General features: G+C 35.8%; 2 protein-coding genes across 2 annotated transcripts; one reads left to right on the top strand and one right to left on the bottom strand.

Annotated features, from left to right (window-relative positions):
* Window positions 1-32,278: 32,278 nt before the first annotated feature.
* On the top strand, window positions 32,279-69,629 carry LOC131050397 (large ribosomal subunit protein bL27c). The gene is given in 4 exon segments (XM_057984559.2): window positions 32,279-32,419; window positions 51,106-51,411; window positions 68,754-68,855; window positions 69,004-69,629. Coding segments are annotated over 3 exon segments (573 nt in total). The 5' UTR covers window positions 32,279-32,419; window positions 51,106-51,123; the 3' UTR covers window positions 69,187-69,629.
* Window positions 34,810-37,183, bottom strand: LOC131876426 (uncharacterized). Its single transcript, XM_059221815.1, has 3 exons — window positions 36,272-37,183; window positions 35,458-36,156; window positions 34,810-35,366 (listed from the first exon to the last, which is right to left on the bottom strand). Exons 1-3 carry the CDS (start codon window positions 37,181-37,183, stop codon window positions 34,986-34,988), a joined length of 1,992 nt encoding a protein of 663 aa, XP_059077798.1. The 3' UTR covers window positions 34,810-34,985.
* Window positions 69,630-72,089: the final 2,460 nt, after the last annotated feature.

The raw sequence follows: 72,089 nt of genomic DNA, 5'->3' as shown, positions 1-72,089 counted from the left end.
TTCAATTTCTTCTTTGAAAAGAGTTGAATCCATTCCATATATGGATTACAATAGAGGATTCAAATGATGAAGAATAAAACAACGATAAAGGCTTAATTCAAGGTAATTTTTAAGTTATTGGTTGAGAATATGAAGTAAGATTGTACTTAACATGTTTAGATAAAGATAATTGTGCATAATTGAAGTCCTATCTCTGAGTAGTGTGTATTGTTGGTCAACTTACAAATAATGTTAGGCATTACATAGATCTGGTCATTATCAAAGCACCTATGCAGTCTACGTACCTTTTTGCTCATATGGTGGGAAGTTGCTTGTCATCCCACTTACCAATGGTCATTTAGTGAATATTTTTTATTGGATGTTTTATATCAAACCCACAAAATCATTTAGCTCCTTGATGTGGGAGCGCATGTTTTAGGCTGAAACCCCTTTGGTTGAGAACCAAGGATTAAGGCATATCTATTCCACCAAAGTCTCTTGGGGCATGATCTTGACCTCATCCCTTATGGTGTCAAGACCATCTTAGATGACTCATTTGGAAGCATTCAACTTCACCAATAAAACAAGAATCCATTGGTGTCAATAGTAAATTTTTGGATTTTTGGTCAGTACACAGTGTACATACATCAATGAAACAAAGGAACAAGTTTTGTTGACCAATAGTGAGGAAACTATTGCTACATCTCAGGGGGGTTTGTAATGGGCTAATATAGTTAGGGAGAGCATAATTTTGTAGCAAAGTTAGATGATGTCCCCTTACCCTTTGCCCTTAATGTCAAAGGGGGAGAGAAGATACCTTGTAAATAAATGTTGCCATCAATGACAAAGGGGGAAAATGTAATGGCGAAACAAGAATGTCCATGATATTTCACATTTAGTTTTGTGCTCACCTAGATGGGCATGTCTTAATGCAATAACATATCAACAAGTGGCATACTCGTGTTAGATTAACGTCACAATCCTATCCTTATTTGTCCCTATCATATCTATTTCACTCGTATTTGTACCAATTCTTTAATATGCTTTCGCCACCTCAAAGTAAACATTTTATCTCCTAACTTTACGTCCAAGTTAGGATTGACTTATCCACCCCTGGGGGTTTAAAAATAACACCAAAAATTCAAATTATCATATTCAAATTCCTTCTCCTTGCCCCACCTTTTTGCATGCTACTAGTTATGAGCTGACCAACCACACTTCTCATGCAACGTACTACTATGTCATGGTATTTAAAGACACTTATTATTTACTCGATTTCAAAAAGGGGGTTGTTTGAAACACATTCAATTCTAAACACAATAAAAAGAATCAAATGTGCATCATATGATTGTAAATGTTGTCCACAAAATTTATCATCATTGTTAATTTAGTCTACCAAGGGATTTGACTTATGGGAGCACACTCACCTAATGAGTTAGGAAGCTCTTCAATAGTGTCCTTAAAACATCGCCTTGGCTTGTTCAAATATCTAAAAGGTGAAGGCAAACAAAACTTCAAGCATGCATTCTATCACATCAATCTTACATGGCACAATTCAATCCTACAAGTCAAGTTCACAACAATCAAGATCAAACTCGTGTTTGAAATCTATCGACAATTTTTGTTGATATTTCAAAAGTTAAGACAATTATGAAACTATAGTGAATTATTTTATGACAATGGCAATTATTTGAAAACATCATCAATATCATTTAACCATCATTAATCCTAAAGCTAAGCCCCTCTATCATCTCATTTAGTTGTCATGTTTGTTTTTGTTCAATTATCAACCCTAGCTCTATTATCTAAGTTAGTGAGGTGGTAATTGATATCATCCAATTAATTAACCTAGAACATTAATTTATTGTGATTAATTCCTTCAATATATAATGCACATGTATGTCTATTTTAAAATTAATTGCTTATGTTGAAATGTTCAAAGTTGCATTTGAAGCTTGAGATAGAGCATGTTATGCAAAATTCACAATGTTCAAATTTCATTTGAAGCTTGAGATAGAGAGAAACCAATATATTGTATGTTTATCATCAATATTGTCCAACTTTCTCTACCTCAATGTCTAGTATTATCCTAGGAATGTCCTCACACAAGGTAGACCATTCAAACCATTATTATCTCTTCCTTATTTGCACAAGATGGTCCCCTTCAAGTGTCTTTCTCAACTTTGAAAGCTTAATCTACACTCATTTTAAGTATCATTCTTCACCGTATGCTATCACTACTAAGATTGTTGTTAGTCTTTTTAAGCTTAATGCTTTGGATGGACTCCTCACGTCCATCTTTTCTATCATTTACCTGTTAGAATACTTTTGTGATTAATGTCAATTTTGAAAGAAATGATCCGATTGCATAACAAAAGACATTAACACATTGATTGATGCTGTGACATTGATGGTAGCCAAACCTGCTACTTGGAATATGTATCAGTTCATCTGAACTGCATCTTGTTGATTATATCTGCACACAAAATGATTTAGGATTGAACATTTTAATCTGTCAATAATCATTTGAACCTGCATAGCATTGTGACTTTTGTGACCATTTCACACATCACCCCATTGGAAATGGGAATCCCTTGTTTTTGCTTTTTAGAGTTTTGCCTTAGCATTGCAACTGCTAATCACCAGTCTTTTTACAATGAGGAGTTAAGAGTTTTTAGGTGGTCATTAAGGTGAGTCAGGGAAATCATGCCCATAACAGTGTTTGAATACCATCAAAGTGTTCAGAAGGCCCGAAGGATGAAAAACACAATTGCTTAGGGTCAATTCTGACACCTTCCTATTTTTGTGGGATTCTGCTTTTTTTTTTTATTCTCTTTTTTGGCACTTTGGGACCAATTCGAGAAGTAGCTTTTTTACTTACTTTTTTGCTTTTTTTTTTTTTAAAATCTTTTTTGAAAGTTGACGTAGGATTGGTTCGCTCAGGTCATGGCAACATGGTTCCTATATTCGAAATATATATTTTTGTCTCCAAGTATGAAAAGCAATGGAAAATCATAAAAAAAATAATCATCCAAGTGTTCAATGGTAGAACAGCTTCTAAATGGAGATGGACATGTCTCAGGCTGGTTCAAAGTTTGCAATAAATGGAGTTGGCCATGTCCAAGACATCATGAACTCCGCCTAGGCATAAAAGAGAATGTCCAAGACATCTCCAAGTCTACCATGAGGAAAATTCCTTGTCCAAGCAGCAAATCCGCCCAAGGGGAGAAAAAATTAAGGAAATTGGTTAAGTATTGATACCTTGGAAAAAATAAAATTTGAAATTTGGTTCAAGGAAAAATCTCAAGACAAGTGCCAACTCCGCCCAAGGAATGATGCAAACTGGCTTAAAGTGCAAAGTCTGCCCTGCATACAAACACATTAAGTCTGCTAAGAGAAGGTAGAAGATTGGCATGACAAGGGGTAAAGTTCACTCAAGCATGGCACCACACATCCAAAGTCCACCCTGCAAGGAGAAAAGATGGCATAAGCTAAATGAAGCCCGCTCCTTCCAAAAGATTGTCCAAGCACCCACCAACTCCGCCTAAGATGGCATAAGCTAAGTGCAGTCCGACCTAGACATAAAGGAAAGTGGCTTGTTGATGCTAAATCCCACCCAACACTTGATCAAAGTGGCTTGCCGATGTTGAAGTCCGCCATGCACAATGTCCAAGACACAACAAAGTTTGCCTTGGCATTTGGTAAAACTTCTAAACAAAGATCAAGTTCGCCAAGACATGGTTGGACAATCATCAACTCCTCCACCTCCCAAACAAGAATTGGCTTGCCAATGAGGAAGTCTGCTCAAGCATAATAGAAGGATGGCCGCCTCGACACTTCGATAAAATTAGCATGATGAAAGGGTAGAAAGTTTGCCAAGAAGAGAAAGAAATTGGCATAATGAAAGGGTAGAAAATCTGCGAAAGAGAATTGTGAAATGACACAACGCATGGCAAAGTCCGCTATGAATGAAGATTTGACGAGGTTTGGAAGACAAGGAAATTTGCCCAACACTAAGAATATTTTTCAAAATTTGCCCAACAAGTAAATATTTTTCAAAATTTGCCCCACAATTAAAATATTTTTCAAAATTCTTCCAACACTTGGAAAATTTCCTAAATACATGAAGAATTTAAAAAGATTCCTTTCCAAAACATGGACAAGATGAAGATAAAGTGTGAAGTGGCACCATGGGACAAAAATAGAAACTTTTTTTTGAAATCTTTTGAAGGGATTAAGTTGTCATTTTAAGGAAGATGAGAAGGAGACCAGGTTCAATGAACCCATAAAAGAATATAAAGATGCTATATTGATCGAACTTTTCAACCTTATATCAATTTCAACATTGCATTTCACTTTCATTCTTTCTCAAGTTTGAAAATTGAAGAGCTCTCTCTCCCAAGTTCGAGAAAGGAATATTTTCGAAGATATTAAGTGGATTTTTGAGTAAAGGAAGAATTTATCAAGAATTTTACCAACTGTTGGACAGATTTCTTCCATTTTACAGTTAAATTTTTCACAAAGATTTAATCTTATGACATGTTGCTTGCAAGTTGTAGATGACCACTCAGGGAGGACTCTCGAGAAAAGTCCAAATGAAGTTTCAAGCAAATAGGAACTCCCAACTTGAATTTTGAAGACAAATCCACAAGCAAGGTTCGTTTGAGCATAGAGATGGCCAAAATTTGGCTAAGTGTTGAAAGGTCCGTACAATGAATAGCCAAAATTTGGCTAAGTGTGGGAAATACTTCATAGAAGAAAATTCCAATTCCCTCCATTGTGGTGAAAGCATAGAGGAATTCTTCTCCAAATTTAAGGCACTTGAAATAATTTCAAGGCATCAAGAAAGAAAAGTCCTCAGACTTGGTGAAAATATAGAAAGAAATTTCAGACTTCTTGGGGGATGTCATTTACAATCCCAGACCTATTGAAGCAATTAGGGCAACTTCTTGAAAGATTTCATCTCTTGAAGAATTAAAGACAAGCTCCCAATCAAAATCAAATGGAGACAAGAGGAGTATTCCAAACAAATTTCCATACTTAGACAATTTCTTGACACAAATTGGGGAATTCAAAGGAATAACATAAGTCCAGTTCAAGCAGGAGGAATTTCAAAGCAATTAGGAAAGAGAATTTTAATAATTTCAAGTCTAGACATTTGCCCCAAGGGGAGACTTCCAAACCTCAAAGATTCAAATGCAGGCGAGAAGAAAAGATCAAAATCTCGAAAGGAATCCCAGATCAAAGCTAGGAAGAAGCAAGCACAAAGGACAAATTCGTCAGGAAGGAAATATATTCTAAGGCAAGTACGTGGAAGAAGAGAAAAGTGACCAAGGAGGACATCCAACACGCTAAGGTAATGCCTCGTCATCTTCCAACAAATTAGATTGTTCCAAGTCAACATGTCCAGGTTCAATGAACTTGACTTATCCATAGAGGCTTCTAGAAGGCACATTCCATAATGCAACAACTTTCTATTTTATTATTGGTTGAGTGGCAGTTGGTTTTGACAAACCCTAATTAGGGTTTTATTTTGTAATCTTGGTCGCTGATTTGAAATCAATCCTAGCCATTGAATTGTAATTGAAGAGCCTATAAATTGAGGTCGCCCCTCATTTGTAAAACATGGGAGCATGTTGCAAAACATGTTGAGATAAGAAAATTGTTGTTTATGACTGCCAAAGTAATAAGTAATGCATTGTTCAAATTATTGGTGATTACTTCTTCTTTTTTTGGAGTTTGCACGGTTCTTATCCCTAATCATAGTTTAGATTTTATTTCATGTATGTTAGATGAATGCAAGATCTGATAAGTATTGATTTATGGTGAATTTTCCGCCCATACTTTTGATGAACAGATGATTTTTGTTCGTTGTGTAAAGTTAGTTTGAGCTTACTTTGTGGATGCTTAACTTTTGTATGGATGAATATTGTTCAATTTGATGGTAGTTATTCATGATGTGAAAATCATAAGCACATGTCTTGAAGATTGCATCGACTTTGTGTAGTTGTCCTAGCATGGCGAAACAAAATGTGGTTATTAGTTTCACCTAGTCAAAACCGTCACTTGAATTCTTAGGAGTAGATTAGAACTTCTAAACCATTATCTCCTTTTTAGTTTTCTTGAAGTCCATGATCCAAGATCCAAATGATAGAGCTTCATTGTGAATTGAATGAGCCAAGCGTAAGTCCCTTTATGTACTACTAGCATATCACAACGCCCATTGAGCTTATCCACATGCCAAGACATGGCAAAAGAAACCTTGGAATTGCCATATGATCTTCTCGCAATCTTAGCATATGCGGCGATTTTGTTCAAGAGAGGGCAAAGTGTCTTTGGACATTTTATTCTATGTTGGGTGGGTAATAAAATGCACACCAATACTGACTTGATCAATATTATTTTATTTGTGTTGGATTTAATCAATATTTTTCTTTTTAATGACACATCAATTGTTAGAGGGATTGGTAGTCTTTATTATTTTTCATGGATAGTTGAAGATGGTTTGAAGTTTATTATTGACCTGTCCAAATAGACAAAGTATAGTTGGATGTTGTGGCTGTTAACTAAGTGTTGGCTGGAAGTAGTTATAACTTCCTCCAATCTATTTTAGAACCACCCCATGGTATTTATAGCATAGGTTCGATGGAAGCTAGTGAGTTGATTTTTAAGAAAAAAGAGACATGAATATAAGTTTTTGTTAATAGAAACATACATGATGGATGCATAGACGATGAATGACTAATCGATCAATGAGTGTGCATTGATTTTGAAGATAGTTTTATCTGTTTCATTAGCGAATTGATTTGAAGAAATCCATTTGAAGAAATTTGTATTACAAAAAGGACTATTGATAGAGACAAGTGGCGCGAGTGGCTAGGTATCATTGGTTGTGTCTTGTTTCAAATATTCATTTATCATAGGACAATATCAGGCTCTTGCAAATTTGTTTTATGTTTGATATCTTCATAAAGTTTTACAGAAGGTTTTGTGTACATTAACTGATGCTATACAGTAATGATTTTCTGAGTTTAAGTTTCAAATCACAGTCTGTGAAGAACAACAGTACTGGGAAGTTGTTTGCAGGCCTTTATCAGTTCTCAGATATACATAAACATATTAAACTTTTTCAACACTTGTTTCCATGTGTCTTTTGCAGTTATACAGAGACATTTGGCATCAAGATTGACTATGTTATTGGCACATTTTATTTCTGTCTCAGATTGTTGGAATCAACTTGATGCATAATACGTCTTATTGATGGAATTAGATTGTATATTTGATTTGTAAATGAACATACTCTGACTGATTTGATTCTGGAGTTGTTGCTCCAAGTTTCTTGAACTGGTGTTCTCTTAAGAACTTTGATTGAGTTGGTGCTCATATAGATAGGAGTTTGGTGATTTCTTAGGATTGGTGTCTTTAAATGTTGTAATTGGAGTTTCAATTGTGAGGTTGGATTAGGACAATAGATCCTAGCAGCATTCTTGCTATGGTTTTCCCATCCTGGGTTTCTACATACATCTTGTGCATTGACTTTGTTGTGCATCTCTTTTCATTACTTTTAGTTTTTAGATTGAAGCTCATTAAAAGTTTAAGTTGTTTAAGAATTAATTTGATAAGGATTGAAGCTACTGATTCACACCCCGCCTCTCAATAGTAAACATGTGTTCTACATTACCCTGATGACTAAATCTACAACCATTGTGATAGTCCCAGTCACTTTCATTGTGCCTTTGGCAAGGTCAGTGATTGTTATTGAACTAGTTCACCATATATTGTTTTGATTGTTTTTCATACAATGATATCCTTGTGAGACCTTTGTCAACATATTCTTCGATGTTTTAAGTTCATTTCTCTAAGTTAACTTTAGTATTGTCTTTATATTATGACAAGGTATTTGATAGATAACTACTCCTTCCCTTCTCTTTCATAATAGTCATCTCGAATTTTTGTCTTCAACCCTTCGTCCTTACATTCTTATCTATGCATGATTTTTTTTATCATTGCACTTTTACCACGTCTTATGTCCCACTATTGACTATCATGCCATATGTTGATTATTTTGGACTGTCTACTTATTCTTTCCTCATTGTCATGATGATCTTCCTTTATACCTCATATTCTATAGGTTTATATTATAGTTTTCCACTATAGAAGGCTACCATTTTAACATCATTTCCACTTGGTGGCCACTTTTTATTGTTTATCTCATGTGTATTGTCTTTCCATTATTAACTACCATTTACTATTATTGCATTATATATTTTTTTTTAATGTCATTTTTTAACTATTCTTATCTATGTTGGACAAAGATTAGATCCTTGAGGACTAATCCTAAGGAAGGTTTATCACTATCTTAGAAAAATTTCTTGCTATCCCTCAAAAAAAGGATTAAACAATATACACTATGAACATCACAATCTTCAAGCATACAAAGATCACACATATCATGTAAACAATATGAAAGGATAATAGTGAAAATAAGTCAAAAGACCCCACCTTCATAATTTTGTTCCACTATCTTTTGTATAATCAATGTTTTTTTGCTAGGGAAAACCTAAGATAATCTCCAACTATCACTGTCTAGCTACTATTTATTTCTTCTTGCAATTTGACTTCATATGATCTTCTATGGTATACACTTCTTAAGTAGTTTAACTATATCTTCTTGTAAATCTTTATAATTTCCTCTTGAATCTTGCATGTTCTTTGTCCTAGAATTATTGTTCTCTACTTCGTTTAAATAGTGACCCTTTCTTAAGACAATAAAATATAGCCATTTCCTAGAATCTGTGTCTCCATTCTTTGTGATGAAAAATCCTAGTCCTTAAGTTATGCCCAATATCACTATCATCTAATCTCACTTTCCTTATAGCTCCAATAGTTTGATCCAATAATGGAACGTCTTCAATCCTCACCAAAGAGAAGCTAATGGAATCAATAAATGAATGCCCAATGTTGGTAGTTGCATGATTCATATGCATTGACTTTGAAACATTTATTTTGTGATACTATCACCATAATTGTGCTTAACCTCAAGTGTGTAGTGTCTTAGGAGTATGATAAACCATCACATTTCCCTTGACTATCTCTTGTTCCATGATATATTATGCTTATTTTATGTTCACATGGTAAATGTCCAATATATATTGCTAGATATGTAATGATTCATGGTCTTTGTCACTATTACCCTTTTTTCTTAAGGACTACCATTCCTAATTTCCCTTCAACCACATTGTCTTTATTGACAATAAGACCTTGTCGCTTCTATATATTTCTTTGTGAGCCTATTCTCTCATTATTTTCCTGCTTGGACTTCTCATTGATGGTTGTAGGCATCATTTATGACTTTATTTTCCTTTGTTTACTTGTGTCAAAATGGCTATGGTTTAGTGTTTATTGTCATCTTTTGTTTCCATTTGATATGTCTTCCTTCCATGACCTTATATCTTGATCTCTTGTCTTCTTACTATACCTTATAATTTTCATAGTTCACACTTCTAGTCCTTTTATATCTTTGTTGTCTATCTTGTGATGCTTTTAAGGCTTGAGTGTCTTGTTTTTATAGGACTTGTCATGCATTCATGAGGAGAGAAGGTGCAGGGTTTCAATAAAGTTTTGACCATACAATATATACAATAAAGATATTAGCAGTGACACCAAATAGATAAAAGGCTTATCACATATCATTTATTGCACAACCTATGATAAGATTTCTTTGATGTTCATTTCTTGAACTTTTAAAATGATTGTCGTAGGATTTTCATACTGCCTTTTACTATGCACATCTTAGAAGGATTTCACATATACACTTCTTACATAGATGTAATTTTTTTTCATTTGAATTCGATCTACATGAACTATATTCATTCATGTCAATGAGAAAGTTTCAACAAACCATAGACCTTTTAATATGTATGAAGCCATGATGAAACTTCAATATGAAAAGCTCTAAACACATGGGTATAAATTGTTGCAAACTTTTGGAATCTCTCTCTTTACATGCCAGGTGTCATGCATCTCCACTTTACTTTTGCAACATGTCCTAAATATAGGCAACAAGGTTAATTATCCTTTCCCAAATGAAGGATGACCCTTTCAACTTCTATCCAATGTTTCATTACTCCTAAATCCTTAGTCTTTCCAAAACCTTGACCAAGGGATATCTTCAATGCAACAAAAGTCCCTTTTAACTTCTCTAGTTTATGCAACATGTCATATTCTTCTTTTGAACTCTAAAATATGGTCTTTAACTCTAAAAACAACAACAATTCTCATGCTAATCATGGGGAACTCCATCCACACAACAAAAAAAACTGTAAAGGATATTCATGTATCTTGGATATAGTAAGAGACAAGTTATTCTTTGGATATTTTTGATAATTTCAAGGTCTTAGAAACCTTATTAAACATCCAAGACTTTTTTAACAAATAAGACATTTTATCAAACCTCTAATTTTGAAGAAATTTTCAAAACCTTTTTTAGGTCTTTTAATTACTCCAATGAACTCATTAAAATAACTTTACCTAACTAGTGAGAATATTTAGGTTAATGGGCTAAAATAGTCTAACATTCTTGGTGACCTAAGTGGATGTTTTGCTTGCTAAAACTTGAAAAACATATAAGCTTAGACTATCCATTGGGAATAGGAGTTAAAGGGAGACCTAAAACAAACTAAAAGTAGACCTGCACATTGCTTCTCTTTACACCTCAAAAATTGAGCCAAAAAACTCGACCAGAACCTAATGTGCCTCAACACTTGAAACAAAACAAGGAACTACAACATTGTGCAACAAAAATTATTGAACTGGAAAACCTAACCTACTATAGACTAACCATTGATTGATTCTATGAAGTATCTACCCTTTTGTTGGCACTTGACACTCATCCGGGTTATAGGTGTTGTCATTGCTAGCAACACACTTCATGGGAGATCTGAAAATCAAGGTAATCGACATTCACTTCACCAACATTCAGGGAACCGCTAGGCATGTAACCGACAAACTTGGAACCGGTATTCTAAGGTCGACATAGTAGATTGATCCGACAAGCATGGAAGCGGCAACAATCATATTGTTTCATGTTTATATTTTGTTTGGGCCGACATGTGTCTTATCATTTGAAATATGGTTGTAAGCCGACATAAGGAATTTGTGTTTATTCATGTAATTTGGTATATAAGTCAGTCTGAGTTAGGTTATTTTGTGGATATGACATATAAGAGATGTGATAGGTTATGTGATGGTATGTGAGCGAGATCTTGATCGATAGAATGCGAATGTAAAGATCTGTAATCGGTCTTGATTATTTGTCTAGAGGTTTGGGAAGTGATCTAAGCTATCGGTAAGGGAGGTTACAGTATAACCAGTACAAATAGTGCTTTAACCGAAACTCATTCAACATAGAAGATGCTCATTTTGAGTTCAGTTTTTGTTTGTAATCCAGTACTTTGGATATGTAGTCAGTAAGGCTCCTTTTGTGATGAGAAGTGTGCTCTAGGTAGTGTGCCCTCCAGCATGTGCAGGCCCCTCTTGTAATATTTATTCAGTTGGCTAGTGGATAGATATTGTGGGTCTCCAATCCCACCGTGGTTTTTCCTCTTTGAGGTTTTCCATGTATAAATCTTCATGTTATGGTGTTGATTCATGTGGTTGCATTAATAATACTTGTTGTTACTTTCTTTTATGCATACCGATAATTAAGTGGATTTGTTAATAAGGTTAAAAATATTATATCCGATAGAAAACTGATTCACCCCCCCCCTCTCAGTGTTCTTGGATTCCAACAATTGGTATCAGAGCATGGTGCCTCAAAATAAGTCTAACACCTTGAGGAAGATTCTGTATTCAGAATCCATGGAGATGAGTCTACAGAAGAAACTTGAAGTATCACTTAGAGACTATGATGCTGAAAGGTTGAAGAACTTGAAGCTGCAAGATGAGTTTAATTCTGCAAAGGAATTCATCCTTACCCTGCATGAGAGGTTATCATCTGCTCAAGCTAAAATGAAGGAACTTTTACAAAATCCGGATGATGAAGAGAAGAATGCCCTTAAGGAATTATGTCAGAAGCTGAGTTAGGAGAATAATGTCATGAAGAATGAGATGCAAGCCATGACCATGAGGATGTTCAAGGACATTGAAGACTGGAAGAAGAACAAATAAAATCTTGCTATATCTCTAAAAGATAGATCCAAGGAATGCATTAGGCTAGCGCATGAGAATGATGTGTTGAGAACTGAGTTGGTGCAATCACAAAACAATGAGCAAGAGTTGGAAATAATGGTGACAGTCCTAAGAAGTGATTTGGATGCTGCAAATGAATACAAAGAAAAGTTCAAGGTTAGTTCTGCAAATCTTGATGAATTATTGAAGGATCAAAGAGACATTGGAGACACTAGAGGTCTTGGATTTGAGCATGGAGAAAGCTCCAGTACTGCAAATCGGGGGGAATCTACCAGACAACCAGAATCTAAATTCACCCATAAGGCAACCCAATGCACACAAATTTAATGGTAGATGCTTTGTTTGTAATAAGTTTGGTCATAGAGCAAGTAAATGTAGGAATAGAGCAAATCAGAATCATAATGCAGTTCCCGGTCAGTGTTCAAATTGTAAGAAGTATGGTCATAGGACAAAAGATTGTAGAATGAATGTGAGATGTCATGCATGTGGAAAGTTTAGACATATGGGTAATCAATGTAGGTCAAAGAACGGTTAAGGACTCAACAAGGCAATTTAGAAGAACAATGTTACTTGCTATGCATGCAACAAAATATGACACATTGTTAAATATTACAGAAGCAAGAATACACCAGAAGGGAATGACACATCCAATGAGAAGGGAAAGAAAAAGGTTGATGAAATCCAACAAGCTCATGCTAAACAATGGGTTAGGAAATCTGATGATCATTCGACAGAGGCAAATTCACTGGTTACTCAACCGATAGAGCAGAATGTTCCTACAGCGACAGGAAACACATTTGGTAACTAAGGCATTAGCCTTAGGGGGAGGCAAATGAATGACATATTCTGCATTACCCTCAGTAGTGGTCTAAAAGCTTGTTTTAGATCTTGGTGAAGTCAGTTTGGAGGATAACCAACATTGAGATAATGGATTTTTGCTTCATTTCTAATCACACAACACTCAAAGCAAAGCAGAGCAAGTTTAAGGCAATCAAGGCGATTAAGAGCATTTTCCAGCAATTTCCAGTATTTTCTGAGTGGATTTTCAAAGGTTTTCACTGGCTTAGGTTGAGAGGTATTTTCTCTGTTTTTCACATTACTTTTCTGAAATCGTGATGGCTTCTGGATCTGCTCCTGCTCCAGCAGATGTGGCTACCCCTGTTGTGGTGGACATTAAGGATCGTCCACGTCCAAAATTTAAGCATAGCCCTCAAATTACAAAGGTCGATGACTCAATCGATTCATTTTCTAGGATTCCTGACAGAGTTCTTTATGTGGAAGATGTGAGAGCATATATTCACTGTACTCTGGAGGATTTGGGATCATTGGAGATTAAATCAATGTACTTGTCCACTTTGCTGAACAAGGATGGATTGATCAAACCAAAATTTCAAATTTTGAAGGATCAGGGTTTCTCCGATATTCTGGAGATGCCTAAGTTCGAGGATGAATGATTTGGTACGTGCTAAGCAGAGTCCATGGTGAGTTCATATGGCTTGACCAACCCTACAAAATCACCAAGGAGACGATTCGTGCTATCATCGGTTTACCCTAGGTCGGACAAACACCAGGTAGGAGGAAGATTCCGAACAATGAAGTGAACAAGCTAACCGGTGCCACCTTTGATAACCGGTCGGTGTGGATTAGTACCATCAGAGGTAAAGATGTTCAATTTGCAAGCATGGTAATCAGATACAAGGTAACCCAATCCAACCGGTTGAACTCTGTTTGTAGTTCTTGTATCTATCGTGCATATAAGATGGTAAAGGAAAATGTAAAATATGATATATGTCAGTGGATGCGCGATGAATTGATTTCAAATTTGGGAAAGATTAAGGGAAAAGTGAAAGGTACATTCCGGTATGGGAATCTCATTGTCTGTTTAATGCTTTTCTTTTTGAATGAGATATTGGGATCCGGTAAGAGGGAATGGGCCTTTGATATATCGGTAAGAAAATAGATTAAGGATGTCTTGAGGAATTTGGGATAGGACAGAGACTCCATTATGTGGGTTTATTTCAAAGCATTTTAGAAAGCAATGAAGAAGAGGGAAAGGATACCTAAGCATATAGTTGACAAATACTCTACCGACATATGCTTCATGGTGAAAAATGATGAAACTTTAATGGAGGCAGTGCAACCTAGAACTATCTAGGTTACTAAAATGGGCTGTGAGGTTGACGCATAGATCTTGGATCTCTATGCCAAGATGCTTATAGATGCCCTAGTTGATGAGAAGGAGAAAACTTTTGGTATTGCAAAGAAGAAGGAATCTGAAGTGAAGATAAGTTTCAGTAAGAAGAAAAGGGATGGACAAATTAATTTGGCGGGCCAGAGAATTTAGAGGCTTGGTGAGTCCCCGACTTAATACTTTGTTACTTCATAAGCGAGAATGTATGGACTAGATGGATATGCCCACACTGACAACCTTAACAAAAGAAGAATTGCACGCTTACATTCTGAATGGGTTTGTATCAATTTTGGGAACTCTAAAATCCAGTTGGGATACTTATTTGGCATTTTTGAAGGGTGCTTATCCAGATATTTTCAAGTACATTTACATCCGGTATTCTCAATTTTGCTTTGTACAAAATTTCATTCATTTCTTATTTTTTGCCCTGGCCTTTGGCATTGCTATCAAAGGGGGAGAGATGGATGTGAAAAATGTCAAGGGACATAAGAAGTAATGTATAGCTCAGGGGGATCAGTCTTCTGAGACCAGTTTTGGGAAATCAGTTTTGGGACAGTAATCGGTACAACACTTCAACGATCCATTTTCACATGAGTGTTGCCATCAATGCCAAAGGGGGATATTGTTGGCAATTGACACTCATACGGGTTATAGGTGTTGTCATTGCTAGCAACACACTTCATGGGAGATACATAAATCAAGGTAACCAACATTCACTTCACTGACATTCAGGGAACCGATAGGCATGTAACCGACAAACTTGGAATCGGTATTTAAAGGCCGACATAGGAGATTGATCTAGAAAGTGTGGATGCGCCAACAATCATATTGTTTCACGTTTATATTTTGTTTGGGCCGACATGTGTCTTATCATTTGAAATATGGTTGTAAGCCAACATAAGACATTTGTGTTTATTCATGTAATTGGGTATATAAGTCAGTCCGGGTTAGGTCATTTTGTGGATATGACATATAAGAGATGCAATAGGTTATGTGATGGTATGTGAGAGAGATCTTGATAGAATGTGAATGTAAAGATCTGTAATCAGTCTTGATTATTTGTCTAGAGGTTTGGGAAGCGATCTAATCTACCGGTAAGGGAGGTTACAATATAACCAGTATAGATAATGCTTTAACCGAAACTCATTCAGCAGAGCAGATGCTCATTCCGAGTTTAATTTTTATTTGTAATCCAATACTTTGGATCTGTAGTCAATGAGGCTCCTTTTGTGATGAGCAGTGTGGTCTAGGCAGTGTGCTTTTCTGCATGTGTAGGCCCCTCTTGTAATATTTATTTAGTTGGCCAGTGGATAGATATTGTGGGTCTCCAATCCCACCATGGTTTTTCCTCTTTGAGGTTTTCCACGTATAAATCTTTGTGTTATGGTGTTGATTTATGTGGTTGTATTAATATTACTTGTTGTTAATTTCTTTTATGCATACCAGTTATTAAGTAGATTTGTTAATAAGGTTAAAAATATTATATCTGACAAAACACTGATTCACCACCCCCACTCCCCTCCTCTCAATGTTCTTGGATTCCAACACCTTTCTCACTAGCTTGCAATATTTCACATGGTCATAAACAACGAAAGATGGATTATGGATAGAAATCCAATAAACAAGTGCAACACTTATTGAAGAACACATACAAGTTCACTTACCTCTTCCTATTGGGCATACATATTATTGTTTTGAAGTGGATAAGTGATTTGGATCTTCTCTTCTTTAGTAGCAACCTCATGCTTAGGTGCAAGCATGATTGGTAATTATTTTTTGGCATCCATCCTGGCTAGATGTCCGATAGGAAATATTGTTCGAGCTACTTCTTCAACTATAATTTCATGCTAAATTGGAATGAATTAGCTCATGCAATTCAAATGCAAACATGACTACTTTTTTCATTTGGTTATGTTGTTCACATTTTATAATCTTGTAAGTGGTGACTTGGCATCGAGTTTTGAACATAACTATTCTATTATGTTTGAGAAAGTTTCTTCATTTATATCTTCATTGGTTGAATCATAAATAACATGTTCTAATTCAAACTCATGACTTTTTTCATGAAGATTTGAAGAGATATGAAGGACATTTCCTTGGGAAACCAAATCTTGTTTCAACTTGAACAATACTCTTGTAGAGATTTTTAATTGAAACTGAGGCTAGAATACTAATTCACAACTCAAGGATTTTTATATACACTAAGCAACCCTTCATGGATTAGAAGCTACATTTAATTATCAACCCAGGGACGTGAACTTGAAATGGGTCTACACTATATGTGCACCATGGGATTCTCCAAGCTATTATATCGATATGTATAGCAAATAAAATGAAAGCAATAACTGGATTAAAAAGATAACATTGTCGGAAATAAATCTCATCTACACAACATTGGTTGTAGGTAGACTGGTTATTTGCAACAACAGTGGCTAGAGGCAGACTGTTCTAAGATTGATGGAATTAAATATGTTGAAATAAAACCTATCTTAAACAATTGATCACTAACAATAAAGCATAATGAACAACAATCTAAACTACTGCAAAACTAAACTACAATGGAGTCATAGTTCCTCAAGTGGCCCTTGCTTGAATTGCTACAATCTTGGTCACTAGCATTACATCTTCAATAAACAAGCTTCATTTCTCAAATGATCTTCTTATTGCAAATCAAAGATTACATGGACATATATCAGATTTTTTGATTGAACTTGGACACCATTAACAAGACTCAACACTAATTGGATACTCTCCCTACACGACTCTCACAACTCAACAAGATCTCGTAATTATGCATGAGGCTTGAGAGTTGGATTAATTACAAACTCAACAACTTATTAAAATTGTCATTTTTCCCACAACAACAAGGAGATGAATTATTCCCCAACAAACTAATAATAAAGACTAAACTAACAGGAGTTGAGAGAGTTCTAATCCTTTTCAAACTCTTACAACTACAAAATACAGTCATGACTGAACATGTGTACAAAACATGTTATAATTATTTATGAATCACCAAATATTGTTTCCACAAGTTTCTACAATGTTACATGACTTCATAACTCTAAATATACGAACTTATCAAGAGGTAGAAGAGTCCAAGTTGAACTAGAACTCATTGCTTAGCTGCTGTCTAAAAATCTGTCAATTTGTCTCAGTTAACTTTTGGTGAATGCTACTATTTAAGTATTGCAAATCAGCTCAAACAGTTTAAAGGGTTTTTATATCTACTTTTAAGATTTCTATATCATTATGAAGATCTAAATTTCATTAAGAAACGAGTGAGATATGCCCATTTTACTGAAATTGTTTTTTTTTTAACATTTTCAGCACTTTCAGTCAACTACTATATCTATCAATTGCCAACTTGTTCCTCCTTCCTTATAGCTACATGAACGACTCAAACCACTCACAAACAATATGCTAATCCTTTGAAAATAATTTATATTCAATAATAACCATTTATTATATAATATTTTGCCATTATTTAGCACCAACTAGCTAGACATACTCATGCATATCAAACACCATTAATCCTACTTAATGCTTCATGAAACCAAGGTAATATTTAGAAATGACTTGAAAAGACATTATAAACATGAGGTAAAGTTTCATAAATCATGGAATAATATGGACAATTTATAGGTTCATCACTCCCCCTAGCTAAAATCTTGCTTATCCTCAAGCAAGAGATAAACATTGGTTAGGCATGCAAACTTCTACCGTGAAATTTTATAACTTGTCTCACCTTCTTTATTTTCATATAGAAAAATTAATATCTCTCAACATTCTCTTTCCATATTGTCTTTTTAATCCATTCTCAAGATAATAGGAATGAAATCTACTAACATGGAGTAGTGAAAGATAATTAAGACATATAACAATACCTTTATAAAGTTTACTTTCTTTTTACCAATTGTGATTGTTAAATTCTTCATCTTTCTTTGTTGCAACTCTGTCATCTTTTCATGGTATTTGGCATCAAATCCAATTCTTCATAGGCCTCATAATTTTGTGTATTTGATCATTATAGAGGACTACTTTCAACATGACTATAGTTCATTTCCTTATGCTTTTGTTGATGTCTCCTTAGGTTTTCTTGTCATTACTTTATGTCATCTCAAATTCCCATTATCATATTGAATTCTCTTTGTTGTCTCTTCACAGGAGAACCCATTTTAGTGTTATTTTCCATTGTTGATTACTACCCTTAAATATTTTACAATTTGAGTTCCTGTTGCAATCTTCCACCTTGCAAATAGATAACATTGTTGGAAATAAATCTCATCTACAAAGTAGTGGCTACAGGTAGATTGGTTATTTGCAATAGCAGTGGCTGTAGACAAACTGTTCTAAAATTGATGAAATTAAATATGTTGAAACAAAACTTATCTTAAACAACTGATCACTAACAATAAAGCATAATGAACAACAATCTAAACTACTACAAAACTAAACTACAATGGAGTCATAGTTCCTCTAGTGGCCCTTGCTTGAATTGCTACAATCTTAGTCATTAGCATTCCATCTTCAATAAAAAAGCTTCATTGTTGAAATCATCTTCTTATTACAAATTAAAGATTACATGGACATATATCAGACTTGTTGATTGAACTTGGACACCATTGACAAGACTTGACACTAACTGGATACTCTCTCTACACTACTCTTACAACTCAATAGTATCTCAATGCATAAATTATTCCTTAACAAACTAATAATAAAGGCTAAACTAATAAGAGTTGAGAGAGTTCTATCCTCTTCAAACTCTTACAACTACAAAACACAGTCATGATTGAACATGTGTACAAAACATGTTATAATTATTTATGAATCACAAAATATTGTTTCCACAAGTTTCTACAATGTTCCTTGACTTCAATAATTCAAAATACACAAACTCATCAAGAGGTAGAAGAGTCCAAGTTGAACTAGAATTCATTCCTTAACTATTGCCTAAAAATCTACCAGTTTGTCTTAGTCAACTTTTGCTGAATGCTTGCCATTAACTATTGAAAATTAGCTCAAACAATTTAAATGTTTTTTATATATACTTTTAATCTTTTAAAATCATTTTGAATATCTAAATTTCATTAAGAAACGAGTGAGATATGCCCATTTTACTGAAACTGGCATTTTTTACTTTTTCAACACTTTCAGTCAATTGTTACATTTGTCGATTGCCAACATGTTCCTCCTTCCTTCTAGATGCATGAATGACTCAAACCACTCACAAAAAATATGTTACTATTTCCAAAATAATTTACATTCAATAAAACCATTTATTATAATATTTTATCATTATTTAACATCAACTAGCTAGATATACATATGCATATCAAACACCATTAATCCTAGTTAATGCTTCATAAAACCAAGGTAATATTTAGAAATGAATTGGAAGGAAATTATAAACATGAGCTAAAGTGTCATAAATCATGAAATAATATGGACAATTTATAGGCTCATCAACTCTCATGCATACCAACCTCTATCATTCAAAACAAGGTTTTCCTTATTTTTCTCTTGGTAGACCAACACCCTATTAGAGTTGTTTGCATCCTCTTCTTGTCCCAAAATCATTGTTGATGTTATTATGGGCATGGTATCTTCATCCCTATACACAAATAATGAAATCTCATTAAACAAATTAGTCAACATTTTATTATCAACACATATTGCTTGCTCTTCACTCTTTTGTCACAATTGGTTTCCTCATCATTCTCTTGCAGTAGGTCTAGTTTTTCATTTTGAAACTCATACGCAAGTGTATTAATAGAAAATAATTCTTCTTTTACCTCATAGACCTCCTTCGTCTACTACCATCTCTCTTTGTAAATAATAGGTTGATCTAGATAAAGGTGATTAACAAGAGGACAATAAGGTTGACTTAACAAATAATCTTGAGGATTTTGTTGGGTTTCTTAAAGAAATATGGGCTTTTGAATGAAACATTCTTGAGGAACATTAGATTTAATTTGTGTAAAGATATATTCTTTAAAACATATAAATCTTGGAATTTAAAAAATAGAAGACTTGGATATTGAATAGTCGCACCTTGCTTGAAACTTGGAAATTTGTACTAGGGAATTTCTTCTTTTGCAAGTTTATTTGGAATGAAATGAGTTTCTCAGGCTTCTAATAATCAAATTTGGTAAAGTAGCAACCTCATTTTCTCTTCTTTTACCACTATCTCTTTTGCAAGCCCATCCTCATATCCATATATTTATGCCTCCATCTCTTGTAGGTGAAGATGATCTTGGTAAGTCAACTCCTCCTACTATAAGTCAAACTCTTATTCTCTCTTGAGATCATTCAACTATCTAATTAAGTCTAGCATCATGTTTTTGATGCGCTAATCTCTACAATGTCAATATTTTGAGGTTTACTTTGGATATAATCATGTTGATTTAGAGAAAAATAGTTTATTTGGGTTGATTTTGAGGATATAATAGTTGCCAAGAAGGTTAAGCAAGGGTGGGTGAGTGACACACATATATAAAACTTTGATATTTTGATGTGGCTATGTTATTTGAGATAGTAATTTCAACTTTCCATGGTTGATAAGAGGGACATGGGCAACATTTTAATAGATTTGAGGAGAATAAGAGATATACCATAAAATTTTGACATGTTAAAAAATTCAAAGACCTAGAAAAATAGAAGAAATAAGACTTGTTTTAGAATATTTTAGCACTTGGACTATTGAAATTAGTAACTTTGAGCTTGGATTCTCTAGGTGTGTGATAATATTTCCTCTAATGGAAAAAATGGCTAACACACACACCGAATATTAGCAAAGCATGGAAAATTTTTGGACTATAATAGTCCAAACTATCCCACTGGGCATGCCAAAAACTATTGTCACTGAAGTTTGCACCATTATTGAGCTATCGTCTTGTAATGGTGAAAAAGGGTGATGAGGAGATCAAGTGGAAAGCTTTACCCTCCTTAAGAAAGGAGTGAAATTTTCACAAAGGACCCTCTTCAACCTCTCACACACATTACATTAAAAAAAGGGGTTGAATTCACTAGATCCAATATCAATGGAAAGAGATTGAATGCTAAGTGAATTGACAATGAATTTGAAAAGTAAAGTAACCCCTCTTTTAGAATGGACAAGTTGAATTAAGAAATTTGAGACTAAGTGTAAATATGGTAAAGAAATGATTATAACTAGAGATAGAAATGCGGGATGAAGCTGGGCACTTGGAATTAGTAGTAAAATGCTGAGACGAAGCTCTCTTGTAATTTTGAGCGAAAGTTGTCGGGACCGGGTTGAAAGTTGTGACTAGAAACTTATCATAAAAGTTTGAAGACACTTTATTCTATGATATGGAAGCATCCTCACTATCACTTCATCTCACAATCCTCTTATGCTAAAACTATGATAGTCCCAAGGATTATGATTGTCTCGATTCTCTCCCAAATACTATCATACATTGACATTTATTTAGGCTCTTCATTGTCATTCACTACTTTGGATGATTTATCTTCCCTTTGATTTTTCATAACAATAAAAAACTTGAGTAATTAATTTCATCATTGTCACCTTTCCCCACTATCATATTTTCTCCTCTTCTCAATACAAGTTCCTTACTATTAATGATACTATACTCTACCTTTTGATTCTTGATGTTGGATTCTCATTCAATAGATTGACGCCTTCTCTTTGAATGTCACTATACCTCTCAAGTATGTTCATCCTCATCATTTCCATATTCTTTTGAGCAACCTTGTCATCATCTAGTGCTTTGCTTAAATATACTGTATGTTTCTCATCAAGATAGTTGAACTTTTGTCTTCCACAATGTCTAGCATTATCTTAGGACTATCATCACACATGTAGAAAATTCTATCAATTTTCATCTCTTCCTTATTTTGTATAAGGTAATCCCCCTCAAGTGTCTTTCTCAAGCATGAAAATCTCATCTAAAATCCTTTTAACTATCATTCTTTACCGTAGACTATCACTACTAAGACTGCCACTTTATTTTCAAGCGTAATGCTTTAGATGAACTACCTCCCATCCATCTTTCATTTAATTTACTCTTATGAATGAATTTGCTACCATTGTGATAGTCCCAATGAGTTTTACTATGCCTTTGACAAGGTCACTTGATTTTAATTGAACTACTTTACCACATATTTCTTTGATTCTTTCATACAATAATGTCCTTGTGAGACTTTTGTCTATATATTCTTCAGTATATTTATTCCATTATTCCAATGACTATTTAATGTGTTGAATTTAGTATTGTCTTCTTATTATAACAAGGTATTTGACTAATAACTAATTCTTTTCATCTCATCATAGCAATCATCTTGAAATTGTGTATTTAACCCCTTAATCCTTGAATTCTTATTCATGCATGCTTTTTTCATCATTGTACTTTTTATTGTGTCTTATGTCCCACTACCTGTTATCATGCCATGGTATGATAATATTAGACTGCCTACTTATTCTTTCCTCATTGTCATGATGGTCTTCTTTCATACCTCATATTCCATAAATTCATAAGACTGTTTCCCACTATAGAATGTATAGTGGAACAACTTGTTACACTAACCTTGAGAGGAGGGATATAATTTTTTTTTTATATTTTGACATGAGTTATAAAAACTTAACAAAAACAAACATAAATAGCATGCATACTACAACACAATGATTTAGGTGGGGAAATTTCTTTCAAGAGAAAACACCTAAACTCCAAAGTTGCCAAATGTATTATTTAGAAATCAACAACACAATACAATATAATCATAGTACAAGGTTCTCATAGAAGTATCATCAAGCAAATATTTAGATGTAATTTGACAACTATAATATATTCTTACACACAAACTCCATCTCATGCACCAAATATATATGAGATACAATATTTGAAACTGTCAAACAATATTACAAAACCATGAGCTAAAACCACCCAAAAAAGTGACACCCATCTTATCTCCAATCCAAGATGCCCTATGATGTATCAAAACACACATCAACATGTGCAAGTCTTCTTTATAGCTCATTTAAATGTGCCCAACACATTTTTATATTTCCCATTTCAAGAGACCCAACTTTTGGAGGCCATAACTTTTGATCTAGGAGTTTGATTGATGAACTATTTGAAGCATCATAAAACTCGTGAAGTGCTTTGTCAAACTATAACTTGCTAAATTGGTTACAACCACTTTTGGGCCCAAAAAAATGCCTCCAAGGCCTTCAAAATTGGCTTTGAAACTTTTAAAAAATAAAATTTTAATATCCTCGAATTCAAACATGGTTCTACAACATAAAATTACCAACATGCTTATTTAGCCAATCCATAGCTTTGGGGAAGATTTTGGACCAATTCATGCTCAAATATAAACTTACTATAAATACTAACCTTATATAAGCACAAGTTTGAGACACCATTTTCCTAACATTCCCCCTTGTTGAACACATCACAAGAGCAAAGAGAGTATCTACACAATAATTTAATCACTAGGGGCCATGAGGCCCATAGAATTCAAACACTGTCTTAACTTCACTATGCTCATAACCTTAGCTAAATAATTTGCAACATTTATCAAAGTCTCTACCTTAACTAGCTTCACCTTACCATCCTTGACCATATCTTTGACAAAATGGTATTAAAGGTCAATTCCTTTGGTCCTAGGATGAAATGTCAAGGTCTTGGTTAGGTAGATTGCACTCTAAAAATCACAATAAACTATCATTGCACCTTGTTTTATTCCAATATCTAAACATAGTCTCTTAAGCCAAATGGTTTCTTTACAAACATGCGTAGCTACCATATACTTAACTTTAGTAATGGAAAAAGAAACCACAACTTGTTTCTTACTCATCCAACTCATTGCATCACCAAATAAAGTAAACACAAAACCACTGGTGGATCTTCTGCTATCACATCACCTAACTAATCTAAATCTGCATAACCATGAATATCAAGGGAAATCTCAACTCCTATCAAATTACCATTATAAACAAAGAAATGCTTTGAGGTACCCTTCAAATATCTAAAGACTTTTTTAATTGCATCCCAATGAACTCTACTAGGATTAGGCATATATATAGAAAGAACTCCCACTACTTGGGCTTTGTATGGTCTAGTGTAGACCATAACATACATTAAACTTCCAATTGCATCTTGGTAAGACACTCTACTCATGTCTTCTATCTCTGGTGTAGGTTTTAGGGCAATCTATAGTAGATAAATTTGTTTCAATTATAAAATGAACAAATTTATTGTGGATGGCTAGATGGCTTTGTTTCTTGTGAAACCAACAACCACTGATCTCTCTCTTCCAAGAGATCATCCATCTTTAGTTTCCAAATATCGTAGTTGGTGCCATTGTATTTTTCAATATCTTGGCAAGAATTAGTAGTCATGGTTTACAATACTCTTCATAAATATGCAAAAGATCACACAACAAAAGCTCTCACTACAAAATACACTTCAACACTTAAAGAGAAAAGCATCCCCCTCTCAGTAGAACTGTTAGCTCTAATAGAAAAAGTTGAAAACAAGATGAAGGAAGCTTGCAATATTAACTTATGCATGTGATAGAAAATCTAAAAGAAATATTACCAAATCTGAAATATGCATATGATTGCACATTCAACTCAAATAGAAAAAAAACTAGCAAACCATGGAGATACTGAAATTACAAGGTGAAACCTTTTTAAGAAAAAAATCCACATAAGAAAGAGAGTGAGTATAATATTAATATTCACAATGAGACATGACAATACACTTCACTACTCTCCACAAACCAACTTAGCATCGCCCTATTACTTGTAAAAACTCAACATAACACTACCATGTCATGCTCCAATTTTAGAAAAAATTAAGAGGGAAAACTACTATGGTATCCCAAAATAAGAGGCAATAAACCACTTGAAAAAACCCACACCAAGGATAATGAAAAATCAAAAGACATGATAATAAAATAATACATTTTGAATGGATCCAACATGGGCATCTAACCCATAGCCACTTAACTCTTTCACTTCGTAGATGCTCTTTAACTCTCTGATCACTCTTCAAATCATTCAACATATAACCTTTGACCTTCCCAAATTGGACACCCAAAGTATGATGTTTCACATTCCCCAAAGTGGATGATTAGGAGGTATCTTTGCCCATTTTGTCTTATCTTTGTCACCACCACATATTCACCTCTTAAATACACAATTACAATTTGTCATAAAATACAAATATTAAATGCTTCTCCTCTCATGTTCTAGAGATCACTTTCCAAGGAACATGGGTACACATGAATGACATAGGATTACAAGGTTAATGCCACCTATCCTAACATATTTACATAATATAGAGTGATAAGTATTTATAATATAGTGGCTACAACATATACATCTTATATAATAGATAAATATTAATAGTTAAGAACATATAACAACATATATGCAACATATAGGCATTTACAAATCATATAAAAGCGATAGACATTTACATCATATAGAATTAATAAACATTTACGCAATAGTGGAAATAATTTTTACTTCATATAGAAGAGATAGGTATTTACAAAATAATAACTAAAACATTTATGTCATATAGAAGTGATAGGCATATACAAAACCATGGTACTACAATTACATCTTATAGAAGAAATAGGTATTTACATGTATCTAGTTAGAGTAGGGTGGATAAAATATTTACAACATATAGAACAAATATGCATTTACAATGTAATTGAAAATTGCATATATGCACTTAGTTTAAGACCTTATTAGTTAGGCTACAAATAGTGGAGTGCAAGAGTCAATTTAGTTATGGTGATGAAGTATTTTTTTTTGAGCGGATGAAAATGACCAAAGCAATGCTCGCAATCATAGTTGAAGAAAGTGAGAGTAATGCATGTGGCATGAACTATGCAAGTAAAAAAGATTTTTTTTAATAGATTGATATCCATGATGTTTTAAATGAATTCAATGATTTTGTTAGAGAGAATTATAATCAACTATGGTTTCTAGAAACTATGGTTTAATTGATATGATATATGACGTTAGACATTTTTAATTATTATACATCCAATATAAATTATGGTTTAACTTATAAAATTGATGACCATGTCAATAATTAGAATACCTTAGAAAATTTTAGCTCGATATGTACTAAACCAATAGGAGGTGCTCCCTAATAACTATTGTACATGATTATTCCACATTGATTTGTTTGTTGTTGTTTAGGACTATTGAAAGACTAGTTTTGATGTTGAAAGAACCTTGCATAATTTGCAAGCATAACTTTAGCTAATTGAAAGAGAAAACTAAATGAAGATGATCTAGATTGTTATTGTTGGCACACCAAAAATTCAATACTTAAAATTTATTGTGATTACTAGTTATGTGGGTTTTGACTTCAAAGTTCATAGTTTAGTCAAACTCTTCTAAAATTCCACAAAGATGCTAGAAATATCTCCATTATAGCTCCTAATACCGAAAGTTTCAAAATTAAAAACTATTATAGATATGCATGCAAGAAACATAATTGTTCTACATACTTTATAAATTAGTTGTTTCAAAAGAACAATAATATAACATTGATTTAATATAATCTCCATAGTGAGGAGGATAATTTCTTATCAAAATGGTCTTATCATACTTAACAAACCAAGAAGATAACTGCTTGATGGTAATATAAATGATCTAGCAATAAGACTTACATTAACCTAACTAGGCATCAAACATATACTTGTGTAAAGATTGTAAATAATTACACACAAAATGACACAATGAACTAATCTATGTAAAGGTGGCCTTTAGAGGAGCTAACATATAGTCAAACATCTCAAATATCCAAATAGTAAAATGTTTGGAGTAATTATAATGCTAGAAAATGACAAGGGCCTAAAGACAAAGTGATTAAAGTTTACACCAAAAAACACCACAACATTGCTAGCATTTGTTTATTACATAGATTCTTGCCATTCTTCGCAATGCACTTGGACATGAGGATTAACTTGAAATGTAAAGAAAATGAGATAAGGATACAGTAATCAAAAAAGGAAAACCCTAAATGCAGGTAAACCCTAAATTTATTAATAAATAAATTCATGTAAAGCATATTTCTAATACTTAACCTTGGAAGTGTCTTAATATATTTTTAATGGACTTAAATATATGGATATTTGTTACTTTTTTTAATACCCTTTGAGTTTCCTTCAATTGCCTTTGCATAAATGCATTCTCAAAGCTTGCATTTGGTCTACAATGTTGTTTTGTTGCCAAAAAGAATAAAGGATCAATCTAATGAAAAAAATTTCACATGTGGTCTACACTACACAATCTTGAAATGAGCAGGTGCACTAAAAAAGCATGTAAATGGTATAAATTGAGCTTGTCCCTATATAAGTCCAAAGTTGGTTCTCAAGCATAATTTGTATCTTGGAAGATATTACATTACTAGTTTCCTAGTGGTAAATGCTTACAATTCCCACACTTAGATTCTTAAGTGTTATTTCTATTGAAAACTAGAGAGAGTTTTTGATTAGAGCAACAACAGGTTTTGAAGGGACCCCAAAACCCTTTAACAAGAGAGAAAGTTTCGACTTAACAAGGCATTAAGCCAAAACACAAAAATCAAAACAAAAAATCCCCACATAAACATATAGAACGTTACATACTTGGGGCAAAACAAAAAAGTGCGAACTGAGAACAAAACAGACAAAACCAACAGAAAAAACCAACAGAGCACCAACACAAGACTAGCAAAAGGACAACATCAATCTAGCAGCTGCATGGACCGCTCCATCTCTTTTTCTATATCCCTCATGGTATTGGTGATTTTCTTCAGCCTTTAAAAATTAGGAGGAACCACAACCTTTCTCTTCAGAATACCTCTAGTCCTTTTGCTTGGTCTAGAAGTAGCATCCGACTGAATAGTATCAGCCTCCACACCCTCCTTCAGTTGAAAATGGTCCTCAAGACTACTTATCATATTTTTAAAGCTATCAATAGTGGCACTTAACACCCCATGGCTATTATTAACCACATTCTTAATGGCTTCCTTGATTTTTTTCACTTGATCTTCCTGCCCAACCATCCTAGTCTCATAGCCCTTATTGAACTCATCAAAAGCTTCCATAGTAGATTTGATGAAATCAATTACCGAGGCCTTGTCTTTCAAAGATCTAGGGCTAGGATCATCCACAAATTGAGACTTCTCCAATTGCTTATTTTGTCTTTCACCATGTCAATATTGCTACTACTCGCCTTCTGCTTCAACTACACATCCTTAATTTCATGGAATATCCATTTAAAGATCTTGAACATATCAACAGCCCCGTCTCGGGCTAAAGACATTACATCAGTGATCACCTCCTTATCAGAGCTGAGCATATTGGAAGAATGATCTAGGTTGTTAGGGAAGGGTTGGCGAGTCTCAGGGTTCTGAACATGATGAGATTTCGAAGAGGCTGAGAGAGAGGGAACTTTGCTCTGAGTAGCTTTCCCCTTATTTTTCTTAGGAAACTAGAGAGAAAGTTATATCTAAAGGATCACACACATGTTAATCATACATCCATTTTGAGAATATGAGATGATTACATATATATGCTTACAAGCCCATTGATTCACAAACAAACCTATTTATTCCTTACGAGAAACTTCCCAACAATTAAATTAAAAGAAATTAATAACATTACTAACATTTGTATTGTTAATTTAATTAAGTTACATCTATTATTATCTATAAAAATATCATTAATATAATTTACTAGGACATGAACTAATTTGTAATACTTTATGTTGTAGAAAAAAAAATTAAATACGTGTTTTTGGTTTTGTAAACAAAAAATTTGACAACCTCAACAAATTTGACAAATTCTAATGTGGTCACTTTGTGTGGTTATTAACAATCATTAAATAGAAAGTTGCTCTAAGTTCATGATTCATAGTTCCTATAGCATTATCTTTGAAACCTTTACAAAAACAATTCTTTTATGAATTTTTCACATATTAGATATAATGCAAAGTAAAAGAAAAAAATGAACAACACATAAACCCTATTAATAAACCTATGAGAAAATACATGCAAACCCTAAACCTATTAAGGGGTTCAAAGAAGCATCTTAAACATTATCAATCACAATAACATTCACATATTGTAACAAACAACTGTAGCGTTGTAAAATATCATTGGGCCAATTTACACCTCATTCTTGTGCCTCTACTTTAGCGTGTCTCCCCCTCATCATCTAGTTGGGACTGTTCAGTGCCTTAACTCCAATTTTAATGCCTCATACACCTACCAAATGATTTCCTGGAGGGGTACCCTTCTCCCTAGGGTTTATTGAGGTCCCTAACTGAGAAGGACCAAAGCGCCCACCACCTCGGTCCCCCTCAGTTGGGCCCAATTTTGAAGTGGAGGTTAGGCCCTATCCCTCTAGCAGGAAATGAAATTGGTGGCTCTATATGACCATTGGAGGTCGACCTAATTGGTAAATTGACCTAGATCCCCATATATAAAGACATTAATCAACTCATTTCAATCAAAAGTCTCCAAGCATTTGACCTAAAGCATTCAAGCATTGAAGTCTTCATCACCAAGTATTTCCAGAAGTCTTCAAGGCTACATATTCTTCATTCATCCGTTGTGAAGCAACATTACATCATTCATATGCAAGCATGTGTGTGTGATTAGGGTTTTGTCATGTTCATGCCGTTTCATACAACATATGTGATTACATTCAGGAAGAAAAGCATCATTATTAGTTGTTGCAGATCTGAGGTATATCTTTCCATTGTTTATTTCAGTATTTGCAATATTTCATTCAAGGTTAATTCCTAAACTGAGGTTTGACTTAGGCAAACCCCTATTCCCAACCTATTTCCCCTTCTTTTTGTTTGCAGGAAACATGTGCAGAGCTGTGATCTTCAGAACCAACAGTATTTATAGAGACAAAAAGATCCCCCATTGGAGTGCAAAAAGTGGGGAGGACTAGGGTGACCACCATCCCGGTCTCAAAAAATCAGGAGCTCCTTTTGGGAACAGGTCTGAATACTCTTACATTACTCAGATCTAGGTTCATGGCTCGGTCTAACTACTATAGCTGAAATGTCTTGGTAGTGGGGTGTCAATGAGAGAAAAAAGTGAGGTTTTGAAACATTGAATGCTCAAATGCTTGGAAAGTTGGCGCCTTCCCTAAATGTTAGCAAGTGGATGAGAGTGGTGGCAAATTGGCCTATTCATCACACAATATGGCAAACATATATCATTCTCATGCTATGCATGTATTGGGGGTGGTCTTAACTCACAGTTGGTCACCCATCCAAGTGGGTAGAAATTTTATCCACTCCACCTATCATTAATGTACACATAACGGATTGGTTAACTATATGTCAAAATTAATGTGTTTTTGATCCACTTTGATTATTTTTTCTTGATTTACATATTGATTATGTATATCTTTCTCATACAAGCATCAACATGATACCAACACAAGCTCCATATGAGTAAACACATTGGAGATCACCTATGGAAGACCAAGAGTTGCTGCTTAGAAATCCACTTTTTATTTAGAAACCACCTCCATATTAGAAGCCAACTATGGAAGACCTAGAGTCACAACTTAGAATTAAAATTCCACTTTAGATGTCCCTATAGGAAATTGAACTTAGGTCTCCACAATAAAAACCTAATGTTTTAATCAATTAAACTCAATCCCTTAGAGATCTAGAATGAAAAATCGCTGAACTATAAGAATTTATATTTATATTTTCAATCCACAGAGGGGAAGTGTACTAGTAGTGGTTATAGCTAACTTCGCACACCCACAGATCCTAAATGATATATCAGATTTTGACGATTTTCTTTGGTTGTCTTTGTATGCGACTTGATTGCTTATAACTATTATTTTGGCTTTTGGGTAGTAATGATGCACATTGTGGGATCTGTTATGTATGCATGAGTAAAAAAGTGATCATTTCAAAGTGTTGCTTGATACCTAGTTAAAGATACCCCAATAACCATATACTGCAACCACCTCAAAAATGACCAATACTTATGCACAAATTCTCCAATAGTCATGCGCTATGGGTACCAATAAAGTTGCACAACTCGAACCGGGGGAAAAATGGGCGGTGATACATGTGATTTATTGATGAACTTTTAATTATCATTTTTTTATTTCTTTAAAATTAACTATTAAAAGATTAGATGGAACATGAATGATAATTGATGCTCTTCCCAGCTCTCCACTTGGGCCCAAAGTTGGCCTAGCCCCTCTCCTAAAATATGAAAGAGCTTGCATTTTTTTGCAATAAGGCAACAATGGAAACAAAATGGCATTTCATCATGGAATGCATGGCTTATGAGGATATTCATAATCAGTATGAAAATAGTTTCAAGGTTGACAAGATGCATCAACTATTTGAAGAAGAAATGATTAATCAGACAACCACCCTACTAGTCAAGATAAATAGAAAGAGATCGAACATTGAAAAGAGTTTAAAGATAAATTAAGGATGATTGTCTTGGTCCCATAGACTGTTTGGTCTCGTGAGCTCAATAAAATCTTTTATTTCATTAAATAATTACTTGTGAAAGCTTTTGTTGCCAAGGGTGATATATATATGTTGGTATGTATGTTTAGTTGCTTGTTTCTTGTCTTTGTAGTTATTTTTTTCTATTTATTTATTTGTGCTTTTTTTTTTTCCTTATTTTTTTCATCTTATTTTTCTGTGTCTCTCCTTAGGTTTCTTCCTTTTCTTGTTTTTTATTTTATTTTATTATTATTGTTTTACTCTTATTATTTTTATTTATTCCCCCCACCTTTCTATCTATCGTTCTTTATTTTCCATCTTTCCTTTAAATTTTTTAAATTTTTCTGTCTTGATGATGATCATAGAGCAATTTAATTATGAAATATATATATATATATTTTAATAAGAAAATGTGGAACTTTAAATCTTTATTCTTATCCAAACAGGAGGATACAATTGCTTAGCTTCTGATTTCTACTCCAAAAACGGTAGCTTTTCAAAAGCTCATAGATTTTTAACCGTTCAACAGTTTGATTCGCAGAAAGTGCTTTCAGGTGAGTTGGTAGTTTTTGTTTGCTCTGTTTTGCTTTAGATAGAGTTTTTAGCCGATACTACATTTTTTTTGTAGAAGATTTCACCTCGAAAGTTGTCTCACGTCGGGGAAAAACAAATTTCAGATAGATGAAACATTCCTCGCCCCTGCCTGAAAACAAATTTTAACTTGCAACAATGTTTTCGTTTAAAAGGCTGAAAAAATCTTGTCTCGACCTCAAGAATCTAGTACCTCTAAAAGCCGGATATCATAAATCTACTGTTCGCTTACTGTGAATATTGAACCAGCAGCTATAGGGAGAGTGGTTTTGGTTTGTATGATTTCAAAAAAATCTGCTTTGGTAGGGTTTCGTAACATTTTTCCTGCAAACTCTGCCCATTTTTTTTTCATCGGAATTGTTGATAGCACAACACAATTTGTGCTACATCTCGAGGAAATTCACTTGCCATGGTTTCGGTGACTTTTTTTTTGGAATTTGTACTCCGCTGGATCATTTCATTTGACATCAGTTCTGTTGTTTTCTGTTAAATTGGTTGTGTGTTTTATCTATGGCTGTTTTCTATATATGATATTATTGTAAAACCCATTTTAAATTCGCTTCACATAGAGATATTTTGAACCATAGTTTTAAAACTCGTGAGTCCAGTGGCGCCACGAGTCGACTCGCTACAGACTCGCGAGGCAAGTCTTGGTGAGTCTTTTTGAAAGACTCGCGAGTCTTTCACTTGGACTCGCGAGTCTTTTGACTAGACTCGTGCAACCCAAAAAACATGCCAAAAAATTATCTAAATCTTTTTTTTTCAAGTCAGTCTCATTCTCTTCATCAGAATATATACATGAAATATAACATTTAAGTATACTTTAAGTTATATTTCATGTATGCCACGAGTCGACTCATCACAGACTCGCGAGGCGAGTCTTTCAAATTGATTCGTGCGAGTCTTTCACTTGAACTCGAGAGTCTTTTGACTAGACTCGTGCAACCCAAAAAACACGCCAAAAATTTATCTAAATCTTTTTTTTTCAAGTTAGTCTCATTCTCTTCATCAGGATATATACATGAAATATAACATTTAAGTATACTTTAAGTTATATTTTATGTATATATTGGCAGGATGTTTGAGAGTGGTTTCAGATCTCTAAGAATTATAATGCAAATTCTAGGTTTTAAAAGCTTTTTTAAATTTTCAGACTTAGTCAAATTTCAGTAATCAGTAGGCTCCTATTAGCATTCTCTCTCCCTCTCTATCTCACTTACTTTATCTGCCCCGAATTTTAGACCTATCTATCTCCCTATCACTCTTCCTCTATCCCCTCTCTCTACCACTCTCTATCTCAGTCTCTCCTCTCTCCCCCAAGATCTAGACCTATCATTATATGTAATTTTGTAAACATTTATAAACTTATGCTGCTATTATACATTTTAAAGTTTGAACCTATGAATATGAATGATGAAATTGCAAATATTGAATGTTTGGAGATCATATGACATGTGTTATGTTTCATTTATGGCTCTTATGTTCTCTAAATGCATTAATTTCTTTATGTTTTTTTGTAAAACTACGGTTTTTTTTGGCTGTCTTTCGCGAGTCCGAGTCCGAGTCCAATTTTTTTATTTGCGGAGTCCATGACGAGTCTAAGTTTTAAAACTTTGTTTTGAACTATTAAATGAATTTTACATTTATTTTGTTTTCCTTGGTGTCGAGGTTATTTTGTGACAAATTTTCTGACAGAATTATCTATTATAGAATGGATACCACCTTGGTTGCCAAAGCTATTTTCACATAGAGTGAGTAGTAGAGATTGGGCTACCTTCATATGTTAAACTTATCATTTTTCTTCATAAACCTTATTCATTGTGCAGCATATTTCTCCAAGTTTTGTGCCATTATACTGACTCTTGTACTTTAAAGACCAAACATCACAAGGCAAGGGATTGGAGTGACACAAAACGACTAAATTTTTAAAAGATTGTGTTAAGTGACAAACAGCCTGGTTTTCCAGAAGGGTGTTTTCTTTCACATGGTTGGTTACATGGTTAGAACTCATCGGTACAAAGATGTACCAATATGCTTTTGATATGATTACATTCTTTTCTGAAGCCACATGTCTATGTAACTTCAACAAAGGATAGGGGTGCTACATTTGAGAGATCATCTTCCCAAACAAATAGAGCTATTATCTCTGCTTTTGTATCAATTTGGAATGATTCAACATCCTTTTAGCTAAGTTGCCGGTACGGGTACGGGTACGGGTACGTGGGTACGTGGGTACGGTACGCTGGTACGGCTTTTTTTTTAGGGGGGGCTTGGGTACGTCCGGGTACGTCCGTACAAAAAAATGTAAAAATCATAAATATATACATATATACACTCTAATAAGTAGAAACAAAAATTAAATTTAGAATCCCACATATCATCCATATGCTAAACAAAACTTGGAACTATCATATATGATTCATATTGATATAACTATAAGTCTATAACAAAATTACAAACTTTGAATGTTATGATAGATATCGAATTCATTGTTCACTGGCTCAACCGTTCAACAATAAAATAACACAACTAATAATCAGCAATAGCATCATATGGGTCACTAGGAAGATCAAGATCAACATCATCATTGACATTAGATGATGTAGGTAGAGTACTGGAACCACATGCAGCCTCACTGCCACTTGCACTAGCAGCACATTGGCTATCAGACTCCCCAGAAAGTAAAGATTGTGTGGCAGCTGAAAAATCCAAATCAGTTCGCTCTGGATCTACATCCCAAAACTTTGTGCTCCCATCCTTATACTCATTTTGTTTATGAGTAAGAAGGCGCAAGTTTGAATGCACATAAACGAGCTCTTCTGCCTTACTTGCTGCCAGTCGGTTGCGTTTCACTGAGTGGATAAAGGAGTATGTGCTCCAATTTCGCTCAGATGAAGAGGAACTAGCAACCTATTGAATAATTGACACAAAGTGAGAGGGTGACAATTATAAAATAGTAAAAAATCTAAATTTAGAGAGCAATAAAAATTAAGAAACTTACTTGCGATAAAACTTTGATTGCAAGAGTTTGAAGGTTTGGTGATGTATGGCCATTGAGGTACCACCAAGCATGAGAATCCTTTTTATACTTGTCACGGAGAGCGGAAACACTTTGACCATTGGAGGCTACAAAATCAGCAAACTCACTTGTCATTAAATCCTCCATTTCAGAATCTGGGAAGAGTTTAGTAAGTGCTGTCCTACACCCTTCACTGACTTCTGAATCTCTATATGGTGGTACCCTTGATGGCTTAGCAAGCATTTCATCACTATAAAATTTGGGAGTCAATGCAAATGCAAGAAGATGTAGTGGGGTGGTCATTTTGTTCCACCGCTCAACACAAATTGATTGAACCTCTTTGAAGAAAGTTTCTTCGGGATCTTGCTCTTTTGCATTGATGATGGCTTTCATTTTCTCAATCATCGAGTCAATGCCATCATATACCTCTCCCAAACATGGGTGATCCATGTCAGTATAACGGATCATACTCATGATGGGCTCAGTGAAACTCAAAAGATATTCCACTCGATCCCACCAAATGTCATCTAGGATCATGCGCTTTACATTTGCTGCCCTTTCAGTATTGGATTGCCTCCATAGGGACCAACTTTGACTAATTACCATGCTAGCAAGTGGCTGTCGCACCTTCACAAGTCGCCTCAAGACGATTGTGTTGGATGCAAATCGGGTCTCGGCAACCTATTCAAAAATTAAAAATAAAAATTAGAATACAAAGAAGACATGATAAAAAAATAAAAATTAAGTAACCATCAAAGTGAAATGTAGATTTTAAAAATTGAAGTGTTTCAATTACCTTTAGCAACTCCAACTGTGAAAATGATCTGAAAATGGCCTGTGACATGTTATGGTTTGTGATGAACATTTGGATCTCTTCAGCCTCAACATAAATTTGTTTGATCCAATCTATTTTCCTGCCTATCTTTTGTAGCATGAGGTTGAGAGAGTGGACAGCACAAGGTGTCCAAAATATGTGTTCAAACCGTGTCTCAATCAACATACCTGCAGCTCTACAATTCTTTGCATTGTCCGTTATTACTTGGACAACATTTTGAGGTCCCACATCCTGAATGCATTGTATAAGGATGTTAGCAATAAATTGTGCATCCTTCACCTGTCCCTCACAATCCACAGCTTTCAGAAACATTGCCCCTTTAGGGCACACTGCAATTACATTAATTAATGGCCGATTTTTGGTATCCTTCCATCCATCTGAAATGATGGACACCCCTGTTTGTTTCCATGAATTTCTAATGGGAGCCAATGCATTGTCTATGTTTTTTACCTCCTTTGCTAGTAAGGTGCTACGCACCTTCTCATAACCTGGCCCTGTGTACCCTTGTGGAGCCTCATTTACCTTTTTCAACATATCCTGCCAATATGGTGATCGTACCACATTAAATGACAAACCGTTTGCATATAGACATCTTCCAACGGATTGATCTGCAATCTCTCTAGCATCATTCTTAAATGCTCTCTCTAATGGTCCCTTGCTTCTCTTCACAATAACAGGGTCTTCACTAATTGGGTCCAAGAATGGGTGGCTCTCTACCACGATATCAGGAAAATCGCTATAAGATGGAGAAGTAGGGGGCCTCTTTGATTTACTTCCTCTTCCTGTCAACAAAGGATGGTTTGAGGCACGACCAACTCTTGCATCTGCTTCCTCTTGCTCTCTAATATATCCTGCTATTTCTTGAGGTGACATCCCATTTCCGTTCTTTCCTAGACATGGTTTGATTCCTTGTTGGGGAATGGCACAAAAATGGGCTTTGACACGACTGTAGGAGCTAGTTTTTTTCGTACTACAGAAGTTGCATATCCATAAAAATGTTCCACCACCTTTTACTTGGTCTATTATTTTGACATATTTCCATAAAGGTGAATTTGGGTCAGTTTTGAAAGTCCGTTGAGGAGTAGAGCTACTAGTCGTTGCCATTATGATTTCTACAACAAATTAAAAAAAAAAATATTAATATTTAATATTATATATTTAACATTTAGCAAAATAGTTTTATAATTTATTATTATAGTTTGAACTTTGTTTATTTTAAATCACTTAATAGTTTGTTAAATTAAAAGTTAAAAAAACAAACCTAATATAAATTAAAAATTACAATTTTCGATTTTTAATTTTAAATAATAAAAGTTATAAAACTATTTTAATAGGTTCATAATTTATTAATTATTATTATTTTAAATATGAATAATTCATATTTAAAATAATAATAATTAATAAATTATTAACCATTAAAATAGTTTTATAGTTTTTAGTCTTTTATTATTTAATATTAAAAATCGAAAATTGTAATTTTTAATTTATATTAGGTTTTTTTTTTAACTTTTAATTTAACAAACTATTAATTGATTTAAAATTAATAAATTCAAACTATAATAAAAATAAAAAATTTAACAAACTATTATAAAAATTTCGAAATTAACAACCTACCTGCAAGCTCGAAATGGCGCCTCCCGTCTTGGCTCCTTCGCGCGTCCTCTGCCGTGGCTCCTTCGCGCGTCCTCTGCCGTGGCTCCTCCTGTGCAACCCGCAACCCGTGGCGGCCTCCTCCTCCTGTGCAACCCGCAACCCGTGGCGGCCTCCTTCTGTGCAACCCGTGGCGGCGGCCTCCTCCTTCTGTGCAACCCGTGGCGGCCTCCTATGTTTTCGTGGCTCCCGTGCCCTCCTCCTGCGCTTTCGTGGGATGTTTCTTCTTTTTTTTTTAACTTTCGGGTTTAAAACGATGTGAAAAAACCTTCGACATTTTTGCACGTGCAGATTCGGCAAAAAAACCCTACGGAATCGCCACGTTTACATCGGATGCGTCGGGGTTCGTGTCTAAAAACGCGGATACGTTTCAGGTTAAAAAAAACAGTACCCTGTTCGAATCCACAGGGATTCCATGGCGAATCCGAATCCGGTACGTATCGTATCCGGATTTGGGAGCAAACTAGGAAGTACCGGTAACTTAGCCTTTTAGAAATTCTATACATGATTGAATTCTTTAGGTCTATCCTTAAACTTCTCTAAAAAAAACTGATTGAATTCTTATAAGTTTTTATGCAAAAATATTGCATAATTTGGCATCTGTCTCTTTAGGTCTCCAATCATCCATATTTTTTTTGTCGGTGTTGTTTTACATTGCGGGGTGCACAAAGAGTCCCCTATAGTTTGCTTTTTATGCACACCTAAAAGGTTTTAGCTGCTTTCACTACAGAAATGTGCATTAAAGAAAAAACATTCCTACGAGTCCATCTCTAGTCTCTCCAAATAGGCCCCAAAAACTCTATTTGCATTTTAGAAAAACACTTTGGAGTAAACCTGCAAACACTAAGTAAATTAGCGTATCCAGTCCCATATATCTTTGGACATGATGGACCACCCTGAAATTTCAAAGCATTTATCTTTTTATCTTAGAAACTTGGAAAAGAACCATATTCATAACAAGTGCTATCATTCTAGTTTGGTGTGCTTGCCCAATTGTTAGTGTAAATAGAGTCTTATGCACCTAGTTAGCTAATTACCTTTCTAGGATGACCAATTCACACTTAGCTTAAGTTTATATTTTATGTTTTTGTCTCATTTCATAGCATCGAGACATGTGTCTTCATCACTCAAGACACCTAGTGCACTCATGTTTGACACTTGCCACACACTTCTCAAGTGAGTTCACAAGTGTTTCACCTTTGGAAGGGTAATTAGAGTTTCACTCCTACCTTCTCACCTCATCTACCTTGCCTATATATGCAAGGAATTTTATGAACATTTTACACACTCTTCATATTATATGATAGATTATCCTTATATTTAACATTTCACTAGTGGAAGTTATATTTTCATGCTTTTAGATTCTTGGTTTACTCCAACAGAAATTTGCCAAGTCTGAGGAGAACCATTATATCATTGCACTTGGAAAACTCATGAAGGCAATGTAATACCTCGAGCAGAATTTTGTTTTCAATGGTTACAAAATACCATTGATAACTATCATAGATTACAAACACCGGTGGTGCTATTGGCCAATCTTTAATAGCCATCATAGGTTGTAATCTAGAGGGTGTTGGTTGAGAGATGGCTCCTAGATTTACATTTTACAAATTACAATAAACCACAATACAATGATGTAATGTCCCCATTTTGAAATAGGATTTAATAATAAATACTAATAATAAAATTATAATAGAAAAGAATAAAATTAAAATTAAAATATAAAAGAATGAAATTAAAATAATTAAAATTTAATCAACGTTAATGAATGGTCAAAAGGCATGAAGTGGAAAGTTGTGACTCCTTCAAACATGAGGTATAAAAGGGAGGAGAGAACTTCATTTGGAGGGGGGGGATTTTAATCTACAATTTGAAGTGCAGATCTGAATTAAATAATAATAACACAGCAATGAGGAGACATGACCCTTTAAAAGGGAGTTTTTTCTTTTTTTTAAAGAGATGTGTCTCCTCAATGAGAGATGAAGGTGTAAAGGGAGTAAGCAATTAAGATGTGTTGGTAAACATATTTGTCACTGTGAAAATAGTGTGATTTGTCCAATGGAAAAAGTGACAAACTCTTTACAACAGTTGGATAGACCGCTCACAAACTGTGATCTTCCTCTGCGTTTGAGAGGGGCAGCTCCCTCATATGATATGGTTTTTTGGGATTTTCAATATACTTTTACTCAAAAAGGATTTAAAACACTTCAAAACATTAAAGGAAACTCTTAACAATAGTTGTACAACTATTGAGGTTTCACAAATAGGTTACGACTTTACTCACTTCACCATTAAAGATCAAAGACTACGCATAAGACACTTCATGATGAAACATGATTTCGATCTAACACATCCACTTCAAAGATACCAAAGAAGGATATGCTATAATAAACTATTCAAACTTGACCATTGCCATTCACAAAATCAGGATCAAAGATCACAAATGTTTCCTCAACATTATCATATGACAAGTTAACAATGAATAACACTTAACACCATGAAACGCCTCCAAAAATGTTTTGCATTCATTTCACAGATTTGTACAACTCAAAGTTTTTGCTCTCCCAAAAACTCATAAAAGCCAAAAGTCCTTTATGCTGCTACGAAATCTCATTATATAGAATTCTTAAAATAACCACTTTGTGTGTGTAATTACCTTTCATTTTCGGATTAATAACTAACTCATTTTTGCGTAAATAGAATCAAGTTATTAACCTTTGAACTTCTGCGCAAAAATAATTAAGTTATTAACCATTACATTTTTGCGTAAATAGAATCAAGTTATTAACCTTTGAACTTCTGCGCAAAAATAATTAAGTTATTAACCATTACATTTTTGCTCAAAAAGAGTCAACCACTCAAATTTGACTAAAATGTGACAAGAGGCCATGATTACAAAAATAAAGCCAAAAACCATAACAAGTGACCTTTAACAACTAATAACAATGAGAATTTCTAAAATTATGCCTCGATGTTGCTTTCAGCACCTCTTGAAGAAGCATCCTGATTTATAGTTTTCTCTTGCTGAACTGAAGACAGCTTTGAAAGCTCTGTATGACTCAAGGGCCTCCATCATAGATTTGTACCTAGGAATAACCACGTTATTCATTTTCAGCTTGGAAGTGGCTCGATTATCTTGGATATCAAGTAACTCCTGATGATAACCGGATATATCGCAGGCATCCAGAGTGACCAAAATAACACTCAACCTCTTCATCACACCAGCACCAGAAATCCGTTTGTTTGCCAATTCTGCATTGATTCTGACATCAAACTTACTCAAGAGAGTTTGAGCATCTGTTTGCTGAAAATTATCTTTCGCTAATACATCCGCAATGATGGTAATGAGATCATCCTGTATTTTCATTTTTATTTGCTCACAATTTGTCAACAACTTCTCATTCTCAATCAAATTTTGATTGATATTCACAAGCTTCCAGTTTATGCTTTTGTACCATACATTTGACTGATTATCTTCTGGATTGATGAAAACATTTTCAGCAATAAGTATATTTGTGTTTATCTTAGACATCTCTTGGAATTCCTTTGGTATACTTTGCGAGGTCAATTCTTGCTCTTTGACATGTTTCAATTCGCTTGTTATCTTTTGTTCCTGAAGATCAACCTTTTCATAAATGTCCTTTGCTTTGACTGTGAAATCTAAAGCTTCGACTTTCATTTGGTTTATCCATCCCTCAATCATCCTACCATAAGATCGATACTAATGTATATCTTCAACAACTCTCTTCTCGATAATACCTTCAGAACCTGTAAGTGCTGATGTGGGAGCTGTCTTTGAAGGTACATCAGAAGGGTCCACAATAGATTTGATGTAGGATGTCAATACTTGCACTTGGTGTTTGAGTTGATCTTTTGATTGCTTCTCTTTTTCTGTTCTCTCTATTAATTTGATTGTGGACATTCAAAAGTTATGCACATCTCCCTTAGTTGATGAAGGACCTAGATCTACCTTAGTGATGTTGAAATCACTTTCATTGGCCTCCTCTATGTTCTTCTCTAAAGTAGGTCGAGCAATTTCAACACAAAGGTTGGCTAATGAAGAATCAATTGCCAATCGTGATGTCACCTTAGTCTTCTTTGGTTTCATTGTTTTCTGGAGCAAATTAGTAACTGTATCAAATCCAGGTGTCACTAATTGGATAACCCTTTTCTTATTTTGTAAACTTCGTTGTAGCCATGAAGAAGGAGAAACTTGCAAAGGTTCTTGAATGTTGGAGAGTGGCGAGTTTAATGACATTGAGGAGTTGGGAACAAATGACATTGGGACTTCATCTTGAGTAATGTCTACCTTTGGTATCTCGGATGGGATAAAGTCATCATGAGGGGGTGATGTAATGATGATAGATGGTGAAATAGAAGAAATTTTCTGCTCATTATCATTGGGAGGTTGCTGTGGGGCTACATACTCATTTCCTTCTTCGTCCTCCTGAATTGTATTTATCACCATTCCCTTTGTCCTAGATCTTCTTTTCCTTATGTTAGAATTGTTTTCACAAGCTTTTGCAAGATCCCCTCTTTTGTTTGGGTCTTCAACACCACCATTATCGCTTGAAGCAATTTGTTGTGATTTTAGAATTGGGGTGGAATTTCATGATTTCGAAGAGGAAGACGAAGCTACATGACTATTATTCCTTTTCCTTGAAGTAACATCCATATTTGGAGGCTGAGTGGTTGTAGCTTTGAGCATTTTGTTTTCTACCTAGTCTTTTGTCCTTCTCATAACATAAGCTGTTCTTTCATCTAGGCTCTTCAATTCTGGAAAACTAATCTATAGGCGGTAGAGGAATCACCTGGATCTTCTAAAAATAGAAAGGGTCAATCAAAGTTGACTCATCATCTTCAATGCTAGTTACGTCCAATCCCAACCTGAAATCAATGATCTGTTTGACTGTGAGCCTCCTCCAATCTCTTCTTCGGACTCAAAAATCATCTTCACAGTCTTCCCAAAAATCTTCAATGCTAGGAAAGTGATTGATACCAAAGCCAAGATTCAATTTCTCAATAGCATACCCTTTGCTATCACAGGGAAATCTCATAGGGATATAGATTGATCTTGATGATTGACCTCTCAATGTCCCGAGCATCTGAATTTGATTTGCAAATGTAATGACCAATGCCAATTGGGAAAAGGATGCCATCCTTTTATTTTTACATATCCTTTTGATCTGACTAATTTGCCTGCATATTTCAATTAGCATCAATTTGTCATCTACAAATCTTGGTAACATGAATGGATATCCATTGTAACCTCCTATTCTAATGTAAGTGAACCTCGGGAATTGGATGAAGCAACTCCCATATCGCTGAACAAGTGTTGCTGCTTCTAGAGATATCCTGAGCCGAATGTTTCCCTGAAGTTCCCTTACTGTTAGCATAAGGTATCATTAACTCTTCGGAAATGATGAAAGCTCTGTTCCAACTGCAACTATGGATGATAGTCATAAATCAAAGCTGTCTCATCATAGATACCTCGCTTATTAAGCCCTGGCCAACTCTTCATTACAGCAATGGCATAAAAGAGATAGGATGCCATGTAAAAATACTGGTTTGCTTTAAGTTCAATTAGTTGGCTGTGTAGGTTATTGCTAATGATCTCCGCCCAATCAAAGAATTGAACACCTTCACAAATGATGTTAATAAAAAGGAACATCCATCCCTCGAAATCATGAGAATCTTTATTCTCCATTGATCTGTTAAAAAAGATAACCGTATTAACGATATCTTCCACCAACAAGGACATGTGGATTGACCTTGACAGCTGTGATTTTCCTCTTCTAGGTGTCAATAGCCAATTTTTAGCTATAGCATTGAGGCATTGAGTCTTATTATTGGGAAAGTATCCGTCTGCATACTCTTTGTCCACATTTGTGTACTGATCTCTTACTGGCAACCTGAAAACAATTGCGATAGAAATTGGATCAAGTCTCACCACCACTCTTACCATTGATTGTTATTACTTCCCGAGTATTTGGATTATAAATTTATATGACCTCATGCATTCCATGTTGGCAACAAGGCAGCAGGGAAACTGTGAGGGGGGGGGGGGGGGTGAATTAGTTTTCAACAAACTCAAACAAATTAACTTTAACTTCAAATCTGATCAAGAACAACAACATCAAAGATAAACACCACATCAACATCACACATAACACACAAATTTTTGATGTGGAAAACCCGGTTAAGGGAAAAACCACGGTGGGAACCTAACCTACCCACAATAAGATGATACTCTGTAGTAGTATGTGAAAATATTACAATAGAGAATGCACATGCATTCAGGCACACTACCTAGAGCTCACTGCTCAAATACAATAAGGGCCACAGCCCTGGGAAGGCTCACTGCCTTACAAAGATCGAACAACAATCCAGATTACATGAACTGAAGAAATAGCATCTCCAAATGCTTGATCACAGTTCCGGTTAAGCACATTGTCTGCACAACAACTCTTCTTTGCACTTCTTCACTCCATTGAAAGATCAATTCGCTGGATCGCACATACAATACTCTCAAAGATCATAAACACAACCATAGACACTCGCAGACATGCATCTCACATGATTACATCACTTGTTTATACAATTCATCAACCTTAATCTTAAGGTCGGCTCAACACATCAGACCTAATTACAAAATTACACCACACGATACATAAATCTATAACCGGACCAATACAATGTCAGCAAGGACATAGCATGGACCCAAATCAAATCTTCGAATATGCAACACCATCGAATATCACACCAAGATCATCCGCAACACACTAAACCACCAAATATGTTGCATAACATGAAGAATACCACCGAACCAATAAAATCTTCAATAATGCGTACCACGATCAACGAGGACCACTAAAACGCATAGAACACGATGAAAGAACATCAACAAGCAATGTGAATTCCTCTGCAATCATCGCAACAACTTAGATAACAAGAATCATCATTATATCATCATTGGAGCTCAAGAAAACCAACAACAAACTGAAAGATACGCTTGCGAAGTTCCAAATCATGAACCATCCAATATAAGGACACACATGAACGTCCCGAACACTCTCCAAAATCCACACAACATAAGGAATCAATTTTGGAGCAAAACAATCCAGAAACCACAACTCCGCAATACCAAACCAACAGAAAAGCCAACCATCACACCAGATCACATAACTCGATCAAATCATCTTCCAGAACACTGAAACTCACACTGAATCAACTAGAGATAAGCATCTCAAAACCCATTAATCCACATCAGTACATCTGCAACCAAACCAACTCAACTCTTTGCAACAAACTAATTCTGTGCAACACAGGAATATGTTGACATCAATGACAACAACACATTCCAACAACTCTAATATCCAACATTCCAACACAAGCTCTGCCCACTAAACTGATATTGGGTGACCCCTTGCATGTGCCAACCCACTGTCTAACATTTTTAATGCTATTGGAGTCTTTTCCTCATTCTCCATTGATTTCCAGATTTCATGGATACTGACATTTCCCAATAAGGTATTAGTTATCTCAGGGAGTGTACATTCAAGGATAGGAGCATAGTCATGTCCTCGATACTTGTATTTCATCTTGCCCCAAATTCTTTGCTGTGGCTACAAATAAAGTATGATGAACTGAAAAGTCACCAGGATAACTTCCCTTTAATCCTTATGCATTAATGAGTGTCCAAGTTTCGTTCCAAAGCTTCCAATGAACTGGCTGAGATCACAATTTTTTAGGGTATTTTACTAATCTATAAGTACCCTGCTACATTATTTGCAAAGCCAATTTTTGCAAACCTGTATATGTGCAGCAAGGAGAATAATGATAGAAGTCGTGGGATTTGTCTTTATGCATGCTAAAAGTTGTAAGCTTTTGTTATACATCTGGAAAGTGTATTTGCCTGCGATTTTCTAAAGCCTCTTCAACAAACATATTTTGTGCATATTGTGCTATCATCGCACCTTAGGAGGCATTTAGTCAAACAGTTCATGTGACCTGTCACTGTCCCCATGTTTCACAGACATGTCTACTATAGCATCTTCCACGTTTCTAGGGCTTTTTCAACAAGACTGTTTTGTGCATAATCTGCACTCATTTCATCTCATTCTTTTTGATGACATCTTGAAGTATTCTGTCCAACAATTCAGGTTTGTTGTCTATGATTCCACTTTTCACACATGTGAATCAGCTGCATTCATTTGTAAAGTTTCTGGCACCTTTTCAACAGATCTATTTTGTGCATAGGCTGCAATCATTGCATTCCATTTAATGTCATTTCATTGGGGTATTCTGACAAATAGTTCAAATGCCTTGTCTTGTCTACCACATATCACACCCATGTCTATTGGCAGAGCAATTAGAACAGCAATATTTGATACAAATTTCCTTTCTGTTATGTTTTGTGACATCATTATAGTGCAGGCCTATTTTCAAATTGTTTCATTTATCATTACCAGTAATCTACACAAGAACGTCAGCATTGCTTACAACCAAAAAGCAATTGCTATAATTACTTGTCCTTCTCTTTGCATTATTCAGTAATTGTTTTGAATCTTGAAATACCAGTCTTCATTTTCCCAAGCCTATTTCTCCAATTTTGTGCAGATTCTTCAATCCTTCTCATTTCATTCCTTGAGATGATGGCTCTTTTAACAAACAGTTGACATGCAGTCTCTGTATTCCATAATTTGCATGTATATTCACTGGACCATTACCAGTTATATTATCTGATGAAAACCCCTCTTCATTATTCTTTGATGGGTGTCCATGCCTATTTTATTGCAAAGGTAGTAGAATTTGGCATTACGGCTGTCAATTGTATTTGCCAGAAAGCAGTGAACCACGGGGACGCGTCCCCCCCATTTTTGGGCGCGTCCCCCCGTCAGAGACGTCTCGGGGACGCGGGGACGGGGACGCGACGTCCCCCGCCGTCCCGCCACCGCCACCCAAACTCCGCCGGGACGGGGAGACGTCCCCGACGCGGAGACGTCTGGGCGTCTCCTGGGGGACGTCTGGGCGTCTCCGTGGGAGACGCCTGGGCGTCCCCCCGTCCCTCGAGAGACGCCCAGACGTCTCTCGAGCGACGGGGGGATGCCCAGGCGTCTCCCGCGTTCGCACGGGATAAAAAGCGCAGTTTTCATTTTTTTAAAATTTTTTATGACATGTGCTTTTTGGGGGGGGTTAAGGGGTAACCCTAATTGGACGTGGGCCCCACCCCACCCCCCAAAACAACACAAAAACATGTTTAGTTTGGATTTCACTCTCATTATGCAAAACTGATTTTTTTTCCAGCAGCTTGAAGAGGAGGAACAGCTTGAAGAAGATTGATTGAAGAGGTGAGAAAAGTGACTACAAGTGTGATAGGAGCTAGAAGAAGCAAGAAGAAGAGGAAGAAGAAGATTCTTCTACATTTTGGAGAGATTTTTCAAGCACAAGGTAGGGTTTTTCAACTTCTTCTTGTTTTTTTTTTGTTTTACTTTCTGATTTTCATTGTTCTATGTCATTTTTGGTTTTTTTAATTTTTTTTCCCTATTCATCTTAAGACTCAAAATGAGGTTTGATGTTGAATCTTGAGGGCAAAATGATTCATCATTTTGCCCTCAAGATTCAACATCAAATCTCATTTTGAGATGAATAGGAAAAAAAATTTAAAAATTTAAAAATATATTGTTAAACAAGGCTGATTTTATTTTTATTTTTATTTTTATTTTGTGAAATGCAGTGTCAATTTGAAAATTTCACAATGAGCTCCCAAGGCACGAGTCAAGATAACATGGAAATCCATTCTCATAGTGAGAATGATTCAGAATATGAACCTGAAAATGAGGGGGGTGACCATGGGGCTGATCCTGGAGCCCAATCTAGTTCTATGGCAAGTGCAGCAGCTAGTACAGGTTGCCCTTCAGAGTTGTTGGCACCATATGCTAGGGGTCATTTTGATCCTAAGTCTCCTCTAAAACAGTTTGCTTCACAAATATCAGTACAAGGCACTGCATCACATTCAAGTGGGGGAACAAGGAAGTGGAAGTGCAATATTTGTGACAGAGAATGGTTCGGTAGCATTAGCAGGGTGAATGCACACTTTCTATTTTGGAGAGGAAAAGGCGTGAAACATTGTAAGTTTTTGGAGGAACCCAAAAATATACAGTACAGAATTGAGTTTAACAGGCTTTGGGGGGTTCCAGATGACACAAATATTTCAATGCCTACTACTTTGTCTGCTAGGGCATCACTTCACGACAGCCGGAATGTGCCAGAGATGAGATAGATGAATCCATTGGCAATTTCTTCTTTGCCAATGGCATTCCATTTCATGTTTCACGGTCTCCTTATTATAGGAAGATGATAGATATGGTGGCCAAGGGAGGACCATCTTATGTGCCACCAGGGGAGACGAAAATGAGGACCTCGATCTTGGATAAAAGCTATTCCAAGATCAATATTTTGATGGAGAAGATGAAGGCATGTTGGGTGGCATTGGGGTGCAGCATAGTTATGGATGGGTGGACGAACATTAGCCATCGTCCACTCATCAACATCATGGTCACATGTGCAGAGGGCCCATACTTCCTTAGAGCAGTTGATTGTACAGGGCATCGTAAAGATGCTGATTTCCAGTTTCAGGTCCTCAGGGAGGCTATTGAGGAGGTTGGGCCACAAAATGTGGTCCAAGTAGTGACAGATGCAGCATATGTGTGTAGAGCAGCAGGGAGACTCGTTGAGGCAGCCTATAGACACATTTGGTGGACCCCATGTTGTGTGCATGCCATGAACAATGCACTCAAGGACATGGGGAAGATTGACTGGATTAGAGGAGTGGTCACCGATGCGAGAGATGTGCAGATGTTTATCTGCAACCACCACATTTCACATGCACTATTCAGGACCTTCGCGAAGAAGGAGTTCTTGAAACTAGTTGAGACTAGATATGCATCCTATTTCATTCTCTTGGAGAGAATGATTGAGTTGCAAGAGGCATTGCAACTCATGGTTATGACTAATGAGTGGAATAGGTGGGCTGAGGCCAAGACAGAGCAGGGGAGAAGGGTGAAGGAGATAGTGAAGAGTGATGTGTTTTGGACTGATACGAAATACATTGTCTCCATCATTTCTCCAGTATTCCAGGTGATCAGATATGGGGATGGGGATGCACCTAACCTTGGAGAGGTGTATGAGTGCATTGACTCTATGCTTGGCCAGATGAGGGCTGCTGTGCGAGTGAAGGACCCCTCTCTAGCATTCTACAATGAGCAAATCCGGCCTGTCATTCAGAGTAGATGGGACAAGTTGAACACTCCTTTGCATATGGCTGCCTTTGCCTTGAATCCTAAGTGGTACAAGGCTAGACCGGGTAGAACGACACCGATTGAGGATGATGAGGTGAAGGCAGGTTTCTTTAGGTGCATAGAGAAGATGTTTGATTCCAGAGATGCCGGCACAATACGCACTGAGTGGGGAAGATTTGCCACTCTTAGAGGTTATTCAGATGCAGCAAAGATGGATATAGACATTATGGCACAGGAGGACCCACTTTTGTGGTGGAAATGTCATGGCCCGAAATCTTTGACCACCACTCTAGCCATCCGTCTGCTATCCCAGGTTTCCAGTTCTTCAGCTGCTGAGAGGAACTGGTCTACATATAGCTACTTAAACAAGTTGATTTTGTGTCTTCTGTAATCATAACATGCCATGAGACCATACTTCTTTGTGCATTTTGTCAAACGGTCCATGTGTTGCGTCCATATCTTTGCATCTTGCCTGCATTATTCACTACAACTTGTAACAAAAATTAATGACATTTATGCTTCAATGTATGGTTACAATTTAGCTGTGAATGTCATGAAATTGCACTTCTTTAGGCATTATGTTAAACAGTTAGTATGCCTTGTGCTTGCTTCCATATCCCTCATTTATCCACAAGGGCACTTGCAACAATAACATCTAATAAAATTCCTCTTCTCTTGATGGTTCGATGGATGTTCATAACCTGTAGTCCTCCTTGTGCACAGGTGTGGTTAAATTTTGCAGACTTTGGCATTACACCGCTAATTGCATTTGCTTGAAAGTTTCTAAAGCTTTTTAAACAAATTGATTTTATGAACCTTGCGGTGATCATTGCATTCCATGAGATGGAATCTCATTGAAACGTTTTGAGAAACACTCGACATGCCTTCTCTAAGCTTCGGCTGTTTGCAAACATGTCTACCACAGGATTAAAACTGACAGCAACCAATAACATTATGATTTGACGGAGGCCAACCCTTTTGCTCCCAATATGTTTGAAGCACTGTGTCTATTCTTGCACGCTTTTTGAGATCTTGAATTTTTGAAAAGCTTTTTCAGCGAATCCATATCAGTCATGCACACAAACATTTATCCTCATGAGATGACTTCTCATCGAGGTATTTTGTCAAGCAATTCAGTGCTTTGTATTTGATTCCACATTTTGTATGCATTTGCAGCATTCTATCAAATTGTCCACGTGCCTTGTGTGTGTTTCTACATTTCATATGTATATGTATCAGAGCATTTCCAATTATAATATCTGACAAAATTTACCTTCTGCACGCTTCGATGGACATCTATACACCATGGCATACGCAGGGAGAATTCTTATAAAAAATTATGGTTCTTTTCTAAGTCATTGCACCTTCAGATCACATTTTGTTTTGGAGTTTCTTAAGCCTTCACATCGAATTTATTCTGTGCTCATTATGTTGGTGGAATCCACACGATGATATCTCTTTCAGCAATCTGTATTGGGATGCACACATATATTAGATTGTTGCTCTTTCTGGAAAGTGTCTTATACACCTATAAGTATATGCATGATTAATGTATAATATTTACCTCTTGAATATAAAATAAGAATGTTTAGAATAGATAAATGTGTGTATAAAATAATAGGTTGATATGTTATTTGTGTGTGGATTGTGGGGCATTTTTGATAGGATGTGTCCCATCAAGGTGAAAGTTGCACATTTTTTAGTAATGATCATTAGTAACTCTTAAGATATATTAGGCATATTTGTTACTTATGAGTTTACCAAAGCTGGTATTTACAATACTCGAAATTATTATTTTGGTCTATAAGAGACCAACTGAAAGCTATTTGGTTTTATCTATATCAGTGTTGCAGGATAAGCATTATGGGAACACTTATTGCAAGCAGTAACTTGGTTGGTGCATTGAAGGGACTTTCTCTCTCATCCAGCTCATCTTCCGTTTTCAATGGGGATAAATCTATCATAGTAAAGCAGAAGTTGGCCTTTTCATTTCAGTTAAAGACACCTTTAATAATTGAATCTGCCCACAAGAAAGGAGCTGGTAGTACAAAAAATTGACGAGACTCAATAGGTAAGAGGTTAGGTGTAAAAATCTATGGAGACCAAGTTGCCAAACCCGGATCAATAATTATCAGGCAACGGGGAACCAAGGTGAACTATCCTTTGATCATATTTGTTTTGATCACTTTTTCATAAAACCCCCTATATATAATTTCAGTGCTCCATACTTTCTTTCTTTACTTAGTGTGATGGCCTTAAGGTCCTTTCCTTTCAAACAAGCGTTAAAAACTCTTGCCAATCTGATCTTTTGTGCAGTGTGCCAGCTATGGAATATAAATTATTAAAAAAACCATATGTACTTTACATTTGGTTCACCTGGCATAAAATATGGTAATAATTTTGAGCTATTACTTAAATTTTTCCATTTTTTAATAACATGCCAAGTCTATATCATCCCAGAGAAAAAGAGATTACATCTCTAATGAAATCTGCTGTTTCAACTCCATAATAAATAGGTTTGCAGCCAACATTTTCATCATTAGGGACAAAAATCAAACCTATACATTTTCAATGATTGCCAGAGCTAGCTACATTTGTTGTATAGAGTATAAAAAATAGTGTTCTATAATTGAGGAGAACAAAACTTGATTTGCCTAGCTCCATTATGGGTGCAGTCTTTTATTGTTTCTTATCATTGTTCATATTACTCATCTGTGGGTTTTTGTACCCCTTTATATATCCACTATTTGCAGCGTGTGCTATTTTGGAACCTTATATTAATCAACAAGAAAAGGTAGGGTATATACAGCTGATTCATCCTGGAGACTACTGAGATCTATACAAGAAATTTTAAGTAACAATATACGTAAGTAAACCTTAGCATTGTAAAAGCAGTGAAGGTGAAAACAATGGTTCTTCATCTTGTATGATGCAAAAATACAGTGGTCTAGGGCTACTTAGCTTGTAATCCAGCTACTTGTTGATTGTAGAAGACTGCCAATAGAAGCCCCTCAAAGAACATGGTTATGCAGGACCTTCCTTGGTTTGCGTCTCTCAAGATTTAAGAAACAGTGGCCTTTAAGAGGAAAATTGAGGACTAGGAGTCAGGTCAAAGAAAGAACTAAACTCAAGAAAGTCTCAATTGAACACTATGATAATTACTTCTTGCTTAAATGTCATTGGATAAGATGAAGATTTTAAGAATGCAAAGAAGAGATCGAAGAAACTGTATAGGCAAATCCTAAAGAGAAGAGTATGGACAGATCTTTTTAGTGAAACTCTTAATGAATGGCGTGACTCCTAGACCTGTATTTATGCTAGATGAAGGGAAAATTAGGGCAAGTTTACATGTGAAACCTGGAGTAAAATGATGGATGGTATTGAATTATCAAAAGGTAATAATTCTTGATAGTTCAAAATGGTTAATAATCATGCCTTAGATAAATATAGCAGCCCCCAAATCCTTCATATCAAACTATGATGAAAACTGAAATTTCAAATCCCCAATCATATCCTTATTGTTACCAGTAAATTGTCATCCACACACAAAGTGATAACAAGAAACTGATCACCATCTTGCTTATAACAAACACTGTGATTTGATTTTGGATCTAATGAATCCTGATTTCAACACATAAGAATCAAATTTCTGGTACCACATTGTAGTCTGAGACTATAAAAAGACTTTTTTAACTTGAAAACTGATGACTCCCTACTCTTTACCATATGGTGCTCAGGCTATTTCATGTAATTCTCTTATTCCAAGTCTCCATACAAGAAAGTTGTCTTCACATCCATCTGCTCAATTTCAAAATCAAATGCTGTAGCAATGGATAACATAAATTTAATGGATGAAAGCTTCACAACTAGAGCAAACTTTTAACCAAAAGCTATTCCGTCAACTGAGGAATATTCCTTAGTAACCAATCTTTCTTTGTACTTCTCAACTTTACTGTCAAAATTGAACTTCTTTAAGACCTTTTTACAACCGACAGACATCTTCCTCTCAGGCGACTGAATTAGGACCCATGTGCTGTTTTTCTTCAATACTAACATCGCCTCATCCTCTTTAAAGCTCTTTGTAATGTCCCCTTTTTGAAATGGGATCTAATAATAAATAATAATAAATTAAAAAATAAAAAATAAAATTATAATTTAATTAATTTTAATGCATGGTCAAAAGGCATGAAATAGACTACAAAGAGAGGATTGAGTTATGGAATTGGATGGCGGAGTTGGAGGACATTCCTTGGATTGTTGGGGGTGATTTCAACATGGTGGAATCTCAAAGGGATAAATCTGGTGGTAGTCAGTTGGAATGGAAAGGAGAGGAGCGGTTTTTTTGGTACAGAATGGTGGGCAAATTGAGGCTTGTTGACCCCCTTGCAAAGTCCCCCAGAGAGGAGCACAGCTTGTGGTTCACTTGGTGTAATTTTCAAAGAGGTTCTAGGAGGATTTATTGCAGACTGGACAGGTTCTATCATAACAAAGATTTTTTCAGAGTGGGCAGAAACCAAGAGGGTGCATTAGTGAAAGTTACTCCTTACACCCTTTCAGACCATCGCCCTATTCAAGCTCGAATCTCTTATAACAACCTCCCTGTTAGAACTTGTCCCAATGATAATTTTGGCCTCAATTCCAACTTGCTGGAGGGTGAGATTATTCGGTCAATTCAACAGGCATATGAACAAATGCAGCAGTGCTCTTATTGAATGGTCTCATAATGTTTAGAGCTGGAAAAACCTATTTCAAACAGTGGGGAAGAAGTTGGCTAAAGATGGAAGGAAGGAGGAGACTCTTGCTCGTTATACACTTTAGAGGGCTGAGGAGAAAGTTCAACTTAATCCCCATGATGAAGAAGCACATAAGGCCATCGGTGTAGCTAAGGATTGTTTGAGGAAGATTCAAAATAAGAGGATTCAAAGTGCAAGGACCAGGGCGAGGATTAATTAGCTGGATCAAGGGGATAGAGGCTCTAAATATTTCTTCCAATTGCTCAAGGCCAAGGAGGCCAGAATTAGTATTGACACTATTTGTGAGGAAGGCTCTATGGTGACTGATCAAGACAGTATTGTGAAAGCTTTTGCCCTGTTTTATCAAAAGCTGTTTTCTACTGAAGATAATATGGCGGAGAAAGCTAGGGCCAAGAACTATATTAAAGGAATCATTCCCAAAAAAATTTGTGAAGATGATGCTAGGAGGTTGAATAAAGAGATCTCCTTGGAGGAGATTTATGCTGCTATACAAGCCCTTGGTAATGGCAAAGCCTCGGGGCCGGATGGACTGACTGTAGATTTTTACAAAGAATGTAAGGAATGGATTGGGAAAGATTTGTTGAGGGTCTACCAAGAAGCCATTTCCAAAGGATCCCTAGGTAAGGAAATTAATAGAGGTCTCATTAAGTTAATTCCAAAAGAAGGTGACAGAACTCAGATAAAAAATTGGAGGCCAATTACACTCTTGAATGTGTCTTACAAGATTCTGGCCAAAATATTGGCCAAGAGGATGGAATCCATTCTTCCCAAGATTATTAGCCCCACTCAGACAGGCTTTGTAAAGGGTAGATACATTATTGAAAATCTTCTCTCTTTCTGGGAAGCTATGCACTGGGCTAAAGAGTTTAATCAAGAAACAACTCTACCGCTGTTAGATTTTGAAAAAGCATATGACCGAATATAATGGAGTTTTGTGGGAATGATGTTGGAAAGTTTTGAATTCCCTATTCACTTTTGCAACATGGTTAAGGTCCTGATGAACGATGCTAATGCCTGTGTGGAGGTTAATGGTATAAAATCAGAGTATTTTGATCTTTTAGGTCTATTAGACAGGGGTGCCCCCTTGCCCCTGCTCTTTTTGTAATTTCAGCTGATGCAATTTATTATCTCATGAGAGACTGTAGATCCTCTAACAAGGTGCAAGGGCTTATTCTTCCTAATGAAGAAGATCTCTCCAACATTCAATTTGCAGATGATACAACTATTCTTACTAAGCTTGACCAAGATAACATGGACATCTTAATGACTAAGTTGGAGGTATTCTGTAAAGCTTCTGGAAGCAAGATCTCCTTGCCTAAATCTATCCTCCAAGGCTGGGATACACATCCTCCTCCATGGTGTAGCAAATTCTCTGTATCTTGGGGCGGCGCTAATCATCTGGTAAGATATCTAGGTATTCCCTTGGCCATTGATCCTAATCTGAAAGCTATTTGGGAATGGATCAAAGGGAAGATTGATAAGAAATTGGGCAAATGGAATAAGCACTTTCTTTCTCTTGCTGGGAGAATACAGATTTGTTAGAGGATTCTTTCTTCCTACAACATATATTTCACTTCTGCCTGGCTCTTTTGCAACTATCAATTTTGCCACATTCGGAGACAGATTAGAAACTTTTTGTGGTCAAATGGCAAGGGTGATAAGAAATGTCATGCTGTGAAATGGAAGTGGTGCACTATGAGTAAGGATTTGGGAGGCTTGGGTCTCAAAGACTTAAGATTGCAGGGCATTTCCTTGGCTGCCAAATGGATCTTCAAATTCCTACAGGGAGATGAACCTTGGAAAGTGCTAATTAGACATAATTTGGCTAGGTCTACTCCCAAGAAAGGCTTGGCATGGAAAGGAATCCCTCTTTGTGACATTGTGGCAGGACGCTTTGACATTAGGCCGGTAGGTTCATTAGTGTTTAGATCGATTTGGAAGGCTTGGGAGGTTATGAGGGGGCACATCTCCAATAATGATATATGTGGTCTGGATGGGATAATTTGTGGAGAGCGTTCTGTTTGGTGGAACTTGATGTATAACGACAAGCCACTTGCTTTGCTACAAGGGTGTTCTGCTAGACTATGAGCAACTAAAGGTATTAAAATCTTAGCAGATATCCTTGAAGATGGCCATCTCTTGAGCTGGAACGATCTTTCTGCTAAATTCGATCTGCCTCCCTCCCACCGGAGGACCTGCTCCTTCCTTCGTGTTGCTTGCTCCTCCCTCAACCTCCCTAAGCCTTGCCTATCTGATGTTTCCAGATTCCTTTCTTTTAATTGGCCTGATGGATCTTGCCTGCATAATGTCAAAGCCAAGTCTATATACTTGATCCTTACCAAGGATGATTCCATCCTCTCTCATGCTGAGTCTTGCTGGGGTTTGGGCTTGAATAGTGAGTCCTAGAAGAAATTTTTTGCCAGCTTGTGGAATAAGCCTAATGAGCCTAAGAAGAAATCTTTCCTTTGGCTGTTCATGTTGCATAAACTTCCCATTAGGAAGCCGGATGGGGATATTGTCATTTGCTCCTACTGCAAAGTTCCTGAGACTGTCAATCATATCTTTTTTGATTGTCTTTTTGCTAAAGAAATCTGGAATCTATTCGACATCTTTGTGGGTTCTAATGTTATGATTTCGGAGGTTGTCATTGGTAGTGTCCAAAGTCTCTCTAAAATTGCTAATTTGTTTTGGTCTATTTTTTCTTCTGAAGTGCTATGGCTTATTTGGACTTTCAGGAATGATAATCTATTTAATGGCAGAGATAGATCCCTTATTGAGTCTTTGAGGAGACTCATTGTGTACAAAATTGACTTGTAGGTTACAACGACTATGCAGTTGGCTCGGGGGAAGTTTGATAGATTCTTGCAGGATGGATGTGCTCAAGTCTTTATCTGGGAAATATCCCATAGGTTTTCATGGAGCAGGACCACAGATGAAAGATCTACATTTGAGGAAGGGCTGGCTAACTTTGTCAGAGAGCTGTAGATTCATAATAGGCCTCTCCCTGCTCCTGAGATACCGGTGGCTGTCCCAGTAGTCTACCCATATGTTGACCCCATTCTATGGGGCATGGAGCTAAGATGGTCCGAGGGTCCTTCAAGGTGGACTGCTTGGATTGAGATAGTGGGAGATGACAGAGACCCAGCTGGGGATATTATCAGTTGACCTCTTTGGTATACTGTGGTAGTTTTTTATTCGATCTTGATAGTACTTGTTCCCACTAGACTATTCACTGCTATGTAACTGTTGGTCTTTTTGTTGACCGTCGCTCATGATACTCTCTGGTTGTAATGCTACTTCCTTATAATTAATAGAAAAAAAAGGCATGAAATAAAGTGTTATGATTATTGAAGGATTAAAAGTTTAAAAGGAAGATCAATCAAGAAGAGGGATCATCTTAAATAGTGAAGAAACATTATGATATATTCCAAGTAAATCATACAGCCAAAGAGGATGAGGCCCCTTAAAGGCTCATAGAGAAATTTTGAGGATGGAAATCATAACTTCTCATATCAAGTTATTGGACAAAAAACCTAACTTGACCAGGAATTAGACATATTCATACAAAGGAGATTGCTGCATATTGAAGGAAAAATCACAGCAAAAAATAAGGATAAGTTATATTATCAGAAATATTTTATAAGCTTTAAGTTTGAATATTGTAATAAAAACTACAATTTTAGATAAATTAATATTATAAATATAATGTAACTATCATTTTGAGTTAGAAATATTGTTTAGAGGCAAAAAAAAGGAAATGTTCTAGAAAGGGACATTACAAATGGTATCACTGCCTTAATCTTGCCAGCCTACAAGGTCGAAAGCTAACATATAAGTTCAGATCTACAATGGACACATAATTGAAAAGGAAACTTAGGAGAGAGAACATGGATTGACAACCTAAATGATCTACAATGGACACATAATTGAAAAGAAAACTTAGAAGAGAGAACATGGATTGGCAACCTAAATTCTTATAAAAAAGGAAGACATAGATCTTAGACAAAAGATGTTGCCGAAAATACAGAAGGACCAAGAAAGATTCCAGTTTGAAGCCCCCAAATTCCTTGAGCAATTTATCAAGGGATGTCTAATAAAATCAAATCTGTAGTTTTTTTTTTGATGATTACTTGGATTGGCTCGAAGAAAGATATCCAAATAAAAGGGGCCTATATAACTACATAAGGAGGTTGAGAATGGAAGAAAAGTTGGAGGGTATGAAAGAAAGGAAGCAAGAAAAACAATTAAATTCAGGGTTGTGGGACAGAATTAAGCAAGAAGAAAAGGAACCAAAAAAGGAAGTTGAAGAAAAAAATTCTTGGGCAGGGGAAAATGTTTTATTAGAAATCGAAAATAAAGTTTCTTTGGTTGGAGAAAATGTTGTATTCGAATCTAAAGATAAAAATTCTTTGGTAGGAGAAGATGTTTTAGTGGTTTCTGATGATGGCATGTGTCTCCAAATCATAGAAGAAGGGAAGACAAAAGGGATTCCATTTGTTGGATAGTAAAAATTCAAGTTAAAGGATGATGAACCGATTCTTTCCTTACCTTTTCAACTACAAAGTGGTGAACCAATGATTGATGTGCAGAGTAGCATGGTGGATGAATATGCAATTGAGAAAATCACCTTGGTTGGCCCTAATTTAGGAGTTTTTCCATAAAAATAAAGGTGTTGAGAATATTAAAATAATATTGTGATATTTAGTTTTAATGGTCACTTAAGTTATTAGGATAGACTTTAGGAATATTCTTTAGTTTTTAGTTGTCATTTGCTTATTTAATTGCCAACCTTATTCTTATCAGATAAATTGTTTGCAACTCTTTTTTAAGGAGTCTTTCACTCCTATGTTAATATTGAATATCTTGGTTATCATTCTCTATGTCATTACTTTTTGTAATGTGGTATTAAAGCTTGGGTTTTGGAAGAACCTTGGGATCGGTGATAGATGATTTACCAAAGGAAGCTGTACTTTTTTGTACAAAGGTTTTTGACAAAAAATTTCAACAAAATATGTGGTTATTTTTTACCCAAAATCTGCAAGGGTTTTTAAGAAATTTTTTGAACTATCTTTTGGATAAAATTGTGGGATTTTTTTGCATCTTTTTGGTGATTTTTTACAAACAAATTTGTGTGTTCTTTTTGATGCAAATTGTGGGTTTCTTTCTGCTTGGAAACCACAACTTTGTTATGTAGGAAATTTGTGTGGTTTTTGCTTGAAATTGCACCATTCATTTCTTCCATTTTCTACTTGTGATTGGCCATTTTTTGGTACAATTTTTCTGTATAGTGATGGCTAGGGTGTAGCTGAATTTTCCAAAAGTTTCTTGTAGTTTTCTGAACAATTTTTTGACAAAATTTTGTGTTTGTTGTGTTGATGCATGATAGCCTCGGTAAGATAAATGATTGAATGAGAGATAAATGAAGTCTCTCATTCAATCATATCTTATCGATAGACTATGATAAAGACTTCAGTTATCGTTCCTTCATTTGATGATTATTCTTCAACTTATATATATACAACCTTGCAAATTCCGATCAACATCGGATTCTTAACCAATGCCTAACTACCGATAATTATCGGTTGTAAATCATAAAGCACAGAATACCGATTGGTATCGGTTTACATTGTTAATTGTATGCACACCAATTAGTATCGGTCAAACATGTTAACTGTGTAAACACCGATTGTTATCGGGTTTAGTTTATGACTTCATACATACCGATTAGTATCGGTTGAATTGTTTATGATATACACGCTGATTAGTATTGGGTAACTTGTTAAGTTTTATATATATACCAATTGGTAAATGTGGTTATGATTGAAAAGGTGCGATCAAGTAATATCTTGATCGGTCATGTCTAATAGACATGACCGGTCAAGGTATTGCTTGATCCTCCTTGTAGACATATATATATCAATCGGTGATTGTGAGAAGGACATCGAAATTGATAAATGCTCTTTCTCCTCTAATAGACATGACCGGTCAAGGTATTGCTTGATCCTCCTTGTAGACATATATATATCAATCGGTGATTGTGAGAAGGACATCGAAATTGATAAATGCTCTTTCTCCATCTGCAGCATACCAAACAATAATCAGATTTATTATATTAAGAAATAACACATACTTGAAAGAAAAGATAACCTTGAATATAACTTGCATCTTGAATTGAAAATTGAATAACATTTACATTTTGGGCGATTAGGGTGTTTTGCAATTTTTCAGAATTGTTTTTTGACAATCTTGAAAATAAAATTGTGGATTTAATCCCTAGTTGGAGTTTTTGACATTTTTTTAATAAAATTGTGGTTGTGGTGTTGATTGAGATTTGACCTACAAGTAAAAGCAGCAAGCTTCTTTGTTTTCCTTGATTTTTGATTGCAAGAGGGATGGCTTCAAAGTCATGTTGGAAGGTAGCCAAAGGTTCACTAACAAAAATTACAACACCTGGAACAAAGGATGCTCACTATTTTCAAAAACCAGTGCCTTGATCAAATTGTTCTTTAGCCTGAGACTTGACCGATGATTGTGGGTAAATATTAGGACAAGTTCGTGAAACTATTATGCTCATTAAATTATTTGTCACAGATGAAATGCTTCCAAAGGTTCTCTAGGAAAATCTTCTCTGGAGATTTGGAAACACCTTCAAAATTTGCACGAGATGTTAGATAAAGGGAAGGCCTTCTTCTTGAAGAATATGTCATTCTTGATCATGATGGACGAGAAGGTCTTTGCTAAATAAAGTAATGAAGATCAAAGACATTCACAATCATTTAGCTGCTATTGGTCGCATGATGGAAGAAGACATGGTGGTTATTATGCTGAAAAGCTTACCATTGTCTTATGAGGATTTTTCAGAAACACTCAATGTGGCGTCTACTAGTGTTGACCTACAATTTGATAATTTCTGCAACAAATTCTTGCAATAGGACTGATGGAAAAAGCAATTTGGTAGCAATAGTGATTCATTGAGTATGGGATAGGCCTTTGCAGCCAAGGACAAGGGCAAAGGCAAGCGGCCTCAGAAGAAAGGTCAAGGACATAAGGAAGATGCTTTGAAGAATCTGAAGACTATGACATGTCGTTATTGTGTTCAAATTGGTCATGTGAAGCACTGCAGAAAGAGGTTGGCTGATCAAAAATCCAACTAGGGAGGGCCTCCACCAAAGGCTTGTGTTGCAGAGCATTTTGAGTAGGAGCTAGCCTTATATGCTTTAATGGCCAAACGACTAGTAGATCACTTTAAGTGTTTTGCATGGTACATTGATTCTAGATCATCTCATTTTTCACATAGGAAGGATTGGTTCACCAAGTATATGGGTTGTTCAAATTCAATGGTCTTCGGTAGTGGTGAGGAGTATAGAGTTGTCGGTAAAGGCAATGTTCAGATAAACTTGAGGGAAATCTCCTATTTTACTCAATTTATACTGTGTTTTGGGAATGGAGCTCAATCTTCTCTTAGTGAGTTAGATTAGGCATCACTGTCCTAAGTTGGATGTCATTTTTAGTGCACACAAGTGCTATATTGTTGACAAGGAGTCCAAAACAACCATTACACATGGCATAGAAGATCATGGTTTGTATCAGCTTGTTGACACTAGAGAGGTTCAGGAGAAAAGGTTTCATCTTCTATCAGTAATCTTTGGCATCAAATTTATGGGCATCTCAACCTTTCTTATCTCTCTTAGTTGGCTTGAGAGAATATGGTTCAAGGTTTACTTGAGATCGAATAGCAGATATAGGGTAATTGTTGAGCTTGCCAAATAGGGAAGCAACACAAAAATCCATTTTTTGAAGGGGATAGGTTTGGAGAGCATAGAAGGTCCTTTAGTTGGTTCATGTAGATGTATGGGGACCAATGAGTTCAACATCGGTCAACCGGTGCCAGGTATTTTCTTTCATTTGTAGATGACTACTGTAGGAAAATGTGGACGTTTTTTGAAAGCAAAATGAGAATTGTTTAACTAATTTCAGAATTTCAAGCTATTTCTGGTTTTTCATTAATCACTCTTAGCCTATATAATGGGGTTACATTTTGTTCCGACAAATTCATTGACTTTTGTGCTAAACATGGCATCAAACACACAATTCACAACACCATATACACCTAAGTAGAATAATGTAGTTGAGAGGAAGAACCATACAATTGCAAAGATGGCTCGATGTATGTTGGAGAACCAGAATGCTCCCAAGAAGTTTTGACAAAGGCAGTTTATATTGTAATGTACCTTCTCAATAGGTCTTTGATTCAAGCATTGAAGGAGAAGACCCCAAAGGAAGCATGGTTTGGGAGGAAACCAAGAGTCAGCCACCTTAAGGTTCTACTATGTATGTTTGGATTCTAGATGCCAAGTGAACCAAACTTGACTCGAAGAGTTGGAAGTTGATGATTGTAGGGTAAAGTGACAATAATAAAGCCTATGGGCTGATTGATGTGGACATTGATTGTTTGACATTTAGTAGGGATGTTGTGATTGATGAAGAAGTTGGGGCTTTTTAGCTCTCTTTTGACATTGAGAGTTCTATAGATCAGCCTCTAAAGGCTAAAGACTTAGGTGTCTAGCTTCTATTAGCTACATTTTAAGGGGGGGACTCAAATGATCCTGAACATGCGGAATCTCCTAAATGGGTACTATTATCTATACCATAAGAGTTTCTTCAAGAGAACCTGGATTAGCATCCAAATGATATAGTACCAAGCGGCCCAAGTCATGATGACCACATTGATTTGGATGGAGGTTTTCTTCAAAGTGGTGGTAAAAACTCATTGATGATGTTCGAGATGATGAAATGATTGAAGGGAGATCATCTCGAGGAAAGAGCAAATAGAATATAGTTAATTTTTCTCTATGGCTAACATTTAGGGTGTTTATGAACCCCGAGATTTTGTAGAGGTGAAAGGTAAACCTAAATGGGAAAAACCCATGGAAGCCAAACATCAAAGTCTTATGAAGAATAAGATTTAAGTTCCTTTCAATTTTTACACTAGGGAAGAAATCCATTGGCCACAAATGGGTGTAAAATTCAAGTACATATTTGATGGTACACTTGACAAGTACAAAGCACAATTAGTGTCTAAAGGATTTTAGTAGAGAGAAGGTATTGATTATGAGGAGACCTCTGCTCCTCCAACAAAGATGGACACCATCCACTTGGTTTTGGCCATGGCAACACAGTTTGCCTAGAAAGTCTTTCAAATGGATGTCAAGAGTGTCTTTCTCAATGGTGACTTAGAGGAAGAAGTGTACATGACTCAACCTCAAGGATTTCAGGTTGTGGGAAAGGAGCATTAGGTATGCAGACTAACAAAGACTCTTTATGGCTTAAAGTAGGCACTTTGGGCATGGTACACAAAGATTGACGAGTATTTGGATGAATAGGGGTTTTAGAGAAGTCCTTTAAATCCTAAACTATACGTCAAAAGTGTATGCAATCACATCATCCTTTTGGTCATTTGTGGATGAAAATTTGAGCAAGGCTTTTGACATGATAGACTTAGGCCCCTTACATTGTTGCCTAGGTGTAGAGGTTTGCTATGAAGCTAGTGGTATTTTTATTTCTCAATCTAAATATGCCAAGAGACAAGTTCAGAATGATAGATTGCAAGATCTTGTCTAAACCTATGGAGAAAGGGCTGAAGATTTCGACCAAAAATGACTGAAAGGTGATCAATGAGTCAACATTCAAGCAACTAGTGGGTGACATTATCTATCTTACAACCACTAGACCTGACTTGAGCTATTTTGTGATTTACATTTCTACATTCATGACAACACCTAAGGCAGAACATTGGGTTGCAATGAAGAGGGTGTTGAGATATGTGAAAGGGACACTCGATTTTGGCATTTTGTATAGTAGAAGCCAATATTTTAGGCTGGTTGGGCTCACAAATTCAGATTGGGTAGGTTCGGTTGATGACAGGAAGTCTTATGTTTTCAATCTTGGTATAGGTGCTGTCAGATGGACCAATAAGTAGCAACAGGCAATAGCTCTTTCCTTGATAGAAGTAGAGTATTGCGGAACAATCAAAGCAACATGTGAGGCAGTATGGCTATGGGGGATGGTTTTAGAGATGCACTCGTCTCAAGCAAGGCCTTTACCCTTGTATTGTGACAATCAAGGGGTGCTAAAGTTGGCCAAGAATCAAGTCTTCCACAAGTGCACAAAACGTTTTGAGCTTCATTATTATTCATCCAAAGACTTGTAGAAGATGGATCAATGATGTTGCAGTACGTTGCAACTAAGAACTAGAGTGCATACATTCTTAACAAGTCTTTGAGTCTTTACAAATTTTTATAATTTTGGGATAAGCTTGGTGTAGTTGATAGATTGACCATTAAGGGAGGGTTTTAAAATAATATTGTAATATTTAGTTTAATGGTCACTGAAGTTGTTAGGATAGGCTTTAGCAATATTCTTTATTCTTTTAGTGTTGTATGCTTTTCTTAGTTGTTGAATTTTATCCTTATCAAATAAATCATTTGCAAATCTTATATAAGGAGTCTTTTGCTCGTTTGTTAATATCAAATATCTTGGTAATCATTCTCTATGCCATCACTTTTCGTAATACAAAATATCTCAACAAACTCTTTTTGGGCAAATGAGGAGGAACGTTTTGTTAACGACCTGAGGTATGAGAATATTTCAGACAAGGTGTTTCCTATGTCACCATTGAAAACATGCAAAGGTGATAGAGTAAGGGATACAACTTGTAGTATAGAACATGTAGATTCCTTGCTTCAAGTTCCAAACTATTCTGGCACATGGGGTCCAAGGGATCCCTTAGGGATCAAGTTTGGTGGAGGCATTGAAGCTGCAAAGGAAAACATTAGCCCAAACCTTTTTGAACTAGATCAAGAAAGTTGGCAATGTTCCTATTCTATATAATGGAAAAAATGACAAGTCTAAAAGTATGCAAGGGCACTTGGAAATAAATGAGTTTCAGATGTATTTAGAAACACAAAGAAAAGAACTCACAAATATGAGTTCTATTACTAAAAATAAGGGAAGCTTTGCAAAACAATATGAATCATCAAGCAAAATTATTTGAAGAAATAAAAGACAAGTTGTTCAACAAGAATTGGCAACAAATATGCAGTTAATGAAATACACTACATTATTAGATCGATTCATAATATTTCCAAGATTGATTTAGGATCCTGATATCTTCAAGAGGATTTAGTCAATTGAAGAAGTTCTATAAGTATCCTAATTTGTGATTGCTTGAGGACAAGCAAACTTGGGAAGGGCGGACTGTAATGTCCCCTTTTTGAATTGGAATTTAATAATAAATAATAATAAATTAAAATATAAAAAAAAAATAAAAAATATTATACAATTATAAAATATAAAATATAAAATTTAATTAAGTTCAATAAATGGTCAAAAGGCATGAAATAAAGAGTTATGACTAAAGAAGGATTAAAGGTATAAAAGGAAGACCAATCAAGAAGAGGGATCATAATATTTTGGTGAGGAAACATTATGACGTATTCCAAGTGAATGATACAGCCAAAGAGGATGAAGCCCCTCCAAAGGTCATAGAGAAAACTTCTCATATTAAGTTATTGGACGAAGACCCATAACTTGACCAGAAATTGGAGATATTCATACAAAGGAGATTGCTGCAAATCGAAGGAAAAATCATAGCAGGAAACAAAGACAAGTTATATTTTCAAAAATATTTCTGAAGCTTTAAATTTGAATATTATAATAAAAGCTCCAATTCTAGATAAATTAATATTTATAACTATAATGCAACTATCTTTTTGAGTTAGAAATATTGTTTAGAGGCAAAAAATAGGAAATGTTTTAGAAAGGGATATTACACTCTTAGTACTATCATTCTCATCTTGTCCATTCAGAACTTGTGGTTCAGTCTCAAGAGCATTGTCCTCATTATTTGGTTGTAGCAGCATAACTAACTTCACATCATCCTTTGGTTGATCAACAGTAGGAATATACTTAATCTCCCCAAAGCCACATTTTTTGACTATAAATTGCAGTGTTCCACGGGCGTTGGGGACGGGGGGATGGGGGGGACGCGTTTCGACGGCGGGGGGACGGTGGGGGGACGGCGGGGGGGTGGCGGGGTGGTGGTGCTGATATAGTTATACATATACATATAGTATTTGAAAAACTAGTTTTGAAAAGATGTATGACAGTATTACAGTGTAAGAATTACATTTCAAATGAGACTATAGGAAATTTGAAATACTAAATCTAAATACCAAGATTTCTAAGTTGTGTTGTTATATGGAGCCTAATCAGACTCGGAGGTTAGATTTTCCCTACTTCTATCGGTGCGGTTTCCCCCTATATTTTTCAATGGGGGTTTGGGGGCAGTGCCCCCAAGTTGGGGTCAAGGGGCATCAGCATCGCCCCTTGCAGGGTCAAGGGGCAGCGCCCCTTGCGCGTTCCTTGTCGCAATACAAGGCGGGTTCGAGGGGCAGCGCCCCGCGAGGCCAAAAATACTTTTATTATTTTCTAAAGGCGTCGGGTGTTATTTTTCTATCAGCCCACGTCCAATTAGAGTTACCCCTTAACCCTCAAAAAACTTAAAAAGTCACTTTTTTTTTAAATTTTAATTTTAAACATTGCATATACGAGGGGCGACAGGAGACGTCTAGGCATCTCCCCGTCCTTGGAGAGACGTTTGCATGTCTCTCAAAGGATGGGGAGACGCCCAAACGTCTCCCAAGGAGACGTGGAGGCGTCTCCATGTCTCTCTGGGAGACGCCCAGACGTCTCCCAAGGAGACGTCTCCACGTCTCCCTGGGAGACGCGGGGATGTCTCCGCGTCCCGGCGGCGCTTGGGTGGTGGTGGCGGGACGGTGGGGGACGTCACGTCCCCGTCCCCCTGTCCCCGAGACGTTTCTGACTGGGGGACGCGCCCAAAAAGGGGGGGGATGCGTCCCCGTGGAACAATTGTCTTTCTCGTCACATGATTCTAAAGCTTGATCTTTTCCTACTGCCACTATAGTCAATGAAGATACACTTAAAGTTTTGAAGTGGAATGTTAGACCTCTTCTTCTTAGGCAAATAAACATATGTCTTGCAACCAAAAACTTTAATTTGCTGAAGTGATAAGTGAGGGCCTTTTTCCCTTTGGAACTTTCCTCTAGGGTCCATTCGCACAAATACCGCTTGATGAGCCAGCCGGTGCTGAGACCATGCCTTGAGAAAGATTCTTAGTCAATTTTTAACCTTCGAAATTTTGGTAAGCCCAATGTATTCACACTTCATCATTTAGATATTCTTCATCATCAGAAGTGATTCTAACAACCATTCTTTGAACCTATTTTTGCCAACCTAAAACCCTAGGGCCTACTCATGCTTGCAAATGAGATTTTAATGACTTGATCACCTAAAACAACTTAATCATGAAAGTCTCCATCCGATAGAACCAACCTCCTCCTCACAAACAAAGGTAAACAACTAAGAGACTGACACTAAGCCAAGACAACTAGCCTAAAATCCTAAGCAAAGCGAAAAAGTGGGGGTCCCCATTTGCAATGGGGCAATGTGTGAAAACGTCACAATTGAGTCCAAGGTTTTTAACTTTTCTATATGTAGTAAACCTTGGTGTGATGCTGTAGAAAGGGAGAACTTAGATATGCAATTAGTGCAAACTAAATTTAAAGAAATTTATGTTCACACATAAATACACCAAATATACATAAGATCATATATTAAATATACTTCCATGTTTTTTACAATCTCCTATATATGTTTTATAATTCATTCCTCATGCTTACTTTCACACTACCACCTTCCTCATTCTTCCCCACATACTGTTTTAATATCTTCCACACTTGTTCTTGCACATACATAATTCATATGATTCATTATCTTATCTCCCTCTTTTCCCTTATATAGCTTCTTAATGCCTTTTCCTTATGTCCTTCCCTAATAACTCTTGGAATTTACTTATTCTTTTTACAGCTCATTTAGGCATATCATGGTGTATATAAAGCCTATTAAGTGGTATATAATGGATATGTGGGTCTAGAGCTGATCCAAATCTTATGTGTGGTACTGTACAACCTCTTGTACGCTGCTGACATACACCATTAGTTTTGGTTGTCAATTTCTTTTTGTGCTCTTCTGCATTTTAGCATTTACATTTTGCAGTGTTTTCATTCTGTTACAAGTATTTTTAAGCATGCCATCAATGTTAACAAATTTGATCACATTTTTTAAAAACTTTTTATGCATTCCTTTCTGCCTAGAGGATAAGTTGAAAATTTGAATTAAGGTTAAAAATTCTTTTTTTTTTTGAACCCAGCGATTGGTCTATCTGAAGTAAGGTAAAAAATTCTTTATTTTTGAACATAGCGACTGGTCTATCTGAAGTAAGGTTAAAAATTCTTTATTTTTTAACATAGCGACTGGTCTATCTTGAATTATATGTTTCTTACACCTATAATCTTACATGTAACCACACGTGACAACTATACTGAAGGCTGAGAAGAATTTAGGCCAGAATGGCCTTTAGGTGCTTTCCTTAGGAGGCCAGAATCCTAGTTGAAAGTGAAACCATAGTGCTGTGCATGCGGTCCAATAAATTCCAAATTCTACTTCCAAAAATATTGTTATTATGGCTCATTTATCCTTATATACATCCCTTATTTTAACTGAAGTTCACTGAATTTAATCAAACAGAATGCATTCTGGTCATTTCTTGTTTTCTTGATTTCTTATATTCATTGATTTTTTTTACCAATGTGAGTGCAGTTTCATCCTGGGAACAATGTTGGACTGGGTAAAGACTATACCATATTTTCCTTAATTGATGGTCTTGTGAAGTTTGAGAAATATGGTCCAGACAAGAAAAAGGTGACATTCCAAGGGTGTTATAATTGATTGTTCTCGTCTCTGCAAAATTACAGCTGCATTATTTATGACACAGAATACATTTTAAAGATTTTGCTGCAAGTACATGGAATCTTTAACTCTATGATTGTTGCTTGTTGTAATGCCCCAGGTGAGCGTTTATCCTCGTGTGGTTCAACCTGAAAATCCAAACAGCAGGAAGGTGAGGCAACATGAGTATTACCGCCTTAGGCGGGAGCAGCAAAAGGCTAAAAAGATGCGTATTTCTTCTCCAGTGCTCACATTAGCTTCATCAGAATCAAAAGAACCATCTGTTGAGAATGAAATTTGCTAGTTGCAAGTAAATTGTAGAGGTTTTAAACTTCCCTTCTTTTTCTGAACAAAACTGAGATCTCCCACATCCTGCCTTTGAGATTCATTGAATCTTTCTCAGTGAGGTTTACATTGCAATAGTCTAGTCCTTCAGCTGTTGGAAAGTTAATTTGAGAAGTACTCATCTCATATTGTGTGCACCGATAACAAAAGTACATGCAGGAATAAGAGATTGAAAATTGACACCATGTGTTAAGCTTGTTATGGCTGATGACCATGAAATGTATGCATTATGAAATTCCCTACAAAATTGAGCCTTATCAGAAGTGTAATATATCTTCAACAAAGAGCTGTCTATCCACTTTACAAATGTGCTAGAAAATAATTTATAATGGGCATTGTTCTAGAAGTCTTTAATGTTCTATTATCTCCTAAGCTGAATTACAAATGAAGCATCATAAAAGAGATACTAATTGTTGCATTTGTAGTATGGAAATGTCCGGGACAATTGGAAGTGTGGAACAATTATGTCGCTCTACTGCTTTTGCTGCTTGTTTTTGAGTTTTGATTACGTTGTGATTTGTTTGTTATACTGGTTGCGTGCTTATTAATTTCCAGTATACTTTCTGGAGAACAACCTTGTAAATAAGTCATAGGCTTGAGTTATGTGCCAATGAGTGCAAAGATTTTTTCTTTAGAGTTACGTCTGTGATGTTGAATAAGAGGATTGATGTAGTCTAAAGTGTTTTGTGGACGCATAGTTTTCCTTGTAGAAGGCTTCTTGGTGCATAGAATATTGTTTCTGCAAGGAAGATTGAGGACCTTAAGGGATCTTTGAGTCAACCAACGTTCACCAACCAGTCACAATCTATATATATATATGCCTTGATTAGGACATCCACGAGTCTAAAAGTTTTTTCATTTGATCTTCTTGATAGCCAATTCTTCACAGTAGTGAACAAATATTAGAGATCTTCTAGGCATGTATTCTAGGGAGGACAAAACATAAGAGGCTTTAGTAGTTTTGTAGGCTATCACAGCACATAATTTTTTTGAAGAGTTAGCGTTCATATAAAAAAATTTCTTGAAATTTCCTCACGTGCTTTTTCTCTATATCTCAAGCTTCAAATGCAACTTTGTGTTGAGACATGGATCAGCTAGAACTCGAACCTAAGACCTTCCATACGTTGCTGGAGTGCTCTACTACTGAGCTACTGGCCCCTCTTGGACCAGTCCATCGTCGGTCGGGGTGTGGCTTATTTCCAACACCAACACCCCCCTTAAGCCACACCTCTCGTGTGCTTGGGGCTCCTAACTTGGACCTGGCTCTGATACCATGTTGAATTGAGGTATGCAAATTCTGAGTATATTATCTCTTTTTATCAAAATCATTTAGAGAGGAAGATTTATTCTTCCTTTATACCTATCGGTGGTGCCCCTTCACCAAGGGTCACCACTCTTCGAAGTTGGTCTCCAATAATTATATTATTAATAACAATATAATACATATTATATAATATAATAATTATACAATATATTTATAATATTTTATATTATCACATAATAATATGATTATATTATCTCATAATAATATAATAATTATATTATATAATATAATAATATTATCACAATAAATATAATATTTAATTATATTATCACAATATTATCACAACCTTTATGTTGTCTATGTTGGTATGAAGGAATTCGACTATAGCATCAACATTCCCTCTTAGTCGATTAGGCCACTTACATATTTGTCTTCCTTAGGCTGGAAGTGATGACTGACACTGCCAATCTTCAACACTCCCTCTCAGCTAGGGAGGATACTTCCAACTATACAAGACATATCACCTCATCGAGATGACCAACACAATGACTATACTCATGAGCAAGCATGAAGCTTATCACCTCATTGTGATATCACATCACCTCACCGTGATGTTTGACCACAATGGCTTCATATATATGTGGAAGAGAAACATATCATCTCAGTGTGATATTAAGTATTATGGCATATCCACGGATATCACCTCACATGATATCCACCATAGAGATTTCCTCAAGTAATATCCACCATTATGGCTTATCCATAGATATCACTTCACATGATATCCACCATTATGGCATATCTAAAGATATTACTATATGGCATGTCCACGGATTTCACGTCACATGAAATCCACCATGAATATCTTAGATGTATAAGTGTTCACTATTGAGAGATCGTCACCTCACAATAATGTTTACAGGAGCTCATCAAGCACTAATGTATCTCAACTGAATAGCATTCCTTTTCACCATGTCTCTAACATTGTGATACTTGATCTCCACATGTTTTGATCTATCATGAAATGCACGGTTGGAGTCTGCATCATTCCAAGCTCACCAAATATCATGAAACTCTATCCCATGAATTAAAGTCCTCTAACTGATATAATTTTCAAATCACTAGAAAAACCATCTCGACATGGTCCACTCCCTCTGAACCAAAATGACCAAGATCCTTAGATGTCAACCGAAGCACATCCTCTTAGCTGCTCCCTCTAAAGCTGAAATGTCAGGCTTCCTCGGAATGTTGATTCTTCCTCTTCGAAGATTCAGCTTCATCGGAATATTGATTCTTCCTCTTCGAAGAACCTGATTGCAATCTGTATAGGTTCTTCCTTTTCGAAGAACCTGATCAGTGTTCATCTTCAATGTCCCAACGATATTACCCACAAGTATGGAAGTTGTTTGTTTAATTTGATTTTCTCCTGATTTTCCTTTCCTCGCTTGTGCCGAATTACTGATAGGGTTCAGGGAAGCTGAATTGTGACTTATTAGCCTTATTATGCCTAGTGTGCTTAGACATCCCATTTGTCTTCACTGATATATAAAATGTATCAGCATGACATTGTCAAAAAACAAACCTTTCAGCTCGATAAA

Source organism: Cryptomeria japonica, chromosome 1 (assembly GCF_030272615.1).
Source record: "Cryptomeria japonica chromosome 1, Sugi_1.0, whole genome shotgun sequence".
NCBI classification, from domain to species: Eukaryota; Viridiplantae; Streptophyta; class Pinopsida; order Cupressales; family Cupressaceae; genus Cryptomeria; species Cryptomeria japonica.
This window is presented reverse-complemented; position numbering and strand designations above follow the sequence as displayed.

Bases quoted from the DNA above. Each gene is read 5' to 3' on its own strand.
- LOC131876426 (XM_059221815.1), bottom strand. From the start codon at position 37,183: ATGTCACCTCAAGAAATAGCAGGATATATTAGAGAGCAAGAGGAAGCA. The intron at 36,157-36,271 runs GTAATTGAAACA...ATTTTTGAATAG, and splicing joins CACAGTTGGAGTTGCTAAAG to GTTGCCGAGACCCGATTTGC. The intron at 35,367-35,457 runs GTAAGTTTCTTA...ATTATTCAATAG, and splicing joins CAATCAAAGTTTTATCGCAA to GTTGCTAGTTCCTCTTCATC.